General features: G+C 43.3%; 3 protein-coding genes across 4 annotated transcripts in view; 1 reads left to right on the forward strand and 2 right to left on the reverse strand.

The window, feature by feature from the left end:
- Positions 1-2662, forward strand: part of LOC138750644 (putative per-hexamer repeat protein 5) — a 2685-nt gene extending 23 nt beyond the window's left edge. Inside the window, exons 1-4 of the mRNA XM_069912745.1 lie at positions 1-56; positions 114-811; positions 1524-1607; positions 2087-2662. The exon at positions 1-56 is cut by the window's left edge and continues 23 nt beyond it. Of these exons, the coding sequence (XP_069768846.1) occupies positions 1-56; positions 114-811; positions 1524-1607; positions 2087-2092 (844 nt within the window). The 3' untranslated portion in view covers positions 2093-2662. The remainder of the gene's footprint in view (positions 57-113; positions 812-1523; positions 1608-2086) is intronic.
- A 12051-nt stretch (positions 2663-14713) lies between these two features.
- LOC138750643 (caspase-7-like) lies at positions 14714-38185 on the reverse strand. Of its 2 annotated transcripts, none has more exons than XM_069912742.1 (4): positions 38102-38185; positions 18343-18515; positions 17104-17251; positions 14714-15013 (listed from the first exon to the last, which is right to left on the reverse strand). In XM_069912742.1, exons 1-4 carry the CDS (start codon positions 38127-38129, stop codon positions 14775-14777), a joined length of 588 nt encoding a protein of 195 aa, XP_069768843.1. In that variant the 5' UTR covers positions 38130-38185; the 3' UTR covers positions 14714-14774. The 2 variants fall into 2 exon arrangements, with proteins under 2 accessions (XP_069768843.1, XP_069768844.1); XM_069912743.1 differs by having other exon boundaries at positions 37996-38108.
- A 6398-nt stretch (positions 38186-44583) lies between these two features.
- The window catches only part of LOC138750645 (cell division cycle and apoptosis regulator protein 1-like), a gene marked incomplete at its 5' end in the record, with an annotated part of 28883 nt that continues 1377 nt past the window's right edge, over positions 44584-72089 (reverse strand). Inside the window, 14 exons of the mRNA XM_069912746.1 lie at positions 44584-45221; positions 46919-47124; positions 47723-47914; positions 48562-48688; positions 50038-50187; positions 51134-51207; positions 58764-58881; positions 59907-60230; positions 61021-61212; positions 61735-61929; positions 63465-63548; positions 67425-67635; positions 68730-68896; positions 69600-69713. Of these exons, the coding sequence (XP_069768847.1) occupies positions 45192-45221; positions 46919-47124; positions 47723-47914; positions 48562-48688; positions 50038-50187; positions 51134-51207; positions 58764-58881; positions 59907-60230; positions 61021-61212; positions 61735-61929; positions 63465-63548; positions 67425-67635; positions 68730-68896; positions 69600-69713 (2184 nt within the window). The remainder of the gene's footprint in view (positions 45222-46918; positions 47125-47722; positions 47915-48561; positions 48689-50037; positions 50188-51133; positions 51208-58763; positions 58882-59906; positions 60231-61020; positions 61213-61734; positions 61930-63464; positions 63549-67424; positions 67636-68729; positions 68897-69599; positions 69714-72089) is intronic.

Genomic DNA, 72089 nt, shown 5'->3' on the forward strand with positions numbered 1-72089 from the left:
GCCCGGTCTGCGCACGCCGCGCCCCCCGCCCGGCCTCCCTCAGCAGGCACCGCTCCGTTGTTTACCCGCTCGCCCTCCGTCTTTCCGCAGGCTCCTGGCTCGGTGATGCCCAGGACATGAAGAAAGACGGACCGGACTCGAACAATTCCGCCACTCGGTGGAAGGTTCCCGAGTCCACAACGTAGCTGCAACAAAGGCCGGAGCAGCGGCAGTAACGGGGACCGGGACCGAGGCGGGGGCCGGGACCGGGAACGAGACCGGGTCCGAGGCGGGGGCCGGGACCGGGAACGAGACCGGGAGCGAGGCGGGGGCCGGGACCGGGAACGAGGCGGGGGCCGGGACCGGGAACGAGACCGGGAGCGAGGCGGGGGCCGGGACCGGGAACGAGACCGGGAGCGAGGCGGGGGCCGGGACCGGGAACGAGGCGGGGACCGGGAGCGAGGCGGGGGCCGGGACCGGGAGCGAGGCGGGGGCCGGGACCGGGAGCGAGGCGGGGGCCGGGACCGGGAGCGAGGCGGGGGCCGGGACCGGGAGCGAGGCGGGGGCCGGGACCGGGAGCGAGGCCGGGAGCGAGGCGGGGGCCGGGACCGGGAGCGAGGCGGGGGCCGGGACCGGGAGCGAGGCGGGGGCCGGGACCGGGAGCGAGGCGGGGACCGGGACCGGGAGCGAGGCGGGGACCGGCCCAGCGTCGAAGGCAGGCGGAGAGTCGGTGCCCCAGGACGAGCCAGAGAACAGTCACTTCTTCGCCTACCTGGTGACTACAGCCGTCATCGTGGCCGTTCTGTACGTGGCCTACCACAATAAGCGCAAGGTGAGGGGCCACTGCAGTCCCCGGGGCTGGGGGGTTGCGGGGTCTCCTCGCCTGGGATCCACTGTTGTGCTAGGTGGTTTGGGGAGCAGCCCCGTGGGACATCCGCACCATGTACAGAAGTGCACTTCCAGGAGAACATGTTATTCAGGGAGCAGTGCTATTTCCTAGATCCTCTCTCTATATGTCACATCTAATCTGCTCAGTGCTTGAATGGGGCAAGGAAGATGGTCAGTTCGTGAAATGATCAGGTACACAAAGAGGATGCAATTATAACAAATATCTGTGAACAGGGTTTCTTATAATGTCAAGCACTCAACCAAGATGATAGAAATATTACCTCCCTCCCCATTTCTTGCCTCACTCTTCTCACTTTATTTCCCTCACTCCCCTCCCTCCCACACTCCCCTCCCACACTCCCCTCCCCTCCCTCCCACACTCCCCTCCCTCCCACACTCCACCTCTCACCCCTCATTTCTACCCCTCCCCACTCCTATTTCTTCTGTTCTTGTAGTGGGATGGGGATAAATGATCCAGTAATCTGAGCAAACAAATGATCTGACTGGGTTGCAATTGCTTGGTGTGTGAGAGTGTGTCCATCACAAGGGCAAGGTGCTGGAAGGTGCATTTCCTCACCCAGTGAGCATCTCCTTGGCCATCCTAGGTGACATGTTTATTTTGCTGGTGGAGTAACCTTTGCATATATTTGTTTCAGATTATTGCTGTTGTGATTGAGGGTCGGAAGTCAAAGGCCACCCGCCGCCCAAAGACCACTAACTACCAGCAGTTGGACCAGAAGGTTGGTCAGTGCCACATCTCTCAAAATGTCCTCCACCCATCCACTGTTCATGGGGTCAGTGCCAAAACAAGTCTTTGGGAGGGGCACAATATGACTGTCGAAAACTTGCTCATCAGGCAGGGGGGAAGTGGTGCTGCTTGTATTGTGTGGAGATGAGCAACGCTAGATGCTACTGGGTCATGATACCTCACTTGGGGGGGGGTTGCAATACCTCATTTGGTGGAGGGGGGAGATGCTGCGAATGGTGCTGATCCTGACTGTCTTTGCTTTCATTACCATCTCATTCTCTCTACCCGTCCAACTCTTGCCCTCCTACCATTGCTTTCTCCCCTCTGATTTCTCCTGGGCAACCCTCTTTCCACTCTGCATCACACAAAGGGGAAATAACTCCCCTTACTCTTTGCTGCACCCTGTTGCCCCTTGGCCATTCTGTCTGTCTCACCAGGATCTGATTTATCCCTCTCTTTTGATCTCCACAGATGTGACGTGGGTGTGTGGATCGTGGATGCCCTGTGAAAAGTGCTCTTCCCCGGCGCGTGACTCAGGAAACTGTCAGCCACCCACCCCCCCGCCCCTCAGACACTTGCTTCAAGTAACAGCCGACTTGCTTCACCTGCAAGCAGAAGCAGTCTGGTTGCTCAGGGAAAGGAGGAAAGTAGGGGCAAAGTTGGAGCAGTTGGAATTTGGGGAGCTGACTGAGGGGAGCCCAATCCCCCCACCCCACCCCTGGGTAGTGGATACTTGGATCTTGAGCCTTCACTGGAAACCTGCTGAGTCGTGGAGAGTTTTTCGAGCTGCTGGGGATGGTGCCCATTCCTCAGGCAGTCAGCTGTGCAGTACACCACTGACGCCTGCTCTCAGCTCCAGGCTGACCCCCCCCCACCTGCTCACCTCCCATCGACTCTCGCATGCTCTCTCTTTTTGCACTTTTGGGTGAGAACTTTGTTGACCTGTAGCAGACCGTCATGGCTATGCCCTGGGATGAATAGCAGGTGCTTGTGTGCCTCTGCATTCCTGAGATAGAATCATTGTAAATTAAACAATACCTTGTGTTCCTTGTGTTGCTGTTTCTCTTCCCACCAGCCCTTTCAATATGAAAAGTAGAAATGATGGTTGGAAATGATGTGAATCATGAGGGGTGGTATGAGGGGCTGTGGTGCTTGGCAGGATAGAAGACTGCAATGTCACTTTCACAAAATGGATCAAAATCTGTTAGAATGATCCCAAAGGGTCTTGGCTTGTCAGGTGAAATTTTACCTTCTAATAATTTGCCAATTTTGTGGAGAGATTTCATTCTCTTTTCATTCTCTCCATCTCCCCCACACTCTTCCAAATCATTTTTTTTAATGGGCAACACAGTTAAGGCAATGCTGTCACAGTGCTAATGAATGAGGTTCGAATCCGGCAATGTTCTCCCTGTGTCTGCGTGGGTTTCCTCCCACCCTTAAATGTACCAGGGCTTGCAGGTCAATTGGGGGTAATTGGGAGGCACAGGCTCACGGGCTGTATGTCTTAAAATAAATTAATGAGCAGCTGCAGCAAGCCACGAGGAAGAACTTTGTTGCAAGAGCCTTTGAGAGCAGTCGAAAGATGGAAGTGGAACTTGTGGGATATTTATTGAACAGGCAAATGTACCAGCAAAGGCTTGAAGCATTTCTGCTGAGTCCCTGTTGTGGTTCCTGGGTAGAATTTCGTGTGAAAGAAACATTGACCTCTTGAAATGGAAGGGCAGTGGAGAGGAGAGTGTTGTGGTGGGGACAGCACTGAGGGAATGCTGCACTGTAGGGGAGGGGATGTAGAGGAGTGTGGGGTCTGGTGGGACAGCACTGAGGGAACGCTGCACTGTAGGGGAGGGGTGTAGGGCCTGGTGGGACAGCACTGAGGGAACGCTGCACTGTAGGGGAAGGGGTGTAGGGTCTGGTGGGACAGCACTGAGGGAATGCTGCACTGTAGGGGAGGGGGTGTAGAGGAGTGTGGGGTTTGGTGGGATAGCACTGAGGGTCACTGCACTGTTGGGGGTGGGGGGAGAGAAGGGGAAATGCAGAATAGAGTCTGCTTTGGTGTGACAGCTGTAAAGGGGAGGGAGAAAGAGTGCTGTGGTGTGACCACTGTTGGGAGGGGAGTGCAGAGGGGTGTGGCGTGATGACACTGAAGAGCAACTCTTTTGCACATATTTGAAATTGTTATTTTTTTAATTACATTTAACAAAATTCTTATCCCATTATTTCAACTTGTTAACATTAGGAAATGGTTACATTTGTGGCCAGGCACAATTCCAATGCTATCACAAATTTTCCACCACAGTTGTCGGCAGAATCATAGACGGCAATGAGGAATGGTACAGGAGGGAAATAGATCAGCTTATTGAATGGTGTAATGTCAATAACCTTGCACTCAAGGTCAGCAAAACCAAGGAGAAGATTGTGGGTGTCGGGAGGAAGTCACATGACCCTGACCTCATTATGGGCTCAGTAGTGGAGAGGGTCAAGAACTTCAAATTGCTGGGTGTCAACATCTCTGAGGATCTGTCCTGGAACATCCATGTCAATGCAATCAAAATCAGAATTTATTGCCATGAACAAGTCATGAAATTTGGTGTTTTGCCGCAGCATCACAGTGGAAATATTCATATTATAAACATCTTACAACATTACTATAAAAAATAATAAGTGCATGAAAAGTAAGGCCGTGTCTTTGGTTCATTGATCGTTCAGGGATCTGATGGCAGCGGGGAAGAAGCTGTCCTTGTGCCGCTGAGTGCTCGTCTTCAGGCTCCTGTATCTTTTACCCAATGGTAGCAGAGTGAAGAGGGCATGGCCTGGGAGGTGGGGGTCCTTACAGTGGTTCTCAACCCTTCTCTTTCCTCTCACATACCACTTTAAGTAATCCCTATGCTATCAGTGCTCTATGATTAAAGGATTGCTAAAAGTGGTATGTGGGTGCAAAGAAAAAGTTTGAAAGCCACTTTTTCAATCGTCCCTAATTGACTCGTTATGTGTACGGTTTCATGACTCCAAAGGAAATGAGCCAATGACAATTTTTCTCAGGTAAAATATTTCAGTAACAATTGGGTCTAAAGCAGCAATTCTCAACCTTTCCTTCCCTCTCATCCCATCTTAATCAATCCCTTACTAATCACAGCACCAATGGCATAGGAATTACTTAAAGTGGTGTGTGAGTGGAAAAAAGGATGAGAACCACTGAGATAGAAGCTGCTTTCTTAAGACACCACCTCATGTCAATGTCCTTGATGGAGTGAAGTCTGATGCCTGTGATGTCACCTGCTGAGATAACCCTCTGGAGACTTTTCTTGTCCTGATTGTCAGACAGTAATGCAATCGGCCAGAACACTCTCCGCTGTACACCAGTTTTAAAGTGTTTTTGGTGACATAACAAATCTCATCAAACTCTTCACAAAGTATAGCCACTGACGACCCTCTTCATTCAAATTCCTGGTTGTTAACATCTCCGAGGATCTGTCCTGCCGCTGCCATCAGATTCCTGAATGATCAATGAACCACAGACACTGTCTGACTTGCTTTTTCTTTTTTCATGAACTATTTTTATTTTTTTGGTAAAGGGGTTTATACAATGTTTCCCCTGTGATGCTGCCACAAAATAACATTTCGTGATATGTTCATGACAATAAATTTTGATATTGCACTGTGGGGAGGAACATTGTAGCGGATCAAAAGGTTGTGCTAGTCTTCGTCTGCCTGATGCCCAACTGCGGGCTGTCTTCACCCCCTTCCCTTTTGGTTCACTCTCACCACCACACACAAACACACATTCTCCTCCATCATTTCCACCACCACTAGACGCATATTCTCTCCGCCAGGACTGCTTCTTCCACTCCTCCCTCCCCTTGGTCCACCCCTGTGATTACAGGAGATGCTCCACTTGACCCCACACCTCCTCCCTCACCACCATTTGTGCCCACATTTCACTTGTGAACATTCAGGGTTCTCTCCTAGATCCAGGGTCCCTTTGTAGTCTACATTGGACAGACTAGATGGGAGTCACGTGATGGAGTAGTGGCCGGTCAGGGAATTCCAGCCCTCTCTGGAAAAGTTTTTTTAAAAAACGCACAAAACACAAAGGTACAAGATTAAAATTTACAACAAAGTAAAAATAAAGGTGAGAAGAAAATGGCAGCGAAGAGAGAAAAGTCGAAAACAACGGGAAGAAGAGAAGAAGAAAGAACGTCGGAAGAAGAAGGTGAAGGCCTTACCTGTCTGAGGAGGCCCGCCGCGGAGAGAGAAGCCCACTCCCGCAGGTCAGTGGAGGTCCCGGGCTCGGGACTACAAAAATGGCTCACAGAGCCGAGTAAAAGTGCGCAACCACTGACGGGAGGGGGGAACAGCTGCGGAGTCGATCTCCGCAGCCACTCCGCAGCTGAGAGAGACACCTGCAGCACAGCAGCAGGTGCAGAACATAGACAATAACGACAACAAGAAAGAAGAGGGTAAAAAGAAAACAAGGAAACAACAGATGGTCAACCCAGAGGAAGAAGAAGAAGAGGAACAGAAAGAAGTGGAAGAAGAAGAGAAAGGCAAGACAATGGATGTATCTTTTTTTAAAGAATATATGGAATCAGTGAAAGAATGGCAATTACAAGAATTTAATGAGATAAAAAGAATTAAGAATGCAGAAGAAAAAATGAATAAAATAGAAATGGTCATGTCAGAGATAGGAAAAAGAGTGGAAAATATGGAAGAATGAGAAATAATTGTAGAAATGAAAGTAGAGGACTTAAAAGAGAAATTAGAAGAATCTAATAAAATTAAAGAGGCACATGAGCTGTTAGCTCAGAAGATAGATATAATGGAAAACTATAATAGAAGAAATAATATAAAGATAGTGGGTCTTAAGGAAGAGAATATATAAAAGATTGGATCCCCAGGGTCCTAGGAAGACCAGAATTACAGGAAGAAATGGAAATAGAGAGGGTACATAGAATATTAGCCCCGAAACCACAACCGCAGCAAAAACCAAGATCCATTTTAGTAAAATTCTTAAGATATACAACAAGAGAAAATATATTGGAGAAAGCAATGAAGAAAATAAGAGAAGACAAAAAGCCACTGGAATATAAAGGTCAAAAAATTTTTTTCTATCCAGACATAAGTTTTGAACTGAAGAAGAGGAAGGAGTTCAATACAGCAAAACCGATCTTATGGAAAAAAGGATATAAATTTATGTTAAAGTACCCAGCGGTACTTAAAATAGTTATTCCAGAGCAACAAAACAGACTATTCTCGGATCCAGAGGAAGCACGAAAATTTGCAGAACAACTACAAAACAAGCAGAGAGATGAAGACATGTAATGAGAGTAAAAATGACCACGAACTATATGTATGTGTGTATATGGGTATACATGTGTGTGTATATATATATATATTATAGATGTGTATGTATGTGTGTGTATACATGAATGTATCCGTGTTTAGAGGAAAATATATATAGATAAGAATTAATAAGGGAGGGAAAGGGAATAGAGGGAATAAGGAGGGAATTAAAAGAGTGACCTTTGTTACATATGAAAATTGAAATCTTTTCTGGGGGGGGCTGGGTGGGGAGGAGTTACGGTCACTGCAAAATCAGTTGACGTTTGCGAGTGAATTCGCAAATCCAAATGGAGAGGGGAGATGTGGTTGCCCGACAAGGGATAAAGGGCAACTCAGGAGGGGGAGGGGAGAATGGGGTTAAAGAAGTTTTAAATTGGAGAATAAGGAAAATGTTTGATGTTTTAGAAATGTTGTCTTATAAAGTGTTCAAAACAAGAAAGCAGAAATGGATAAGAAGGAAAGGTGATGATGGAGAAACGGAAAGGGAAGATATGAAATGTATGAAATGGCTACGCTGAACTATATGACTTTAAATATTAATGGAATACATAACCAAATCAAAAGGAAGAAACTGCTAAATTTACTGAAAAAAGAAAAAATTGATATAGCATTTGTGCAAGAAACACATTTAACTGAATTGGAGCACAAGAAATTAAAGAGAGATTGGGTAGGACATGTAACAGCAGCGTCGTATAATTCAAAAGCAAGAGGAGTAGCTATATTAATTAGTAAAAATGTGCCAATTAAAATAGAAGAGGAAATAATAGATCCAGCAGGGAGATATGTAATGATAAAATGTCAGATATATTCAGAGTTTTGGAATCTACTCAATGTATATTCACCTAACGAAGAAGATCAAAAGTTTATGCAAGATATTTTTTTGAAGATAGCAGATACGCAAGGGAACTTATTAATAGGAGGGGATTTCAACCTGAATTTGGATTCAAATATGGAAAAAACTGGGGAAAAAAATCAACAGAAAGAACAAAGTAACCAAATTTATAATTAAATCGATGGAAGAAATGCAACTTTTGGATATATGGAGGAAACAACACCCAAAGGAAAAGGAATATTCATATTACTCGGCTAGACATTAAACATACTCAAGAATAGACCTATTTTTGTTATCAGCTCGTATGCAAGATAGAGTAAGAAAAACAGAATATAAAGCTAGAATACTATCGGACTATTCACCCTTAATATTGACAGTAAAGTTAGAGGACATCCCTCCAAGAATGTATAGATGGAGATTAAACTCCATGCTACTTAAAAGGCAGGATTTTAGAGAATTCGTTGAAAAACAAATTAAAATGTATTTTGAAATAAATACGGAATCAGTGAAAGATAAGTTTATACTATGGGATGCAATGAAAGCATTCATTAGAGGGCAAATAATAAGTTATGTAACCAAGATGAAGAAGGACTATAATCAGGAAACAGAGCAGTTGGAAAGGGAAATAGTAAATATAGAAAAAGAATTAGCAATGAAGGAAGATACAACTAAAAGAAGAGAATTGGCGGATAAAAAAATAAAATATGAAACACTACAAACATATAAGGTGGAGAAGAATATAATGAAGACAAAACAGAAATATTATGAACTAGGTGAAAAAACGCACAAAATCCTAGCATGGCAGCTTAAGACAGAACAAGCTAAGAAAATGGTATTGGCATCAAGGAAAAAAGACAAACAAATTACATATAATCCAAAAGAAATTAAGGAAAACTTTAGAGAATTCTATGAACAATTATACCGAACTGAAAACGAAGGGGAAGAAGGGAAAATAGATGAATTTCTAACTAAAATTGAACTACCAAAACTACAAATAGAGGAACAAAAAATTAACAGAGCCATTTGGAATAGTAGAAATACAAGAGATAATAAAAAAATTACCAAATAATAAGACACCAGGAGAGGATGGATTCCCAATAGAATTCTATAAAACATTTAAAGACTTATTAATTCCGCCCCTCCTGGAAGTAATCAACCAGATTGATAAAACACAAAGCTTACCAGATTCATGTAAAACAGCAATAATTACAGTAATACTAAAGCAAGGGAAAGATCCACTCACACCAGCGTCATATAGACCAATATCTTTACTTAACACAGATTATAAGATAATAGCTAAACTATTAGCAAACAGATTAGCAGAGAATGTACCGAAAATAGTAAATCTAGACCAAACTGGATTTATCAAAAAAAGACGCACAACAGACAATATTTGTAAATTTATTAACTTAATTCATGCAGTAGAAGGGAATAAAGCACCAACAGTAGCAGTTGCTTTAGACGCAGAGAAGGCCTTTGACAGAGTAATGGAATTATTTGTTCAAAGTATTGCAAAAATTCAGTTTACCTGAGAAGTATATTAATTGGATTAAAGCATTATATAAGGGACCATTAGCGAAAGTGACAGTAAATGGACATGTATCAAAGCAATTTAACTTAAGCAGGTCAACACGGCAGGGATGCCCACTATCACCTTTATTGTTTGCGTTAGCTATAGAACCACTAGCAGAATTGATAAGAACAGAAAATAATATAAAAGGGATAAAAATAAAAGTCAAGGAATATAAAATCAGTTTATTTGCGGATGATGTTATAGTATACTTAACAGAACCAGAACTATCAATAAAAGAATTATATAAGAAATTGAAGGAATATGGAGAAGTGTCGGGTTACAAGATCAACGTAAATAAAAGTGAAGCAATGCCTATGAATAATGCGGATTTCTCAAAATTTAAGAAGGAATCACCATTTAGATGGCAAATGCAAGCAATAAGATACCTAGGTGTACAAATAAACAAAAATCTCGGCCAACTATATAAACTCAATTATTATCCACTAATGAAAAAATTACAGGACGATTTAGAGCATTGGAAAGATTTACCACTAACACTAATAGGAAGGATAAACTGTATTAAAATGAACATTTTTCCAAGGATATTATACCTATTTCAGGCATTGCCAATACACCTGACAGAGAAATTCTTCAAGGAGTTAAAGAAAATAATAAGGAAATTTTAATGGAAAGGGGGGAAACCGAGGATAGCACGAGATAAATTAACAGAATGGTATAAACAAGGAGGCTTACAACTGCCAAACTTTAAAAATTATTATAGAGCCGCACAATTAAGATACCTATCAGATTTTTATCAAACAAGGGAAAAGCCAGATTGGACTAGATTAGAATTAGATAAAATAGGGGAAAAGATACCTGAACACTCATTATATAAATGGGATGAAAAATTGGTACAACATAGAAGTTCTCCAGTATTACATCATCTACTCAATATTTGGAAGAAGATTCATGTAGAAAGAAATAAAACAAATTATCAATTACCAAAACTAATATTGATGCAAAACAAGTTACTCCCTTTTACAATAGATAACCTTTCCTTTAGAGAATGGGAGAAAAAAGGGATTAAAAGAATAGAAAATTGTTTTTCAGGAAATAGATTCTTATCCTTTGAACAAATGAAAGATAAATACAATATAACTCAAGATACAGCGCTGGCATATTACCAATTGAGATCCTACTTGAAGGATAAATTAGGAAGCAGTTTGAGTTTTCCAGAGGGAAGTAACTTTGAATATGTGATTACAGATACAATGATAATCAAAAGATTTATAACAAATATGTATATTAAACTGCAAGAAAAGGAGAATGAGGAAACAAATGGTAAAACTAAACAAAAATGGGAACAAGATTTAAATATAAAGATAAAAAAGGAAACATGGGAGAAGTTATGTTCTGGAACGATGAGAAATACAATAAATACGAGGTTACGTATGATACAATATAACTGGATACACAGGCTATACATTACACCTCAAAAGTTAAATAAATGGGACCCAACAGTATCTGATAGATGTTTTTGATGTAAAAAAGAAATGGGAACAACAATTCATGCAATCTGGACATGTGAGAAAGTAGAAAAATTTTGGGAAGATCTAAATCAGATATTAAATAAAATTACAGAAAACAATATACCAAAGAATCCAGAGATCTTCCTCCTAAGTAACATAAAAAACAAAGAATTTGGAATTGATTTGGAGGATGCACAAAAAAGATTTGTAAAGATAGCTCTAGCCGTAGCAAAAAAATGTATTATGTCAACCTGGAAATTGGAAGATAATTTGAAAATACAACAATGGTATATAGAAATGAATAAATGTATTCCATTAGAAAAAATAACATATAGTTTAAGAAATAATATTGAAATATTCGAACAAATATGGGAGCCTTACATTAAACACAATAGTGAAAACCTACCGGGGACAATCACTACCTAAGTTAACGGAAGGAAAAGGAAATGAAAAGAATGGACTCAGTGGAATTTCTGGTGTATTTTTATTGAATGACAACATTGTGTGACTGGTTTAGTGTATCCTAGATTTTATACCTTAAATGGACGGGAGGGGGGAGGTAGGGAGGGTGGGATGGGAGGAGGGGGGGGAGAAAATGGCACTGTATATGTGTGAAAAGGAAAAAGTGTGTATCATGGTTAATGTGATTTATGGTGTGAAAAATAAAAAATTTTAAAAAAATAAATAAAAAAAAACTAGATGTGCAAAATTTGTTTTGTATCTTTTGCACCATTTGTTCCAATAAAGTGCAATAGTGCCCTCTCTTGGGAAAAAAAAAAGAATAGACCTATTTTTGTTATCAGCTCGTATGCAAGATAGAGTAAGAAAAACAGAATATAAAGCTAGAATATTATCGGACCATTCACCCTTGATATTGACAATAGAGTTAGAGGACATCACTCCAAGAATGTATAGATGGAGATTAAACTCCATGCTACTTAAAAGGCAGGATTTTAGAGAATTAATTGAAAGACAAATTGAAATGTATTTTGAAATAAATACGGAATCAGTGAAAGATAAGTTTATACTATGGGATGCAATGAAAGCGTTCATTAGAGGGCAAATAATAAGTTATGCAACCAAGATGAAGAAGGACTATAATCAGGAAACAGAGCAGTTGGAAAGGGAAATAGTAAATATAGAAAAAGAATTAGCAATGAAGGAAGATACAACTAAAAGGAAGGATAAACTGTATTAAAATGAACATTTTCCCAAGGATATTATACCTATTTCAGATATTGCCAATACACTTGACAGAGAAATTCTTCAAGGAGTTAAAGAAAATAATAAGGAAATTTTTATGGAAAGGGGAGAAACCGAGGATAGCACTAGATAAATTAACAGAATGGTATAAACAAGGAGGCTTACAACTGCCAAACTTTAAAAATTATTATAGAGCCGCACAATTAAGATACCTATCAGATTTTTACCAAACAAGGGAAAAGCCAGATTGGACTAGATTAGAACTAGATAAAATATGGGAAAAGATACCTGAACACATATTATATAAATGGGATGAAAAATTGGTACAACGTAGGAGTTCTCCAGTATTACATCATTTACTCAATATTTGGAAGAAGATTCATGTAGAAAGGAATAAAACAAATTACCAATTACCAAAACTAATATTGACGCAAAATCAGTTACTCCCTTTTACAATAGTTAACCTTTCCTTTAGAGAATGGGAGAAAAATGGGATCAAAAGAATAGATAATTGTTTTTCAGGAAATAGATTATTATCCTTTGAACAAATGAAAGATAAATACAATATAACTCAAGATACAGTGCTGGCATATTACCAATTGAGATCCTACTTGAAGGACAAATTAGGAAACAGTCTGAGGATACCAGAGCGAAGTAACTTTGAATATGTGATTACAGATACAATGATAATCAAAAGATTTATAACAAATATGTATATTAAACTGCAAGAAAAGGAGAATGAGGAAACAAATGGTAAAACTAAACAAAAATGGGAACAAGATTTAAATATAAAGATAAAAAAGGAAACATGGGAGAAGTAATGTTCTGGAACGATGAGAAATACAATAAATACGAGGTTACGTATGATACAATATAACTGGATATACAGGCTATACATTACACCTCAAAAGTTAAATAAATGGGACCCAACAGTATCTGACAGATGTTTTTGTTGTAAAAAAGAAATGGGAACAATTCATGCAATCTGGACATGTGAGAAAGTAGAAAAATTTTGGGAAGATCTAAACCAGATATTAAATAAAATTACAGAAAACAATATACCAAAAAACCCAGAGATCTTCCTCCTAAGTAACATAAAAAACAAAGAATTTGGAATTGACTTGGATGGTGTACAAAAAAGATTTGTTAAGATAGCCCTAGCTGTAGCAAAAAAATGTATTATGTCAACCTGGAAATCGGAAGATAATTTGAAAATACAACAATGGTATATAGAAATGAATAAATGTATTCCATTAGAAAAAATAACATATAGTTTAAGAAATAATATTGAAATATTTGAACAAATATGGGAGCCATACATGAAACACAATAGAGAAAACCTACCGGGGACATTCACTACCTAAATTAATGAAAGGAGAAGGAAATGAAAAGAATTGACTCAGTGGAATTTCTTGTTTATTTTTATTGAATGACAACATTATTTGACTGGTTTAATGTATCTTAGATTTTGTACTTTAAATGGACGGGGGGGGGGAAGGTAGGGAGGATGGGATGGGAGGAGGGAGGTGGGGAGAAAATGGCACTGTATATATTTGAAAAGGAAAATGTATGTATCATGGTCAATGTGGTTTATGGTGTGAAAAATAAAAAAATTTTTAAAAAAAGGACAGACTAGATGCAGAGTGGATTGTTTCGTTGAGCACCTCGGCTCTGTCCGCCACAATAACATAGATTCCCAGTGACCACCCACTTCAATTGCCCATCCCATTCCCTTGCTGAAATGGTCTCATGCATTGGTAAAGTGGAGGAACAAGACCTTATCTTCCATCCGGGCGTTAACATTGACTTCTCCGGCTTTCATTAAACCCAACCCCCAGCCTTCCCCCAGCTCTGCCTCCTTTTGCACAGACACAATAAATTCTTACCTGGTCCCTTATCGTAGCAAATTAATACCTTTTGTTGGTCTGGATCTCCCCTCCCACCCCCCCCCCCCCCCCCCCCCCCAGCCAGCATTGTCTGAATTCTGAGTCTTCCTGCTTCTGGTTCATTCTTCTCATTCCTTGAAGAAGGGCTCAGGCCCGAAAAGTCATCAAGACATCTTTGCTTTCTGAATGCTGAAAAGTCCAACCAGCTTCCTCCAGCATTTCTGTATTTTTATTAGAAATATTGGAGTGTTCGACCGCTGGTCCTTCCACCCAGGTGACAGAAAAGGCACCAGACGCTTTCCTGCAGTAGCTGAGGTAGGGAGGGTCAAGGGACAGGGGACTGGAACCATGAGTTGGGGCACAAGCTGAATATTTTGCTTCACGCACAAAGGATGTAACTGCACTGGGAACCACGTAAAGATTTATATCAACTGGGGAAGATTGGGTTGGTGGGTGTGGAACATTAGAGGCTGAGGAGCCTACATGCAACAACCCCTTCGCCAAGGGGTTTAAAACCAGGGCATGGATTTAAAGTAATAAATGTGACTGAGTGCTGAAATTCTGCCTGAATGAGTGGCCGAGATAGAAACCCCCTCAAGGGGAGTGTGAAGAGGTGGGACAGGCAAACACCAGATCAAAAGCTTGGACGTACAACCAAATCAAGTGACTTAAAACAATGCTGGAGAAACCTAGCAGGTCAAACAGCAAAGATACATAACCAATGTTTCAGGCTTGAGCCCTTCATCAAGGTGCAATGACTTCTTTGATGAGCAGGGACACTTGAGGCTGAAAGGTCTGCATCAAGCTTTACTGATTGAGGTTTTGGATTGGAACAAGGAGGCTGAAGCTTGTCTTCTCAGAGAGAACTCGCTTTGCTTTCCACCGAGAGGTAGACCTCTTGTCGTAACTTGGTGACAAAGCAAGGCATCTGCTTCTTGCCCCCATGTTGGCCTCTGGACTCAAACGTCAGGGCAACCAGGCAGTTCACACGAGTCATGATGCGCAGGAGTTCCCAGTGTCTCTGCTCCCCGCTCAGCACCTTGTACAGGGTCTGCAGGAAGGTAGAACCCGTTGGGCGCAAGAAGGAACTGTAATCTGTAAAGACAACAGTACACTCATATGGGAACTATAACAGTACATCGATCAGGGAACACAAGAAATAGGAGCAGGAGTCAGATATTGATTCAAAGAGATCATGGCTGATCTGATGATCAGCTCATCTCCATCTACCTGCCTTTTCCCCATATCCCTTAATTCTCCTGCTATGTAAAAATCTACCCCACCTGTTCTTAAATCTATTTACTGAGGTCACCTCCACTGCTTCAATGGGCAGTGAATTCCTTATATTCCCCACCCTCTGGGAAAAGCAGTTCATCCCCATCTCCATCCTAAATCTACTCCCCTGGATCTTGAGGGTATGTCCCCTAGTTCTGGTCTCCCCTGCCGACAGGAATCACTTACCTACCTCTAGCTTCAGATTTATTGTCAGAGTATGTACATAACATCACATACAACCCTGAGATTCTTTTTCCTGCGGATGAGGCAGAATTACCACTTATTGGTGGTGCAAACAAAAACTGCACTCAATGTAAACATGTAAACAAACTGAGCAATTCAGAGAGAAAAAAATCTATCCGAAAGATCATAGAAAATCAGAATGAAAAGATGTGCACAAGTGAGAGACCTTAAATGAGTCCCTGGTTGAGTTTATTATTGAGGGGTCTGATGGTGGAGGGGCAGCAGCTGTTCCTGAACCTGGTGGGGCGAGTCTTGTGGCGCTGATACCTCTTTCCTGATGGCAGCAGCAAGAACAGAGGGTGGTGTGGATCCTTGATGATCGCTGGTGCCCTCCCACAGCAGCTGCACTGTTATCTGCGAAGATTGCAAGTCCCAGCTAGCGTTAAGGTTCAACACATGGACTTTTATTGATGAGAAGCCGTTCAGGAAACAGCAGGAAATAAATTGCTCTTGGATCAGATGCGATGCAATTCAAATTTATGCATCTGCTGAAAATTCCAGTGCCTGCATAATTTCTCTCTTGCCTTCCTGTAATTGTCAGGTTGTCAGAAGTGACAGGGTGGGGAATGGATAAAGATGATCAGAAAGTCAGGCCAATCCCAACCCTCTTCACTCATTAGGAGTGTAGAAGGATGAGAGGCAACTTAATAGAAGTCTACAAGATAATGAAAGGCATAGATAGGGTGGACAGCCAGCACCTTTTGCCCCAGGGTGGGATTAGCGAACAGAAGGGGTAAGATTTTTACACAGAGAGTTGTGGGTGGCTGGAATATCTTGCCAAGGATGGTGGTGAAGACTGAAACATTAGGGACATTGAAGAATCCTTTGTGCTTTCACACAGCAGCTGTGTTCCAGGAAGTTATTCCCAATTTCCTGGAACACAATGTGTGTAAAAAGATCGGAACATGAATAAACATTAAAACATTATAGCACTGTACAGGCCCTTTGGCCCTCTGTATTGTACTGGACCATATAAAAGTGCTAAACCCTACCTACCCTTTCCTTTTGTCCATGTGCCTATCTAAAGGCCCCTAATATTTCAGATGCTACCACAACTCCTGGCAAGGCATTCCAGACCTCAATAACTCTGCTTTTAAAAAAAACTTGCCCCTGATGTCTCTCCTGTACTCATTCTCGTTTTGACATTTGACCTCCTAGACCCCTAGTTATTTTTGCGGGTAGCCTGCGGACTACACTGAGCTGCTGGCGATCCGTGAACAACGGGATAATGAATAGAATGCCCAGCCTTCTTAAATACCACACCAGGAATTCTGGCTAAACTCGCAGGGTGATATGGATACTTGGAGCTTTGGTCATTCCTGTGTGAATGGCCTCTCCCGGAAGGTAGGGAGACTATTCACAACCAACAAATTCACGCAAGTTATATGTATAAAAAAATCCAAGACAAGCACGTAGTTGAAAGAGAAATGGATGGTTACGAGGTTATTTCTTTTTTGGTAGGAATATATAGGATGGCATTACATTGAGGGCCGAAGGGCCTATACTGTGTTGTAGCAATCTATTAGGCCATCTTCCTCTTAGCACCTACTGCCCATTCCTTATCCCCCCCCACCTATCTCACTATCATCCCATCCATCTGGTTGCCCTCCAATTCACTTCCTCCTCTCTCCCTCCGCACTCCATTTGGACAAGCACAGTGGACCTACCTGGGCAGCTGGAGAAATGGACAACAGTGTCTTCAGGGATTGCAAGGTACTGGAAGAAGAAGTTCTGCTGAGATCCGCATCCGTCAGTCTCCACCTCTGGCACTGGTTCCACAAGAACGCCCTTGTCCTGCTGTGACCCTCGGCACGCCTGTGGGGCAAGGGGAGGCCATCACCAGCAGGGGTTGGTGCCAAAGATCAGGATAATATATATCCTCATCTGTCACCTACTACGTGATCCCACAACCAGACACATATTCCCCTCGCTACCTTAGGGGCTGCTCCTTCCATGACTCCCTTGTCCGCTCCTCCCTCTCCACCCATCATCCCCTTGGTACCTACCCCTGTGTCCGCAGGAAAAGCTCCACTTGCGCCCACCCCTCCCCCGTCACCACCGTTTGGGGCTCCAAACAGTCCTTTCAAGTGTAGCCACACTTCACTTGTGAATGTGCAGGAAGTCATCTCTTGCCTCTGGAGCTCCCGCTGTGGTCTCCTCTACATCAGAGAGACTGGGCACAGACTGGGAGATCACTTTGTTGAGCACCTCAATAACGCGGTTCTCCCAGTGGCCACCCATTTCAGTTCCCCATCCCATTCCCTTGCTGACATGTCTGTCCTAGGCCTCGTGCACTGCCAGGCTGAGACCACCTGCAAATTAGTGGAACAACATCTCATCTTCCAACTGGGCACCCTCCAACAGGATGGCATTAACATCGACTTCTCCAGTTTCCGTTAAACCACACCCCCCCCCCCCCACAACTTCATCTCCTTGTCTCCTTCCCCTGGCTCTGTCTCTCTCCCATTTCCCTGTCTCCTTTCACAAAACCAAAATCAATTCTCACCTCTCCTCTTATCATCCAATTAACACCTTTGTTGGTCTGGACCCCTCCCCCAGCCAATGTTCAATCTTTATTCTGACGCCTTCCTGTTCTTTCCCCACACCTTGAATCAGGGCTCAGGCCCAGAATGTCAGTAATGTATCTTTACCTCCTGTGGACGCTGTGAGACGGACTGAGTTCCTCCAGCATCTCTGTGGAAGGAGGATTCAGGCCCGACACGTTGGTTAAATATCTTTAGCTCCTGTGGATGCTGCAAGACCGGCTGAGTTCCTCCAGCATTTACTGTGTGTTTGTACTACAATCACAGGGTCTGCAGACTGTCCTATTTCACTCCCACAGACTGGTTGCCTGCAGGACCTGTGTGGAGAAACAGTGAGTGTTTCCACCCTGTGGGCAGCCTTACCTGAATGAAGAAGATTTTTGGCTTCCCTGCGAGTGATGGACAGCTCTCAGCCCCAAACATGGAGAAAATGTCTCTCAGATACACACTGTTTCCATCTGCTCCGTAAATCACATCCTCGTTTCCGTGGCTGGAGAGAACCGAGAGAAAGGAGGACCCATGGTTCCGACGAGATTCTGTGCAAATAAAACACCATCGCTCACCAGTCAGCAATTGCCCCATTCGCAGTAATTCCCTTGGTCCACAATCCCAATCCCCCTCAGTCCACAATCCCAATCCCCCTCACCCCACCACTGAAGGCATTTGGCCCATCAGCCTGTGCTGGCCTTCAGAGCATGTTCACCAGAAATCCATTCTCCCCACATTACCACCCCACCCCCCCCACCTACACTCTCCCAGTCCAATCCCTTATGCACAACCAGAACATCACCCACCATGCACATTGACCTTGAGATGACTGCAGTGGGTTGGGTCGCCCACCTCTTTGCTGAATACAGATTCCCTAAGAGCGCATGGAGAAGGATTTGGTCCTTGTCATGGTTCATCCCCAGCGGCAGCGCAACTGGGGACTCTGATCTATGGGCTGCTCCCAGGGACATGGACAGAGTCAGACGTCCATATCGGCTGGAAGGCCGTCAGCTCGGTGAAAGACGACCTTTGGCCTGACCGAATCCTGTTGGTCTTTCAGAACACGGAGATGTCAGTGAGGGAACACTGCCGACTGGCACATTCCAGGCTGCAAGAGTACGTGCTGAGGGATGCACTGAGAGTTGGTGCAGCCAATGCGAGGGCTCTGTGGGGAAGGACCACCGTCTAGAGTCCTTCTGTTACCGGGTATTGGGGGCTGAGTCCGAGGGGAAGTACCTCAAATAACAGAAGGGGGGAGAACGACAAGGTTTAGTTAGAGAACAAAATAACAATGTACATTGATGGGAATGTATGGATATGATTGATGCCATGGATATAAAAAGACTGAACTGTTTCCTTTCATGTAAATAATTTATTGTGAATAAAGTCTATTTTTGGAAAGCTATGAGGCAGAATGAGAATATTAGAGGTACAAGGATAACAGACGATGAATATAAGATGAATTTATTTGCTGATGACGCTTTGATATGTTTAACTAATCCGGAACAATCTTTAATTTACTTGCAAGAATGTTTAGAACAATAAGGTAAATTGTCAGGATATAAAGTGAATTGGGACAAAAGTGAAATATTACCAATTTCTGAGGGAAATTATGACTAGTGAAGACAAATTACTAAATTTCGTTGGACTGATAAAATCAAGTATTTAGGTATAATGATTGATGTAAATATTCAATCATTGTATAATTTAAATGATGTAATGAGAAAGATTAAAGTGGATTTGATTAAATGGAAGGATTTACCTTTGTCATTAATAGGTTGAGTAAATTGTATTAAGATGAATATCTTTCCGCGAATTCAATATCTTTTCCAGTCGATTCCTTGTCTACTTTCAAAATCTTTTTTTCAGGATTTAGATAAAGTAGTACGAGAATTTTTATGGAAGGGAAAATTAGCCAGAGTACCAATACATAAATTGACTTGGAAATATGCTTTGAGAGGTTTGCAATTACCTCATTTTCAAAATTATTATGAAGCAGCTCAATTAAGATTTATTAACCGTATGCTGGATGTTTCGTGCCCCCCTAGCTGGGCTAGGGAAGAATTGGCTGGTATTTCTGAACCTTATTCACATCAATTTGTATTTAAGTGGAATTCTGTTTTATTACAGAGGTATAATGTACCACTTTTAAAACATTTGTTAGAGATTTGGAGTAAAAGGAATTTATTAATAGGCTCGAAAGGTAAAATATCGGTTCAAGCCCCAATATATCAAAATAAATTGATGCCTTTTTCATTGAATAATAGATTTTTAAGAGAATGGCAGATTAAAGGAATAAAGTCATTGCAGGATTGTTTTGAAGAGGGTAAACTTTTAGCATTTAATCAACAGAGAGAAATTTGGAATTTCAGTGAATTCTTTGTTTATTTGTTATCAAATTAGAGCATTAGTGGAAGATAATTTTGGAAGAGAAATGAAAATTCCCAAGTTAACGAAATTTGAGTTTATGATTTCTCATTCTTTAAATAAGGGTTTTATTTCTGAAATGTATGCATTGTTGCAAGACACTATGGATAAAATAAATTTAGATAAATCTAGGATTAAATGGGAAAATGATTTAATTTGTGATATTAATCAGGCCGATTGGGAGACGATGTGTTTTGATGGTGTGACTAAATTGCTTAATGTAAGATATAGTATGATTAATTATAATTTTTTGCATTAGTTATATCTAACCCCTGAGAAATTGAAAAAAAAATGGATTTAGTAAATTCAGAGTTATGTTTTAGATGTGGATTCAGTTCGGCTTTGTGATAAAGTTCAATAATTTTGGCATAAAATTAGGGAATTTCTTCAAAATTTGTTTAAAATCCAATTTTTGTTAGATAATTTTTTTTGGGTTGTACTGCTCTATTTATGGATTTGGGGTTAGATAAGTTTCAGATAGCATTTCTTCATTTAGCATTGGCTGTAGCATGTAAATGTGTTGCGATTTCTTGGAAGAGTTGAGGTTCTGTATTTATATGGAGAAAATAACATCCAATTTGCATGATAATTATGACTTTTTTGTTAAGATGTGGTCGCCTTATTTGAAATGTATGAATTTAGCAAATTTTAAACTACTGTATGTATTTTTTTTTAATTTCTTAATGCTTCCCTTGTGGAGTTTGCTGAAGGTGGGTGAAAGTGGGTGGGATAGTTGTCGTTTTCATTTTTACATTATGGACTTTGTAAAAGTTTTTGTTTTGAAAATATTAAATAAAGTTTTTTTTTAAAAGTCTATTTTTGGAAAAAATATCACCTGTTGACTGTATGGGAGGAAACCAGAACACCAGGGGGATACCTCTGCCTTCACAGGGGGAGCACACAGACTCCACACAGACAGCACCAGGGATACTGTATTCACAGGGGGAATGTGCAAACTCCATACAGACCACACCGAAGGAACTTCTGCATTCCCAAGGGGAACATGAAAACTCCACACTGACAGCACAGCAAGAACCTCTGCATTCACAGGAAGGATCGCATAAACTCCACACAGACAGCACCTGAGATCAGTCAATCTTTGTGCTTGTTCCCCATTCTCTCCCCATCCAAGGCTTGTCTCTTTCTCCTTTTCAGCCAAATTTCACTGCTCTCTGAACCAGTCCTTTCTTCCAGAGCAAATCCTACCAGACAGAATATTCTACCTATTCCTTGAAGGGCTCAGACTCAAAAGGTCAGTAAACTATCTTTGTCTCCTATGTTGCAGCAAGACCAGCGGAGTTCCTCCAGCATTTCCATGTGCTTTTACTGCAATCATGGAATCTGTGGACTTTTGAGTTTCACTCAGACTATTTTACCGGTGCTGCCTGGAGAGCTGTGCACTTCCTGTATCACCCATTTTTATTTCAGGATTCTATAGCATACATAACACTACAGCTCAGTACAGGCTCTTCGGCCATTGAAGTTGTGCTGACCTATATATTCCTACCCAAAAAAAAAATCAGGACACACTCGGAACCCTCTATTGTTCTTCCATCTATGTGCTTGTCCAAGTCCCTCTTAAACACCCTTAATGATTCAGACATTCCAGGTACTCATAATCCCTCTGTATAAAAAAAACTTCCCTGCAAGTCACCCCTCCCTTCACTTTGTACAGAAGTCCTCTGATGTTTGCTGATCCTGCCCTGGGAAAAAGGCACTGGCCGTCCACCCTATGTATGCCTCTCAGAATCTTGTAGACACCTCTCATCCTTCTTCCCTCCAATAAGTCCCAGCTCTGCTAACCTGTCCTTGTAAGACATTTTCCAACCTGGGCAACATCCTGGTAAATCTCCTCCACACCCTTTCCACAGCTTCCACACCCTTCCTATAATGAGGTGACTAGAACTGAACACAATACTCTATGTCAGCTGCAAATTCATTTATTTTAATCCTGTTATTTTTATCCTTTGCTTTTTGAACCGAGAGTGGGTGACCTCAGACTTGTGTTGAAACCTCGCTCTCCCCAACTCGCAGGGCCCCATCCATCTGTTGTCCTAACCCAGTTAGAAACCGTCCAACCTCCCCTATGAAACCTGCATTCACTGGGAGGGACGTGCGAACTCCACACCGCCAGCAGGACGTGGGAACTCAACACCGCCAGTGCCAGAGGAACTGCCGCACCCACAGGGAGGGTCGTGTGAACTCCACACCGCCAGCGGGACGCGTGGAGGAACTCTGGAGGAACTCCGCACCCACTGGGAGAGTCACGCGAACTCCACACCGCCAGCGCCGCAGGAACCCCCGCACCCACAGGGAGGGTCGCGGGAACTCCTCACTGCCAGCGCCGGAGGAACCTCCGCACCCACAGGGAGGGTCGTGCGAACTCCGCACCGCCAGCGGGACGCGGGAACTCCACACCGCCAGCTCCTGACTTCTCCGAAATGACTGCGTCCCTTACCTTTCCTGAATTCTCGCAGTATCTCCCCTGCCGTGTAATCCAACCTGATGTCCACAGCGAAGCCCAATTTGCAGAGAGCCTGGTGCAGGTTCCGAGTGTCGGTCGCAGCCCCTCGCCTGCGAGCTAAGGCAGTAGGGCCATGGAACTCTTGCACTGACATGATGAGGGCTCGGGGTCTGTCTGGCCCCGAGCTTTGACGCACACGCAGCATCACCCCTGTGGGCTGAATTCCCGACCAGCCCGCTAATGCCGGGGCCCCACCTTCCCGCAGACCCAGCTGGGACAATCCGGGAAAAGCTTTACATTCTCACGTGGCCCGGAGAGAAAAGCGAAAGGGCGGAATCAAAGGTCAGGATGTGTTCCAGGCTTCCAACAACAACTCCTGTAATTTTTTTTAAATTCACTCTCCACAGATCCTGTTCAGTGTGCTGGGTATTTCTGGCATTTTCTGCTAAAAATCCAAACTTGCAAGGCTAGTGTAACACCAGGTGCTTTCAAGCTGCTGTGTAAAATGGGGTTATTTGCCCGGTTTGCGCCCCACTCGCGCGGCACTGAGAAAGGGTGCGGCCTGGTCAGCATGGTCCAAATCCAACCTGGTCCCTGCCCTACCTCAGAGGTCATCAAGGAACTTACCAAGGTCACGAGAATGGCCGACCCGGTTGCTCCAGTGACGACAACGTGTGCCGTGCGTGTGTCTCCGCGCCTGTGTCTCCGGGCTGCATCTACTGAAATGCGCAGTGCTTACGTCCTGCTGCTCTTCCAATCACTGCAGCATTCGCCTGACAGCGGTGGTCACAACAGTGGCCTGGTGTACCACAGCACAGCAGAGTTGCTTAGCCAGCACCTGAAGATTGTTCCCATTTGGATTCTGATTCGTCACTTCCATTAAGTGTGTGGTGCGCCATTCAACGCATCATTGGGGGGGGGGGGGGGGGCGGGATCCCCCCGCAGCTTAAAAGGTGCTGGAAATGCCTTTGCCCCACTAATCGCACCCGGGTCCCAGGAGGGCGACCCAGGTTTATGCTGCAGCTTAAAAGTGCCGACTGTTACAACGCCAGCGACCCGGGTTTGAATCCCACACTGTCTGAAAGTTCTTCTCGTGTCTGTGTGGGTTTTCCCTGCAGGCTCCAGTTTCCTCCCACCATTCGAAACGTACCCGGGGTGTCAGTTAATGGGGTATTTTGTCGGCACGGCTCATGGGCTGGAAGAGCCCTGTTCCCTTGCTAAATTTAATTAAAATTGCCACAAATGCAAAATATTGCTTCCATCCAGTTGTTTTGGAAGCTTGGTTGAGTCAATCAGTTGGGCAAATCTGTTTGGGCACCTGCTGACATTTTGCTTGCACCTTTATGAAGGGCTCAAGATATCTTTACCTTTGCTCTCCTGTTTGACCTAGTGAGTTTCTCCAGTGTTGTGTTTGTACTTTAACCATGGTGTCTGCAGACTTTGGTGTTTTACTGCTCCACGAATTGGTGACACTTTTACTACCAATCTCATTATGAGCACAGGCACCAAACTGCTCAACTTGTCTAGCCTGTTCTGCATCTGGAACCTGTAAGTCCTTCTCTTTCAAAGAAATCTAATCAGACATATGCGAGTTTACGTTCTTACTTTAAAAGGACATAGCAAAGAATTGATCCAACATGAGGCTCGGGAATTAATACTAATAAATAGTGAGAAGACCAATTGAATTTTCCATGGACCTTGTTATGGATATAATGGACATGGGGAGTTAAGTGAAGGTAGGTTCCATTATTGTCACTTAATACTACATTTAGAATGCAATATACATGAAATTCTTTAACTTTTGTCTACCGTAAGGCAGACAGAGAGTCGCCACTTTGTCCAGCGCCCCTACAGCACCTGGTGTTCCTAGGTGGTCCCCCCTTCAAGTACTGACCAACCAGTCCTGTTCCTGCTTAGCTTCCGAGATCAGACAATCCCAGGTGTATTCAGTAGAACCGGTCACCATTATGTCAACCTTCTATTGAGAGCATCCTGGCTGGCCATCGTGTGGGGTGGTTGGTGCAGAGAAATGGATCGGAGGTCAATCCGCAGGACTATAAGAGCGGCAGAGAAGATCAGTAGACAATCAACTTGACTTGACTAGCTTTGGTAGCATGGACTTTAAGCCAAATGACTTGATTCCTTATAAAACAACAGATACAGGCCCTTTGGCCCATCTAGCCTGTGCCAAACTATTATTCTGCCTAGTCCCATTGACCTGCATCCAGACCCCTCCCATCCATGCACCTGTCCCAAATTTTTCCTAAATGCCAAAACTGAGTTTGCATTTACCACGTCCACTGACAACTCGTCCCACCCTCTCTCCACTCTCCATGTAAATAAGGTTCCCCTAATGTTCCTGCTAAATCTTTCACCTTTCGCATTAGCCCTTGGCCTCTAATTCTCGTCTCACCCAACCTCAGTGGAAAAAGCCTGCATGCATTTACTGCATCTTATAGTTTTCTATACCTCTAGCAAATCTCTCCTCATTCTTCTATGCTCCAGGGAATAAAGCCCTCACCTGTTTAATCTTTCCCTGTAACTCAATTCCTAAAGTCCAGGCAACATCCTGGTAAATCTTCTCAGCACTCTTTCAATCTTATTGATTTGATACCTTTCCTGTAGTCCAGTGACTAAAACTGCACACAATACTCCAAATTTGGCCTCATCAATGTCGCAACACCCTAACTCCTGTACTCCATACTTTGATTGATGAAGGCCAATATGCCAAAAACTCTCTTTACAACACTGTCCACCTGTGACATCACTTTCAGGGAATTATGTATTTGTGTTCCCAGATCCCTCTGTTCTACCGCACCCCTCAGTGCCCCACCATTTACTGTGTATGTCCTTTCTTGTTTTGCCTTTACTAAGTGCAACCCCTCACACTTGTCTGCCCTAAATTCCAACTGCCATTTTGCAGCCCATTTTTCCTCCCTGACCACAACACCCCCAATGTTAGTGTTGTGTGCTGATCCAATTTACCACATTATCATCCAGATCATTGATATAAATGACCAGCAACAGTGGACCTGGAACCATCCCTGAAGCAGACCATAGTCACAGGCCTCCAGTCAGAGAGGCAATCATCGACTACCACTCTCTAGCTTCTCCCACTAACACAATGTCTGACCAATTTACTCCCTCACCATGAATACCAAGTGTATGAACCTTTTTGACCAACCTCCCATTTTGGACTTTGTCAAAGTCCTTACTGAAGTCCATGTAGACAACATCCTCAGCCTTTTCTTCATTAACCTTCCTGGTAACTCTGATTGGTTAGACACAACCTACCTCACATGAACCTATACTGTCTTTCCCTAATCATACTCTACCTGCCCAAATAGTGGTTCCCCCCGATCTGCAGTTTTGCTTTCCGTGCTTTCAGTTACCTGCGGTCAGCCATGGTATGAAACTGATCCAACTGCCCCATGCTCTCCCCTTGTCAGTCCACACATTGTCCCACTCACTCCCCACAGCCCTGTATTAGTCCCCACACTGATCCAACTGCTCTGCTCTCTCCCCACAGCCCCGTGTCGGTCCCCACACTGATCCCCCTACCCCACTCTCTCCCCACAGTCCCTTGTCAATCCACACACTGATCCCACTGCCCCACTCTCTCACGACAGCCCCATGTCAGTCCCCACACTGATCCCACTGCCCCACTCTCTCATGACAGCCCCGTGTCGGTCCCCACACTGATCCCACTGCCCCACTCTCTCACGACAGCCCCGCGTTGGTCCCCACACTGATCCCACTGCCCCACTCTCTCACGACAGCCCCGTGTTGGTCTCCACACTGATCCCACTGCCCTGCTCTCTCCCCACAGCCCCTTGTCAGTCCCCACACTGATCCCACTGCCCCACTCTCTCCCCACAGCCCCTTGTCAGTCCCCACACTGATCCCACTGCCCCACTCTCTCACGACAGCCCCGTGTTGGTCCCCACACTGATCCCACTGCCCCACTCTCTCACGACAGCCCCGTGTTGGTCCCCACACTGATCCCACTGCCCCACTCTCTCACGACAGCCCCATGTTGGTCCACACACTGATCCCACTGTCTACCCACAGCCCCGTGTTGATCCCCACACTGATCCCATTGCCCCACTTTCTCCCCACAGCCCCGTGTTGGTTCCCACACTGATCCCACTGACCCACTCTCTCCTCACAGCCCTGTGTTGGTCCCCACACTGATCCCACAGCCCTGTGTTGGTTCTCGCACTGATCCCACTGCCCCGCTCTCTCCCTACTGCCCCGTATCGGTCCTCACATTGATCCCTACTTACAAATAAAAAAATTATAGGTACACTACTGTATTTTATAAATTTGCAAAATTTGCACAGCGTCCACATCGCATAATGCCCAATTCCAAAGCCATCGACACCGTGAGCAGGAAAGGGCTTTGGCAAATACTGGAGCCCCTCGGATGCCCCCCAAAGTTCCTCAACGTGGTTATCCAACTGCACGAAAACCAACAAGGTCGGGTCAGATACAGCAATGAGCTCTCTGAACCCTTCTCCATTAACAATGGCGTGAAGCAAGGCTGCATTCTCGCACCAACCCTCTTTTCAATCTTCTTCAGCATGATGCTAAAACAAGCCATGAAAGACCTCAACGATGAAGATGCTGTTTACATCCGGTACCACACGGATGGCAGTCTCTTCAATCTGAGGCGCTTGCAAGCTCACACCAAGACACAAGAGCAACTTGCCCATGAACTACTCTTTGCAGACGATGCTGCTTTAGTTGCCCATTCAGAGCCAGCTCTTCAGCGCTTGACGTTCTGTTTTGCGGAAACTGCCAATATGTTTGGCCTGGAAGTCAGCCTGAAGAAAACTGAGGTTCTTCATCAGCCAGCTCCCCACCATGACTACCAGCCCCCCCACATCTCCATCGGGCACACAAAACTCAAAACGGTAAACCAGTTTTTACCTATCTCGGCTGCACCATTTCATTGGATGCAAGGATCGACAACGAGATAGACAACAGACTCACCAAGGCAAATATTGCCTTTGGAAGACTACACAAAAGAGTCTGGAAAAACAACCAACTGAAAAACTTCACAAAGATTAGCGTATACAGAGCCATTGTCATACCCAAACTCCTGTTCAGCTCCGAATCATGGGTCCTCTACCAGCATCATCTACGGCTCCTAGAACGCTTCCACCAGCGTTGTCTCCGCTCCATCCTCAACATTCATTGGAGCGACTTCATCCCTAACACCGAAGTACTCGAGATGGCAGAGGCGGACAGCATCGAATCCACACTGCTGAAGATCGAACTGCGCTGTGTAGGTCACGTCTCCAGAATGGAGGACCATCGCCTTCCCAAGATCGTGTTATATGGCGAGCTCTCTACTGGCCACCGTGACAGAGGTGCACCAAAGAAGAGGTACAAGGACTGCCTAAAGAAATCTCTTGGTGCCTGCCACATTGACCACCGCCAGTGGGCTGATATCGCCTCAAACCGTGCATCTTGGCGCCTCACAGTTCGGCGGGCAGCAACCTCCTTTGAAGAAGACCGCAGAGCCCACCTCACTGACAAAAGGCAAAGGAGGAAAAACCCAACACCCAACCCCAACCAACCAACTTTCCCCTGCAACCGCTGCAACCGTGTCTGCCTGTCCCGCATTGGACTTGTCAGCCACAAACGAGCCTGCAGCTGATGTGGACATTACCCCTCCATAAATCTTCGTCCGCGAAGCCAAGCCAAAGAGACTGTGGACGTTAAGTGGTGCATACTTGTATAGGGTTCAGTACAATCCACGGTTTGGGATGAGTCAAGTGATGGAGTAGTGGCTGGTAGGGGAATACCAGCCCTCTCCAGAAAAGAAGGAATAAAGTGAAGAAAATACAAAGTTCAAGAAATACAAAACATAACAAATAAAGATAAAGTTGTAGAGAAAAGAAAGAAAATGGTACCCAAGAAGGAAAAAATAAAAACAACGGGAAAAAAAGAAGAAAAGACGCCGGAAGAGAAAGGAGAAGGCCCTACCTGCATGAAGAAACAGGGAGCCATTGTGGACAAGAGAGCCCGTTCTCCGAAGTTGGTGACAACCCCGAAGAGTCACGACCTCCCGACTGCTGGACTGCAAAAATGGCTCTCAGAGCCAAACAAAAGTGCACTTACTAAGGAGAAGGAAAATACCGACAGGAGGGAGGCTCAGCTAAGGAGCGGGCAAACACAACACGACCATTTGAGGGATGCCCGACACCAGGGCTCTCAGCTGGAAGAAGAGGAAAGCGACAGGAAAGGGAGTGAAAGGAAAGAAGAGCAGCAGCAGGAGGCCCAACAGATGAGTATCCCAGAAGAAGAGGACCAACAGCAAGAAGCCAGGCAAGAGGAATCCCAGCAAAATGAGACAAGCAACTCATCAGGAAAGTCAGAAGAGACAAAGATACAAGGAAGAGAAGAAGACACAAACACAGGTACAGACACAGAAGAAGAGGAAGAAGAAGTCCAAGATCTGTACAGAGAAATAGAAGGTAAAACAGATGGACAGAATATAGATAAAGTTTTTTTCAAGAACAAATGAGAGTATTAAAAGAATAGTTGACATTAGAATTTAGTGAAATGAAAAGAAAAATGAAAAGTACAGAAGAAAAAGTGAATAGATTAGAGCTGGTCATAACAGATGTAGGGAAAGGATTAGAAAATGAGTAGAAATGGAAGTAAATGACTTAAGAAGAAAATTGGAAGAAAGTGATTAAAAAAAATTAAAGAGAAACAAGAGTTGTTCGTTCAGAAAATTGATATGTTGGAAAATTATAGTAGGTGAAACAACATAAAAATAGTGGGCCTAAAGGAAGATGAAGAAGGCACAGATATGAAGGAATTTATAAAAGAATGGATCCCAAAGGTCCTGGGAATGACAGAAATACAGGAAGGAATGGAATTAGAAAGGGCACACAGAACACTAGCCCCGAAACCACAGTCACAAGTTTAGTAAGATTTTTGAGATATACGACAAGAGAAAATATACTGGAGCGGGCAAGGAATAAAATTAGAGAAGACAATAAACCATTGGAATACAAGGGTCAAAAATTTTTTTTTTACCCAGACATAAGTTTTGAACTCTTAGAAAAGAGGAAGGAGTTTAATACAGCAAAATCGATCCTATGGAAAAAAGGTTATAAATTTATTTTAAGACATCCAGCTGTGCTTAAAATTTTTATCCCTGGGGAGCAAAACAGATTGTTCTTGGATCTGAAGGAAGCACAAGAATTTGCAGAACCCCTGCAGAGAATGAAGAATGGCGATAAAATATATATAAAGGTGTAAAAATAATGTATATGTAAGAATGAAAGAAGGGAAAGAGAAGGGAAGAAAGGAAGTAAGGGGGGGAAAAAAGAGGGTGAACTTTATTATATGTGTAAAAAAGTCTTTTCTGGGGGGTGTTGGGTGGGAGAGAATAACCGTCACTGTGAAATCAGTTGATGCTTGTGAGTGGGTTTACAATCCAAATGGAGAGGGGAGTTGTGGTTGTCCGGCAAGGGATAAGGGGAAACCCAGAGATGGGGGGTGGGGACATTTGGGGATAAGGGAATATTGGATGTTGTCATACATTGAGTTTAAAAAGGGAAAACTGAGAGATGAAAATGGGGAAAAGGGGGATGGTGGTGGTGAGGAAATGGAAATGAGGTGTAAACAGGATATGAGATGGATATGTTGAATTATATGACTATAAATATTAATGGAATACATAACCAAATTAAATGGAAGAGGCTATTAAATTTACTGAAAAAAGAAAAAAATAGACATAGCATTTGAACAGGAAACACACTTAACTGAAGTGGAACATAATAAATTAAAGAGAGACTGGGTAGGACACGTAGTGGCAGCATCATATAATTCAAAAGCTAATAAAAATGTATCAATCAAAATAGAGGAGGAAATAATAGAATAGGGAGGTATGTAATGATAAAGTGTAAGATATATTCAGAATTTTGGAATTTGCTCAATATATATGCATCTAATGAGGAGGATCAAAAGTTTATGCAGGATATTTTTTTGAAGATTGTAGATACGCAAGGGAATATATTGATAGGAGGGGATTTTAACCTTAATTTGGATCCAATGTTGGATAAAACTGGACAAAAGACTAGCAAAAAGAATAAAGTGGCCAAATTTATGGTTGAATCAATGCAGGAAATGCAACTTATGGATCTATGGAGGAGGCAGTACCCAAGAGAGAAGGAATACTTATATTATTTGAGTAGGCATAAAACATACTCAAGGATTGATATGTTTTTGTTGTCGGCCCATATTCAAGGGAAAGTTAGAAAAACTGAATATAAAGCTAGATTGCTGTCTGATAATTCACCCCTGTTATTAGCAATAGAACTGGAGGACATCCCACCAAGAACATATAGATGGAGATTAAACTCCATGCTACTTAAAAGGCAGGAATTTAGAGAGTTTAATGAACGACAAATTAAAACGTACTTTGAAATAAATATGGAAACAGTGAAAGACAAATTTATATTATGGGATGCAATGAAAGCTTTCATTAGATGGCAGATAATAAGTTATGTAACTAAGATGAAAAAGGACTACAATTGGGAAATAGAACAGTTGGAAAGGGAGATAGTAAGTACAGAAAAAGAACTAGCAACAAGGGAAGATACAACAAAAAAGGAGAGAATTGGTGGACAAAATAATTAAATACAAAACATAACAAACGTACAAGGTGGAGAAGAACATATTGAAAATAAAGCAAAAGTATTATGAACTAGGAGAAAAAACAAACAAAATATTAGCCTGGCAACTTAAAACAGAACAAGCTAAAAGAAATGTATTGGCATCAAGGAAAAAGGACAAACAAATTACATATAATCCAATGGAGATTAATGAGAACTTTAAGGAATTTTATGAACAATTATACCAAACTGAGAATGAGGGGAAAGATGATAAAATAGAAGAGTTTTTAGCTAAAATTGAACTGCCAAAATTGCAAGAAGAGGAACAAAAAAAACTGATAAAACCATTTGAAATAGAAGAAGTACAGGATATATTAAAAAAGCTGCTGAACAATAAAACGCCTGGAGAGGATGGATTCCCAATAGAATTCTAGAAAACATTTAAAGAGTTATTAGTCCCTCCTCTCCTGGAAGTAATGAATCAGATAGAAGAAACACAAAACTTGCCAGATTCATGTAAGACAGCAATAATTACATTAATACCAAAGATGGGGAAGGATCCACTAACACCAGCATCATATAGACCAATATCTCTACTTAATTCAGATAATAGCAAAATTATTAGCAAACTGATTGGCCGACTGTGTACCAAAAATAGTAAAAGAAGATCAAACTGGATTTATTAAGAAAAGACGAACAGCGGATAATATCTGTAAATTTATTAATTTAATTCATGCAGTTCAAGGAAATAAGATGCCAACAGTGGCTGTTGCTTTAGACGCAGAAAAAGCCTTTGACAGGGTAGAGTGGAACTATTTTTTCAAAGTTTTACAGAGGTTCAATCTACCAGAAAAATATATTATTTGGATTAAAGCATTATATGATGGACCATTGGCGAAGGTAACAGTAAATGGATATGTATGGAACCAATTTAAATTAAGTAGGTCATCTAGTCAGGGATGTCCATTATCTCCCTCACTGTTCGCTTTAGCAATAGAACCATTGGCAGAAATGATAAGAACAAAATAAAGTAAAAGGGATGAAAATAAATGAGAAGGAGTATTTGCAGATGACATCATACTATTCTTAATAGAACCAGAAATATCAATAAAAGAACTACATAAGAAATTGAAGGAATATGGAGAAATATCGGGGTACAAGATCAACGCAAATAAAAGTGAAGCGATACCAATGAATAATGCGGATTACGCAGAGTTTAGAAAAGAATCACCATTTAAATAGCAAACACAAGCAATCCGATACCTAGGTATCAGGTTAGATAATAATTCAAGCTACTTGTATAAATTAAGTTATCAGCCACTAATAAAGAAATTGCAGGAAGACTTAGAACATTGGAAAGAATTACCGCTAACATTGATAGGGAGGGTAAATTGCATTAAAATGAATATCTTCCCAAGGATACAATACTTATTTCAATCATTACCAATTCCCTTAACAGAGAATTCTTTAATGAACTATAGAGAATAATAAGGAAATTCTTGTGGAAAGGGGGGAAACCGAGGATAGCATTAGATAAATTAACAGAGAGGTACAACCAAGGTGGTTTGCAGTTACCAAACTTTAAAAATTATTATTGAGCAGCACAATTAAGGTATTTATCAGATTTTTATCAGACAAGGGAAAAACCAGATTGGACTAGATAAAATAGGGGAGAAGGTACCGGAACATATACTTTATGTGGGATGAAAAGCTGGTACGATATAAAAGCTCGCCAGTACTGCATCATTTACTCAATATATGGAAGAAGATTCACTTAGAAAGGGAAAAAACAAATAATCAAATACCAAAATTATTATTGATGCAAAATCAGCTAATCCCATTTACAATAGATAACCTTTCCTTTAGAGAATGGGAGAGAAAATGAATTAAAAGAATAGAAAATTGTTTTTTGGGAAATAATTTATTAACATTTGAACAAATGAAGTACAAATATGGAATAACTCATGGTACAATGTTTGCATATCATCAACTGAAAGCTTATTTAAAGGATAAATTGGGAAACAGACTGAGATTACCTGAAGGAAGCAGCTTTGAATATGTGATTACAGACACAATGATAATTAAAAGATTTATAACGAACATGTACATTAAGGTGCAAGATAAGGAAAATGATGAAATAAGCTATAAACCCAAACAAAAGTGGGAGAAAGATCTAAACATAAAGATAAAAAATGAAATATGGGAAAAGTTATGCTCTGGAACTATGAAGAATATAATAAATACGAGGTTACGCCTGATACAATATAATTGGTTACACAGGCTATATATCACGCCTCAAAACTTAAATAAATGGGACCCAACAGTATCAGATAGATGTTTTTGCTGTAAGAAGGAAATTGGAACAACAGGACATGCAATTTGGGCATGTGAGAAAGTGAAAAAGTTTTGGGAAGATCTAAATCAGGTATTAAATAAAATCACAAAAAGCAATATACCAAAAAATCCAGAGATCTTTCTTCTAAGTAATATAAGAAGTAAGGAATTAGGCCTCAAACTGGATGAAGCGCAAAAAAGATTTGTTATGATAGCCTTAGCTAGAGCAAAAAAATGTATAATGTCAACTTGGAAATCAGAAGAGAGCCTGAGAGTAAAGCAATGGTACATGGAAATGAATAAATGTATTACATTGTAAAAAATAACGTATAATTTAAAAAATAAAATCACATTATTTGAACAAATTTGGGAATCATACATGGAACATAACAGAGAGGGCTTGCCTCGGACCTCCTCCCCCTAAAATGATAAGAAGACAGAATGACTTGATCCAGTGTGTAAAAGTAGATGACACAATATTCTTGTTTATTTTCATTGTGTGATGACATTGTTTAATGGGTTTATTGTATTGTACATGTTGAACGTTTAATGGGTTTGGAGGGGGGTGGGAAGGAGGGAGGGAAGGGAGGGGGGAAAAAAGGGGAGAAAATGCCACTGTGTATATTTAAGAGGGAAATGTTTGTATGTATTTTGGTTGATATGGTTCACAGTGTGAAAAATAAAAAAATATTTTTTAAAAAAGTACTATCCGCAGTTTCATGCATCCGCTGGGGATCTTGGAATATATCATCCATGAATGGGGGGGGGGGGGAGCTATTGTATATCTGATCTTATCAAACACCTTCCAATGATGTGACAGGCTCACCGGCTTCTAATTCGAACGAGATGTCATGTTTCCATTAGCTCCCCATCCACCTCTCTTGCCTCCAGCTCTCTCCAGCTCTCCATTCACAGAGTTACCCCCTGCCCCAATAAATTATGGCCTCTCGGCTAGTGGCCTGTGCTCCTGCCCTTCTCTTTTTAATCAGACGCCTGCCTGGTTTTAGTTCAAACCTTGGTGAAGGGTTCAGACTGAAAACTTTGGTTAATTATCTTCACCTGCTACGGACGCTGCGAGACCGGCTGAGTTCCCCCAGCTCATTTTGTGTATTTACTACAATCACAGTGTCTGTAGACTTACTTGTTTTACCCAATTTCCTAGATTATTCTTAGTCTTTTTTAAAGAAGAGAACACCATCTGATTGCCTGAGGCTGGTTGTCTCTGGTAGGTCATACCCTTCAATAATATCCAAAACAGTGTATGCGTTATGAGGGGAACAGCCACATATTTCCCTTTCCTGACCTCCCTTCACAGTGTGACTGGCTCCCTGTAACTCCTGTCTATCACCCTCTCAGCCTCCAGAGAGGATTCCCACCACTCTCCGTAGCCCATTTTCCACTGGCATCCCAGGTAATTGGCCATGCAGTGTCCTGGGATAGGAAGCCCTTTGTGCCGTTTCAAATGGGCCACCCTTAACTGGGCCACTAATTGCTTTTCTACTGAACGCACTCATCCCCGGGGATCGGAGTGTTCGACATTCAACTGGAAACGGGTGACTTTCTGCTGTCCCTTTTCCATTGGTTTTATCAACACGCCTGGGATATGATCAGGGGGTCGAGGCAGTTAATCCACGGCATGAAATGTTGTCATTTGACACCGGCATTTGGACAGTGTTCCTTTTCCACTGGTCCCTGTTCCAGTAAATTCCCAATTAATTCCTGGGACAGGGGCTCATGGAAAAGGGCTTGTGAAACAAGGGAAAAAAATGTACGACATCATCTGTGCTTTCTTTCTGATTTTTTTTTAGACTTTATTCATATTACTAAAAAATCTGTTCTAAGTCTATCACAGCCTTACTGTCAATCATGTCTATACATTCCCATCAATGTATTGTTACATTGGCTCTACAAATACATATTTACCACCCCTGTAGCACCTTGTTGCTTCTCCCCCCTCCTCTGTTGTTTGAGGGACATCCCCTCGGTCTTAACCCCTCAGTGCCTGACAGTGGGAAGACTCTAGACTGTGATCTTCATCCACAGATTTGCAAAGAGCATGTGGAGAAAATTTGACCCAGTTAAAAAAAGAGCTTTAAACAAAAAGGAATCGAGTTTTCCCTCCTGCACCCGGTCAGTCAGTACTTTCAGTTTTATGGGGTGGGGAGGGGGGATAAATCTTCTTTGGCTTGGCTTCGCGGACGAAGATTTATGGAGGGGGTAAAAAGTCCACGTCAGCTGCAGGCTCGTTTGTGGCTGACAAGTCCGATGCGGGACAGGCAGACACGATTGCAGCGGTTGCAAGGGAAAATTGGTTGGTTGGGGTTGGGTGTTGGGTTTTTCCTCCTTTGCCTTTTGTCAGTGAAGTGGGCTCTGCGGTCTTCTTCAAAGGAGGTTGCTGCCCGCCAAACTGTGAGGCGCCAAGATGCACGGTTTGAGGCGTTATCAGCCCACTGGCGGTGGTCAATGTGGCAGGCACCAAGAGATTTCTTTAGGCAGTCCTTGTACCTTTTCTTTGGTGCACCTCTGTCACGGTGGCCAGTGGAGAACTCGCCATATAACACGATCTTGGGAAGGCGATGGTCCTCCATTCTGGAGACGTGACCCATCCAGCGCAGCTGGATCTTCAGCAGCGTGGACTCGATGCTGTCGACCTCTGCCATCTCGAGTACTTCGACGTTAGGGGTGTAAGCGCTCCAATGGATGTTGAGGATGGAGCGGAGACAACGCTGGTGGAAGCGTTCTAGGAGCCGTAGGTGGTGCCGGTAGAGGACCCATGATTCGGAGCCGAACAGGAGTGTGGGTATGACAACGGCTCTGTATACGCTTATCTTTGTGAGGTTTTTCAGTTGGTTGTTTTTCCAGACTCTTCTGTGTAGTCTTCCAAAGGCGCTATTTGCCTTGGCGAGTCTGTTGTCTATCTCATTGTCGATCCTTGCATCTGATGAAATGGTGCAGCCGAGATAGGTAAACTGGTTGACCGTTTTGAGTTTTGTGTGCCCGTGTGCACGAAAACCAACAAGGTCGGGTCAGATACAGCAATGAGCTCTCTGAACCCTTCTCCATTAACAATGGCGTGAAGCAAGGCTGCATTCTCGCACCAACCCTCTTTTCAATCTTCTTCAGCATGATGCTGAACCAAGCCATGAAAGACCCCAACAATGAAGACGCTGTTTACATCCGGTACCGCACGGATGGCAGTCTCTTCAATCTGAGGCGCCTGCAAGCTCACACCAAGACACAAGAGAAACTTGTCCGTGAACTACTCTTTGCAGATGATGCCGCTTTAGTTGCCCATTTAGAGCCAGCTCTTCAGCGCTTGACGTCCTGCTTTGCGGAAACTGCCAAAATGTTTGGCCTGGAAGTCAGCCTGAAGAAAACTGAGGTCCTCCATCAGCCAGCTCCCCACCATGACTACCAGCCCCCCCACATCTCCATCGGGGGGATAAATACAGACTCTGTATATTACATGAATGTTAAGAAAGATTATAATGTTTGTTTGACGAGTCGAGGAAAATTAAAATAAAATATTCCCAAGAGTGTGGAGTGAAGGATGAAAGGGTCCTTGTCAAGGCTCATCCCTGGCGTGACAGGGGACTCTCCGATCTATGGGCTGTTCCCCACATAGTCAGACATCCAGAACCGCTCCAGGACCATCAACTTGGTGAAAGGCGTCCTTTGGTCTGCCTGAAACCCGTCAGTCTTCTCTCAGCGCATGGAGACGTCGGTGAGGGGATACTGCAGGAGCCCGTGCTGAGAGACGTGCTGAGGCCTGGCGCAGCCAACACCTTCTGGCTGAAGCTTTCTCTCTCTGGCTGTTGTTACTGCCAATGTCTCCTCTACTTCCTGAGCCTCTCGCTGAAATCCACTCCATTTGAGGAACCCTTCCTCTTAAGGACTAGTTAGCTGCTCTCACATGAAGCACCTACCTCTACCGATTTTTAAACGCTCTTGCTCCAACCCTCGCCGCAGTATAATGTAATTCGATGACTTTCTACTGTCTTAACAACAGCTGCCCTATACAGCTTTTTGTCTCCCTCTCTTTTAATGGAGTTCCATTTGATTTACTGAAGAATATTCATATTGTGTGGTTCTCTGAATCTGCCGCCTTCACTGCTCTTCAGTAGAACCCCCTGGGGTCCCTCCCCCTATTGAACCAACACTCACTGTAGAGGCAGTCACCACGGTTTGGTGAAAGGGTTTCACCAATTCATCAGAAACCTTTCACCAAGTGGAGTTGTGTGGATAACAGGGATACAGTGGATTTACTCACTAATATTCATGCCATTTAAAAAATCCATTTGGAACAGCTTTTGTTGACACCCTTTATGACATAAATCACCCTCCTCCAGATCATTCTGCCAACGCCCATGTCATCTTGATTAGCAACACCCAAATTGGACTTGAGTAGGATCTGTTGCCACAGTAACCAGGAACAACGTACTTCCCAGCTGCTCAGCGTTGATTGGAAATACCTTGTGGCAATTGGTGAATTTACCTGCAGTTGCTGGCAGGTGATCATGTTAGAACATTACAGAACAGAAACATGCCCTTTGGCCCTTCTAGTTGGTGCTGATCTATTTTTCTGCCTAGTCCCTGACCTGCACCCAGGCCAAAGCTCTCCAAACCCCTCCCATCCATGTACCTGTCCAAATTCCTCTTAAATGTTAAAATTCAGCCCGCATTCAGGACCTCACCTCGTTCCACACTCCCTCCACTCTATGAAGAAGTTCCCCATCACGTTTTCCCTAAACCTTTCCCCTTTCACTCTTATCCCATGTTCTTTGTATTTCATCTATCCTCAGTGGCCAGTAGTGGGAGGACTCTAGGCTGTGATCTTCGTCCACAGATTCGCAGAGTGTGCGGAGGTGGACACATGGTCCTTGTCACTGTTCAGCCCCAGTGTGATAGAGGACTCTCTGATCTATGGGCTGTTCCCCATAGAGTCAGACATCCAGAACTGCTAGAAGACCATCAACTCAGTGAAAGGCGCACTTTGTCGGACTCTGGCTTTATCCTACCCTCAATTTAGCCTATGTGTCGTCTGAGTCCAGCGTGCTAGTTGAATGAAGTGATAGGAGAAGGTATTCGGTTCAACAATCAGTTTATTACACAGCACAAGAATAAAGCTTAACAGAGCTCTGGTTCAGACGTTAGTTCATAGGTCACCTGCACAGAGAGCTATTCCCCAAGACTGACCTCTACTGTCCAGTCTCTACAATTTATATCGCTCAACCTTATCATACAGAACAAAAGTTGGCTTCCTTTGCTAGATCTCATTATCATACAGAACAAAAGTTGGCTTTCTTTGCTAGATTTCTTGCATAAGATTTATCACAAGTAATTTCCTGCTCTGCAGATATCTGGGGTATAGAGCTCCCATCTTAATCCTCAAGGCCAGAATATCCTGTTATTTTGATCAGAAATCAATTTATACCCCAGAATTTCTAATTATTTCTTTGTTTTCATTTGGCCATGTTCTTCGTTCTACTCAACACCTCCTTCTGCCTTCTTACTGAGTTATTCCATTCTCTTTGTTTCTGACAGTCTCTGTCAGGATTCTCTTTGTTCTTGTCTGGCCATCGTCTCCTGTGCTAATCAACACCTCCTTTTGCCTACTAAATTGTTTCATACATATTCTCTCTTTTGTATTTTGGGAGCAGGCAATTCTAAACCTACTGTAATCACCCAACTTTGCTACATACTGTGGCTGCCCCTTACTTACATTACTCTTTCCCTTCACCGTGAGATAAATATTAAATTGTTACATAGTACTGGATTCATGTATACAAAATGAATAGTACATAAGCATATATTCTACATATTTTCTATGATTAATTAACCCCTATATTCCAACAACTTTGGTCAGTCAGAAACCTGTTGGTCAGTGAGGGACTGGGAAAAGCCCCTATATTTACTCTGTCTATCCCCCTAATAATTTTAAATACCTCAATCAAATCATCTCCCTTCATTCTTCTACGCTCCAGGGAATAAAATCCTGAACTCTTTCTTTTTCTTTTCTTTTTCTTTGGCTTGGCTTCGCGGACGAAGATTTATGGAGGGGGTAAAAAGTCCACGTCAGCTGCAGGCTCGTTTGTGGCTGACAAGTCCGATGCGGGACAGGCAGACACGATTGCAGCGGTTGCAAGGGAAAATTGGTTGGTTGGGGTTGGGTGTTGGGTTTTTCCTCCTTTGCCTTTTGTCAGTGAGGTGGGCTCTGCGGTCTTCTTCAAAGGAGGTTGCTGCCCGCCAAACTGTGAGGCGCCAAGATGCACGGTTTGAGGTGTTATCAGCCCACTGGCAGTGGTCAATGTGGCAGGCACCAAGAGATTTCTTTAGGCAGTCCTTGTACCTTTTCTTTGGTGCACCTCTGTCACGGTGGCCAGTGGAGAGCTCGCCATATAATACGATCTTGGGAAGGCGATGGTCCTCCATTCTGGAGACGTGACCCATCCAGCGCAGCTGGATCTTCAGCAGCGTGGACTCGATGCTGTCGACCTCTGCCATCTCGAGTACTTCGACGTTAGGGGTGTAAGCGCTCCAATGGATGTTGAGGATGGAGCGGAGACAACGCTGGTGGAAGCGTTCTAGGAGCCGTAGGTGGTGCCGGTAGAGGACCCATGATTCGGAGCCGAACAGGAGTGTGGGTATGACAACGGCTCTGTATACGCTTATCTTTGTGAGGTTTTTCAGTTGGTTGTTTTTCCAGACTCTTTTGTGTAGTCTTCCAAAGGCGCTATTTGCCTTGGCGAGTCTGTTGTCTATCTCATTGTCGATCCTTGCATCTGATGAAATGGTGCAGCCGAGATAGGTAAACTGGTTGACCATTTTGAGTTTTGTGTGCCCGATGGAGATGTTGGGGGGCTGGTAGTCATGGTGGGGAGCTGGCTGATGGAGGACCTCAGTTTTCTTCAGGCTGACTTCCAGGCCAAACATTTTGGCAGTTTCCGCAAAGCAGGACGTCAAGCGCTGAAGAGCTGGCTCTGAATGGGCAACTAAAGCGGCATCATCTGCAAAGAGTAGTTCACGGACAAGTTTCTCTTGTGTCTTGGTGTGAGCTTGCAGGCGCCTCAGATTGAAGAGACTGCCATCCGTGCGGTACCGGATGTAAACAGCGTCTTCATTGTTGGGGTCTTTGAAAGACCCCTGAACTCTTTAACCTTTCCCTAAAACTCACTTCCTTAATAGCCTGAAAATGGATGAGATTGTTTGATCTCAGAAGCTCAGGACTGGTCAGAACTTGCCAAGGAACTGCCAAGGAACACCAGATGCTGTCGGTGTCTGTGAGGGGAGCCGGACAAAGTGGCGACCCTCTGACTTTCTGTAGACAAAAATGAAAGAATGTCATGTATGTTATATTCAAAATGTACGTGACAATAATGGAACCTTTACCTTTAACTGAAGTCCAGGCAACATTCTAGTAAATCTCTGTGCTTTCAATCTTATTGATAACTTTCCAGTAGTTCGTTGATCAAAATTGTACACAATACTCCAAATTTGGCCTCACCAATGTCTTATATAACTTTACAACATTCCAGCTCCTATACTTTCAATATTTTGATTTATGAAGGCCAATACGCTAAAAGCTCTCTTTACATAGTTCCCTGTTGTGCCACTTTCAGGGAACAAGTATCTGTATTCCCACCCCTCAATGCCTTTCCGTTTACTGTGTATGTTGTACAATCTTTCTGCAACTGCCTTGCCTCAGGTCTGATTAACTGAAGGCACTGAGGCATACAGCTCTGGAACTGGTCAAGATGACAATTTGGGCCAAGGGGCCTGTTTCCATGATGTAACTGGGCAGAGTTCACAGCCAAAGTACAGTGGAAGGTGTAGATGCGAACACAGCCCTCAACAGTAGAGGCAAGAACCTAGCGTTGCTGTGCACAGGATGAGAGTGGCACACCTCTATTACCCTCAGGCAGGAGGAACACACCTTTCGTTCCCAAGAACAATTGGATTGCAGAATAAATGTCCATGGACCTGTTCACAGACAAATCAAAGATAGGTGGAGGGGCAATTAGTGAGAGGAAATGGAGGCTGCAGAGAGATTTGGATTGATTAGGAGAATGGATTTAATTGGCCACTTTGTGAAGGTTGAGTTGGTGGTGAAGAAAGCAAATGCAATGTTGGTTTTCATGTCTAGGGGAACAGGAGGGATGTGATTCAGGGGCACTGGAGAGGCCCCATTTGGAGAGCAGGGAAGTTTTGGGCATTTTATTTAAGAAAGGATGTGCTGATGTTGAGGGCTCAGATTTACAAGAATGGGTCCTGAAACGAAACGATTAGCACGTGAGGAACATTTGACTTTTGGATTGTAGAAGAATGGGGGGTGGGGGGGCCCCTCAAAGAAACATTTTAAATGTTGGAAGGCCTGGTCAGAGTAGATGTGGCAAAGTTGTTTCACATGGTAGGGATCTAGAACAAGATTCAACTTCAGGATTGAAGGCCCAGTTACAACAGAAATGGGAGGAATTTCTTTTGCCAAAGTGATGAACCCCTGGAACTTAAATACATGAGTGGCTGTGGAGACCAGGATAGAGATTGATAACTATCTTAATAGTGAGAGGGTGAATGAAGCGTTATGGGGAGAATGGCAGATCAACTCTACATCTGCTCTTACGGTCTTGTGCCTTCCCACGCACCCTACTCAGAAACCTCCTCCAGGACCAAAGATATTTCCTGATTGTGGCAGCATTTTGTTCTTGAACCATGAATCTTTATTGATTGAGACTTTTATTGTCAGTTTAATTCATACATAAAGATTAAAACCTTGTTTTTTAAACTTAGTTAATTTAAGAACAGTTGTTGATAGTGTTACCATATTGTCTATAATATCTGTCCAGACCAGAGGTCGGCAAAGCGGTCTACATTGACCCCTGGGGGGGGGGGGGGGGGGGGGACTATCCAAGGGTTGATAAATATCCAGGCTATAGAGAAAATCATCGAGATTTATTTAACATCTGTGAGAGATCAAGGATTCCATGAAGAGGTCGATGGTTTAAAAAGTTTGCCGACCCGACCCAGAATAATGGCTTGCTCATTACTCGACATGAGGGAAGCGTGAGCATGAGAAATGTTTCTTCAAAGATTTCTGTGCATCTCTTTAAATATCGTTATGTACCTCTTTGAAGTTTGAGCGTTTTAATATCTCTATCATACAGTAAATGCTTTATTATTCATTATTAGTCTTAATGCAGTTATGGAAAATGTTCGTTTTATCAATGAATAAACGACATATATCAGCAGTCAGAGTTGGATTAAAAGAGATCGATATCGTAGCTCATGCTTTTGAAAGATGATACTTTGAAATGAAGATATATTAGAATAAGTGTTGTCTACGCATACTATTAAAGTATTTTATTAACAAACATGTAACTACAACTTGCAAGGATCTCAGTGCAGATGAACGTTAAAGAAACTTCCATCCTTGCATACCAACTCTGCTGGAGTTACCCAAACTATCTTCCATTTCATCTGGAAATGGTTGAGATATAATCACTGACCATTACCCTGGTGTGCAGCAGGGTCATTGTGCAGTGGCCCTGGCAACACTGAGGCTACAGGAGTGAGAGATCAGCTGGTTGAGTGGTGTCACATCAACAACCTTGCATTCAACATGATCAAAACTCAGGATCTGATGGTGGACATCAGGAAGACAAACCAGCACTTCATTGAGGGGGTCAGCAGTGGTAAAGGCAGAGTTTCAAATTCCTGAGGGGGCCAGCCAGCGGCTAAACTTCATGAGGAGTTTGAGGCGATTTGGTAGGTCACCAAGTACTCTAAATTTCTACAGATGTGACGTGGAGAGCATTCCGGCTGATTGTATCAGTCTGGTATTGAGGTGCCAATGGACAGGACAGGAAAAGACTGCAGAGTTGTGAACTCGGCCAGCACCACCATGGGCATTAGTCTTAAGGACATCTACAAGAGGTGGTGTCTCAAGACAGCAGCTTCCATCCTCAAGGACCCTCACCCACAACAGATTTTGTGACATGTTCATGACAATAAATTCTGACCCTGGCACTCGGCCTGTTTCCAGGGACAAAGGTTTGGTCATAGTCGAACTTAGCTGTACCAGTGCTCATTTAGGGTTAGGGTTAGCATTTACAAGCTTGCGTCAAACACCATTGAGGTCAGCATATAATGAAAGCTACTCCCCGATTCAGGATTAACCCTCATCTCTGCATCCCAGACGAGTGGGTCAATGTTAAATGTACCGAGTGTGTGGGCAAATCTCAGAAACTGGGGGAGGTGTTGGGTCTCACTAACCTCAGTTCAACCACTGCAGAGGGTCTGTGGGGAAAGGCCACGTGAGGATCTTTCTAGGACCTGGGCCCTGTGTTAAAATCTCATTTCCAGCACTGATGTCTGTTAATGAGGGACACAATGAGCAATACCAGAAAAAAGATCTCGGGGCAGCACATTTTATCAAAGAGGCAGATTTCTGTACCCAAGTAGTGAGGTGGAACTCTGTGCTCTCCAGAATGTAGGCCAGGGCAATTTGAGATACAGCTGGACATTTCAGTCTCAAGTGCCCAGAACATGTTTGACAGGTAGAATAGCCACAGCCATGAGTGGAGTAGATTGGCACCCTCCGAGGAGCAGAGTTCTTTAAACTGGTGCAGCTAGTTTGGGGAAAGGACCCTCCTGCCACTGAACACAAGGGATGGCAGAGATCTTGGTATAGGTCTGTTTTTTTTCCACTCCCATGAACACAGATAGAAAGACCAGCAATAAAGACAAGACACAGTGTAAGTTTTAAAAATGGTGAAGAACCTTTATACTGTAAACAGTGACATCCTGACAGAAGGGGATTGTTCAAGGGTCCAGAAGGAAGGCATCTAAAGGGGGGGGGGGGGGGGGGTAGCGGTTGGATCCATTCCCACAGACCTCAATCTCAGGGAGAAAATGGAACAGGGTTTGCCCCGTGAATGATTCCAGAGCCATCAGTAGTCTGTGCAAGGAATGCTTCTCTTGGGAAGGCTGGCACTGTGAGACAGAGGGAGGAGGGGTTGCTTGCCCGAGCTGGAGAAAGGCTTCCATGTGCTGGGGCTTAGCCAGGAGCGCTAAAACCAGGGGCAGGGGTTGAGGGAGAGAGCAGGCCCCACTGAGGATGCTGCTTAAACATGGATGGTTACACCAATACACACATCGATCTCTGCTCCTCAATTGTACATCCGGGATAGAGTGCACAGACTGATGGAGAAATCAAACAGCACACTTTGATAAACTTGCAGGTTGACACTTGGTGTTTGTTAGAATTTTAAGATAAGGAAAGCAAGGGTTCACGCGGGTCACTACATCTGGTGGGAGTTGAATGGACTATCAGGGACTCTCCTTCCTCTCAATCACGCACCTCCTCACTTGTCCTTCTCTGTCAAAGCATTATTCTGAAAGAGAATCATAGAGAGTCAATGACAACCTCATGGTTTAGACAGCTGGGCAGAGATCAGCTTCTCTCAGACATCACAGACCAGACAAACTCCCCTGCAGCAGGACCCATAAAGCTTTGTACTGGACCATGCAGAGGAGCAAACACATAGTCGCACTCCCCCAGACATAGAGGAGACTCACAAAGATCTCCTATGAGACCTGGAATTCCTGGCTTGTGAACCAGTTCCCACACCGTCCCGACAGCACAGCAGGCCTCAGGACCCCCATATCTTGAGTGAGGAAATGCATGGATTACTGGAAAACAGCAACACACACTCAATTTAATTTTTACATTTTAAAAAATTTAGATGTACAGCAGGTAACAGGCCCTTTTAACCCATAAACCTGTGCTGCTCAATTAACTATGTTTTTGAAGGATGGGAGTAAACCCATGCAGACACAGGGAGAGCATACAAACTCCTCACAGACAGCACAGGATTCAAACCGCCGGCGCTGAAACAGCGTGGCGCTAACGGTGCCACTCTGGAGGAACTCTGCAGGTGGAAATACAGCAGGGTGAGTTAAAGAATGGCTGGCCTTTCAGTCCAGAACTTGCCACCGGGACAGTCCCAATGAAGGGCCATTCTCCCAATGCAGCTGGCTCTACCTGCAGAATCCTCCAACACTGTGTGTGTGTTGCTCCAGGTTCCAGAATCTCTTCTGAGTCCGGTAAAATATTTTCTGAGGTGAAATTTTGTAATACCCAGATGCAAAAGGACCTGGGAGTCCTGGCTCAGGATACCCTGAGGGTAAACTTGCAGGTTGAGTCGATGGTGAAGAAGTTAAATATAATGCTGGTACTCATTTCAAGAGGAAAAGAATCCAAGAACAGGGATGCGATGTTGAGGGTTTATAAGGCACTGGTGAGACCTCACTTGCAGTATTGTGTGCAGTGTTGGCCTCCTCATTTATGAAAGACTGTGCTGATGTTGGAGAGGGGTGAAAGGAAGATCGTAAGGTCAATTCAGGGAATGAGAGTTATCATATGAGGAGTGTTTGACAGCTTTTGGCCTGTACTTGGAATTGAGGAGAACGAGGGGGGGGGATCTCATTGAAACATTTTGAATGTTGAAAGGTGTGGACGGAGTAGATGTAGAAAGGATTATCCCCCCATGGTGGGAGAGTCTTGGAGAGGACAACTTCAGAATTGAAGGGCATCTGTTTAGAACAGATGCGGAGGTATTTCTTTAGCCAGAGGGCAGTGAATCTGTGGAATTTGTTGCCAAGGGTGGTTGTGGAGGCTGGTCTTTGGTTATTTAAAGCAGAGCTTGATAGGTTCTTGATTAGCCAGGACATCAAAGATGACGGAGTGAAGGCCAGGCAGCGGGGCTGAGTGGGAAAACGGGTGAGCTCATGATTAACTGGTGGGGCAGACTCGATGGGCTGAACTGCCTATTTCTGCTCCTTTGACTTATGGTCTTAAGCTTGGGAGAAGTTTTGCTAAAACAAATTCCATCGTGTGGATTTCATCTTGGTAATAACTGAACTAAATGTGTGCAAATCGAAGAACGGCTGCATTGGTAAAGACCACTGCAGCTCAGGTGAAGACCTGGCATTGATTTGGGGAGGGCAAATGGGCAGGCAGTGGAAGGGGACTTGGGAGAGATGGGGAGAAGTGGGGTTGGAGAGAGGTGTGCGCTCCAGGGTCTCCTACCTTTTTGATGATGCGCTGAATCTCCTCCAGCATGGAGTTGAGATTCCGGGTGTTGTCCTGGAGCCGCAGCTCGTAGAAGATCTTCATTTTCTCAGCCCCCTTGACCCGATCCTCCAGCTCAGACACCTGTTTCTGCATCTCCTCTATCTTGGAAGTCAAGGATTTATTCACAGTGTCATTCGAGGACACCTTCCCCATGGCTTCAGCTGCAGGAGACAGAACAGCCCAAAGCCCATCAGCCCACACTGCACAGACTCCGTCCAATCCCGCACCAGGCATTGCCCAATCCCTGTCCCACATTGCCCTATCTCATGCCCTCAGCAGTTTGGACAAAATACAGATCCAGTGCCCCCTCTCTGGTATTAAGACCAGAGAGTCACAGAGTGGAGGAACACAGAGATATGATGTTTACACATCCTTACAAACAGCAATTTTAAACCCCCCCAACCCCCAGTACATCCTTCAGTTTTGCCCACCTGAGCCCACTCAATCTCAGCTAAGACGGAGGGCAGCTCTTGCACATCGATGTGCACGCATACCAAATGTTGCCCCACACTTCATTCCCACACCAAACTTCACCCCCATGCACCCCCACAAGTGAACGATGCCCTCGTACCATTCCCACACTGAGCACCTACATAACATACGCTACCCCCCACGCACCTTTGCGCCAAGTGTCACCCCTACGCACCATCCTCACACCAAATGCTGCCCTCACATCCTGCCCTCGCGCAGCATCCCCACAGACCAAACGGCCCCCACACCGAACTGCCACATCTGTTGCAGAGCCCCACCAACACCCACTCAGCTGGGTTTCCACTGTCCGCAGCTTTGTCTCCATGTCCGCACGGTTCCTCTCATCACGCTCCAGCTTCTGGATCAGATTTCCAACGTTGACCATGTTGCCATTGTGCTCGACCAAGCTACCATCTCCAGAGCGAGTCCTGGGCTTGCTCGCAACAACACTGGCACTGGATGGCAGAAGATGCTGGTTCCCTGAGAGAAGATCAGAGCCTCAGACATCTCATCTCTTCTACAGAAAGATACCAAGGGGAAGGGAGAGCGGAGGTGGAACTGGGTCAGTGGAGGGTTGGTGGGGCGGCTGAATGGGAAGGAGATTTGTGGGTGTGGGGGGGAGGGGGTGTGTGTGTGTGGAAACTTACTCAAAATGCTGGAACAATGAGTTGTGATTGACACAGGTGACTACGACCATCGAATTACAGGCCCATTGGCTGTCTCAATGGGCACTTAGGACCAGTGCCCTGCAGACTACATGTGATGTGCACTCTAACGTACACCAAAATGCTGGAGGAACTCAGCTGATCTCGCGGCATCCAGGTAAAGATATATTACCGACGATATATATCTTTTAGGCCATATATTGTTATCTCCTATGGAAGCTGCGAGACCAGCTGAGTTCCTCCAGTATTTCTGTGTGATCTTACTACAATAACAGCATCTATAGACTTTCAAGATTCACACCAATGTACAACCAATGGTTACACTGTCATCTCCCGGTTGAGACAATATAGAGGGGGCCAGCGGTGGCTCACATTTTCTGTGGCAAACAGAGCCATCATCTCCTGTGCCAAGAATGTCTGGCCCACCACAGGACAGATCATGCCCCTCCGTCACAGACTTACCCAGCACCATCTCCTCTGTCACAAGACTCTTATCTTCCAGCTTTTCCATGTCTCCTTCCCAGCCATCGGTCAGGGTTCGATACAAGCACATGTTCTGGGTGCATATTTTCCCCAACATCTGTTTAATCTGAAACACAGGCAGATCCAAATCTGAGCTGGGTGGCATGCTAATAAACATCCCTTTTGTGAGGAGTGTAAAGCCTTGTAAACCAAACTACTGCCCGAGGACCAACTGCAGCCCATTGCCCATTTTTAAGTAGTCCAGGGTAAATTTTAAAAATAAAATGGGATATGGCCCGTTATAATGTTGTCTCTAACAGTAAAATGCACTGTATTTCTTAGTTTCAATACTAGAGGTGTTTCCAACAACCACTAAACCAACCATTGAAATGTTACTCATTGATGAAAACATTTACCTCAGTTTAAAAAAAAGTTACCGTAGTTGATTAAACATGGTGGAATCGAAAAGATGAAAATAGCGAGGGAGTACCGAAAATTTCAGACATGGCAGGGAAAACGAATACTTTTCCACAGAAGTCAAGGGGAGGTGTGTTTAATTTGAACGAATCTGTGACCTTTCATAGCCCATCTACATATTTACACATTACATCATCATCATTAAGGTGGACACTTGGGCTGTGAACTGTATTCGCTGAGAGTTGAGAAGGAACATTGGAGGCGGCCTGGTCCCTTTCTTCATCTTTTCTCCTGTTCCTATTTAGCACCCACCTCTTTATTTTGCACTGATTTTTAAATGAGAATTTTAAAGAATTCATTGTATTTATTTAAATTTAAGAGCAGCTGATACAGAAATGCCGACTGTAATGTGAGAGCACATCAATAAACTTCTGTCACGTCAACAGTTAAACTGTTCAGTGGTGTCATATACTTATTTTGATAGAACATTTTTTTTGATGGCACAGGGGTTTTCTGGTCTAAAAAGTTTTTCTTGCAGTGTAACTGGTTGAAAACTGCTGGGCTTAATGCCGTTTGGCCCGTGACTCCTATTTTTCTGTATGTGGACCACAACCAAAAAGGTTTGGCCTCTCCTGCTGTACGATGTGCTGAATGTTAGCAACCGGGCAGAATCCCAACATAGGCATGCAAGTGCAACAGAATGCTTGGATGGTGACAGGCATGAATTCAGAGATTCACCATTACAGAGGAGGCCAAGATTCAAAGCAACTTTGTATCCTGTTAGAGATACTAAAGGCTTCTCCAGTCCAGGGAACAACTCAGTGTTAGCTATTGTCCAGGATCAGAATCACCATGCAGTATCAAGATCATTAGTTAGTACAATTTTAGTATGTTCAATATCAGGCAATCTGCTTTGCCGTGAAACCATTCCCAATTAATTCAGCCATAGTTCATTCTCAAAATGCCAGGAGGCCACTGTAGGTGGGAGTGAAAGAGTGAGTCAGAGCACAGATGATGGAACCGGAAAGCTGTGCCCCTCGCTGAAGCAAGTATGTATACCTGTGCTCTGGTGAGGTGCAACCCCAGAGTGCTGAGGATCAGCTCCAGATCCTTCTCCATCAGGTAGTTACACAGATTGCGGTCGAAGTAAACAAAGGCAAGCAGCACGTCCTTGCGCAGCGTAACCATCTGGGTGATATCCTTCTCCTGCTGCACAGTTAACACAGACCAAAACAGTTGTTGGTGCCCACCCCTGACGAAAATGCAACACCCAGCCCCACCACATCTGTCCCCCCATCAGTCAGTAACATCTACTGTGCTAGATGGATCCTGCACTCAACACTCTTGGCTGTGGGCTTGGAGGATGAAGCACAGAGAAGTCCTTCAGCCACCATGTCTGTACCGTTAAATGAACCCTTCATTAATTCCTTTTATTCTCTTCATATTTGGCATAGTGGTCAGAGCATCACTGTTACAGCGTCAGTGATAGGGACCGGACCCGGGTTTGAATCCTGTGCTGTCTGTAAGGAGTTTGTACATTCTCCCCGTGTCTGTGTGGGCTTTCCCTGAGGGTTCCGGTTTCTTCCCACAAAATGTACCGGGGATGCAGGTTAATTGGGAGTAAAATGGACTCATGGGCTGAAATAGCCTGTCACCGTGCTGTATGACTACATTTAAAATTCCCATCAATTCCTTCCTTTTTCCGCCACTCCCTTGTACATTAGGTGTGTGGGTGAGTGGGTGGATTGGTCTAGTAACTTGCAATGTTCTGGTCTTTTGGATGTGGGAAGAAAGTGGAGCATCCGTGGGGAAACCCACAAATCACAGAGAGTTGACATGCAAACCTCACGATGACAGCACCAGAACTCAGGATTGAACCTAGATCTCTGGCAGCTCAAGGCAGAGGTTTAACCTGCTGCACCATTCTTACCAGTGTTTATTCTACCCAACCTCTAGCTCAACCAGCCCATAAACACGTCCACCAATTCTAGACACAGTTCAATCACGCACCCATGGAGCTCCAAACCCATCCTGCCTGAGTTCTCTGATCCTGGTCATTCCCCCAATCCCCAAGTTACATGGCAGATATTGCCCACTGCTGCCACCTCCAAGAAGACCCCCCCACCCCGTCCTCACTGCACCTCACTTTCCTTACCGTTTCTTTAACAGATGCACTCTCTGCCTCAGTGCTTTTCTCGTTTGGCTTCTTATCACCAGCGTTGGAGATACCTGCAATAAGCAACACTGCACATCATCACAAGCTCATTGGGTGCAGGGAACAGGGTAAGGCAGTGGGGAGGCAGGTGGCAGAGCAGCACGCACCACGCACTCCCAGGATCAAACTGGATTACCCAAGAACAGTTCCTGGAATGAAAGAGTAGCATATGAGGAACATTTGATAGCTCTTGGACTTAATCATTGGAATTCAGAAGAACAAGGGGATCCTCAAAGATGCATTTTTAATTTGTGAAGATCTGGACAGAATAGGTGTGGCAAAGTTTCCCACGGTCGGGGAGTCGAGGACTAGAGGGCACAACTTCAGGTGCCCATTTAAAACAGAGATGCGGAGGGATTTCTGAAGCCAGGGCGTAGTGAATCTGTGGAATTTGCTGCCAGGGGAGGCTGTGGAGGGCAGGTCATTGGGTGTTTAAAATTTTTTTAAATTATTTTTCACACTATGAACCATATTGACCAAAATACACACAAACATTTCCCTCTTGAATATACACAGTGCCATTTTCTCCCCTTTCCCCCCCTCCCTCCTTCCCACCCCCCTCCCCACCCACTCAACGTTCAACATATACAATACATTAAGCCCATTAAACAATGTCATCACACAATGAAAATAAACAAGAAAATTGTGTCATCCACTTTTATACACTGGGTCATTTCTTTTCGTCTTCTTCTCATTCTGTCATTTTAGGGGGTGGAGGTCCGCAGTAGGACCTATCTGTTGGGTTCCATGTACGGTTCCCAAATTTGTTCAAATACTGTGATGTTATTTCTTAAATTATATGTTATTTTTTACAATGGAATATATTTATTCATTTCTATGTACCATTGCTGTACTCTCAGGCTATCTTCTGATTTCCAGGTTGACATAATACATTTTTTTGCTACAGCTAAAGCTATCATAATAAATCTTTTTTATGCTCCATCCAAATCGAGGCCAAGTTCTTTACTTCTTATATTACTTAGAAGAAAGATCTCTGGATTTTTTGGTATGTTATTTTTTGTGATTTTATTTAATACCTGATTTAGATCTTCTCAAAACTTTTCCACTTTCTCACATGCCCAAATTGCATGTACTGTTGTTCCCGTTTCCTTCTTACAGCGAAAACATCTACCTGATAGTGTTGGGTCCCAGTTATTTAACTTTTGGGGCGTGATATATAGCCTATGTAACCAATTATATTGTATCATGCGTAACCTCGTGTTTATTGTATTTCTCATAGTTCTGGAGCATAGCTTTTCCCATGTTTCATTCTTTATCTTTATGTTTAGATCTTGTTCCCACTTTTGTTTGGGTTTACAGCTTATTTCATTGTTCTCTTTCTCTTGCAGTTTGATGTACATGTTGGTTATAAATCTTTTAATTATCATTGTGTCTGTAATCACATATTAAAAACTGCTTCCTTCTGGTAACCTCAGCCTGCTTCCCAAATTGTCCTTCAAGTAGGTTTTCAGTTGGTGGTATGCAAACATCGTACTGTGAGTTATTCCATATTTGTACTTCATTTGTTCAAAAGATAATAATTTATTTCCCGAAAAACAATTTTCTATTCTTTTGATCCCTTTTCTCTCCCATTCTCGAAAGGAAAGGTTATCTATGGTGAAAGGGATTCGTTGATTTTGCGTCAATATTAATTTTGGTGGTTGATAATTTGTTTTTTTCCTTTCTACGTGAATCTTCTTCCAAATGTTGAGCAGATGGTGTAATACTGGTGAATTCCCATGTTGCACCAGCTTTTTATCCCACTTATATTGTATATGTTCAGGTACCATCTCCCCTATTTTATCTAGCTCTAATCTGGTTTTTCCCTTGTTTGAAAAAAATCTGATAGGTATCTTAATTGTGCTGCTCTATAATAATTCTTAAAGTTTGGTAGCTGTAAGCCCCCTTGTTTGTGTCATTCTGTTAATTTATCTAGCGTTATCCTCAGTTTCCGCCCCCCCACCCTTCCATAAGCATTTCCTTATTATTTTCTTTAGCTCATTGAAGAATTTCTCTATTAAGTGAATTGGTAACGATTGAAATAGGTATTGTATCCTTGGGAAGAAATTCATTTTAATGGAATTTACCCTTCCTATCAGTGTTAGTGGTAAATCTTTCCAATGTTCTAAGTCATCTTGTAATTTCTTCATTAATGGCTGATAATTTAATTTGCATAGATGGCCTAGATTATTATCTAGTTGAATACCTAGGTATCAGATTGCTTTTGTTTGCCATTTAAATAGTGATTCTTTCTTAAACTTTGTGAAATCCGCATTATTCATTGGCATTGCTTCACTTTTATTTGCTTTGATCTTGTACCCCGATACTTCTCCATATTCCTTCAATTTCTTATGTAATTCTTTTATTGATAATTCTGGTTCTGTTAAGTATACTATGATGTCATCTGCAGATAGACTGATTTTATATTCCTTCTCTTTTATTTTTTAATCCCTCTTATTTTATTTTCTGTTCTTATCAGTTCTACCAAGGGTTCTATAGCTAACGCGAACAGTGAGGGAGATAGTGGACATCCCTGCCTAGTTGACCTGCTTAAATTGGTTTGATATATATCCATTTACTGTCACCTTTGCCAATGGTCCCTTATATAATGCTTTAATCCAATTAATATATTTCTCTGGTAGGTTGAACCTCTGTAGTACTTTGAATAAATAATTCCATTCTATTCTGTCAAAGGCTTTCTCTGCGTCTACACCCAAAGGAGAAGGAATACTGTTGGCGTCGTTTCCTTGTGCTGCATGGATTAAGCTAATGAACTTACAGATATTGTCCGTTGTTCGTCTTTTCTTAATAAATCCAGTCTGATCTAGTTTTACTATTTTTGGTACACAGTCGGCCAATCTGTTTGCTAACAGTTTTGCTATTATCTTATAATCTGAGTTGAGTAGAGATATTGGTCTATTCTGGTGTTTGTGGATCTTTCCCGGTCTTTACTGTAATTATTGCTGTTTTGCATGAATCTGGCATGTTTTGTGTTTCTTCAATCTGGTTCATTACTTCCAGGAGAGGAGGAATTAATAAGTCTTTAAACGTTTTATAGAATTCTATTGGGAGTCTGTCCTATCCAGGAGTTTTATTGTTCGGTAGTTTTCTTAATATAATCCCATATTTCCTCTATTTCAAATGATTTTATCAATTTGTTTTGCTCCTCTTCTTGCAATTTCGATAGTTCAATTTTAGCTAGAAACTCACCCATTTCGTCTTTTTTCCCTTCGTTCTCAGTTCTATATAATTGCCCGTAGAATTCCTTGAAGTTTTCATTGATCTCCTTGGGTTATATGTAATTTGTTTGTCCTTTTTCCTTGATGCCAATACCATTCTTTTAGTTTGTTCTGTTTTAAGCTACCAAGTTAGTATTTTGTGTTTTTTCTCCTAGCTCATAATACTTCTGCTTTGTCTTCATTATGTTCTTATCCATCATGTCCGTTTGTAGTGTTTCGTATTTTATTTTTTTGTCTGCCAATTCTCTTCTTTTTGTTGCATCTTCCTTTGTTCCTAGTTCTTTTTCTGTACTTACTATTTCCCTTTCCAGATGTTTCCTGATTGTAGTCCTTTTTCATCTTAGTTACATAACTTATTATCTGCCCTATGATGAAGGCTTTCATTGCATCCCATAATATAAAACTGTCTTTCACTGATTCCGTATTTATTTCAAAGTACATTTTAATTTGGCGCTCAATAATTTCTCTAAATTCCTGTCTTTTAAGTAGCATGGAGTTTAATCTCCATCTATACGTTCTCAGTGGGATGTCCTCCAGTTCTATTGCTAATAACAGGGGTGAATGATCAGATAGCAATCTAGCTTTATATTCCATTTTCCTAACTCTCCCTTGGATGTGGGCTGACAAATCCTTGTTTTATATCTACTCAAATAATATGAGTATTCCTTCTCCTTTGGGTGTTGTCTCCTCCATATATTCAAAAGTTTGAATAATTTAACCATAAATTTGGCTACTTTGTTCTTTCTGCTAGTCTTTTTTCTAGTTTTATCCATCGTTGAGTCTAAATTAAGGTTAAAGTCCCCTCCTATCAGTATATTCCCCTGCGTATCAATAATCTTCAAAAAGATATCTTGCATAAATTTTTGATCCTCTTCATTAGGTGCATATACATTGAGCAAATTCCAAAATTCTGAATATATCTGACATTTTAACATTACGTATCTCCCTGCTGGATCTATTATTTCCTCTTCTATTTTGATTGGTACATTTTTATTGATTAATATAGCTTTACCTCTGGCTTTTGAGTTATACGATGCTGCCGTTACCTGCCCTACCCAGTCTCTCCTTAATTTATTATGTTCCACTTCAGTTAGATGCGTTTCCTGCACGAATGCTATATCAATTTTTTCTTTCTTCAGTAAATTTAATAGCCTCTTCCTTTTGATTTGGTTATGTATTCCGTTAATATTTATTGTCATATAGTTCAACATGGCCATTACATACTTTGTTTTCCTCTCATTTCCGCTTCCTCACCACCACCATTCCCCCATATCCATTTCTGGTTTTTTTTGAACACACTGTAAGACAACACTTCTAAAACATAAAATATTTCCACTATTCCCACATCTAAAATTCCCTTAACCCCAAATGTCTCCCCCTACCCCCCCTCTCTGAGTTGCCCCTTGTCCCTTGCCGGGCAACCACAACTCTCCTCTCCATTTGGATTGCGAACCCGCTCGCAAGCATCAACTGATTTCGCAGTGACTGTTATTCTCTCCCACCCAACCCCCTCCAGAAAAGACTTTTATCTTCACATATAACAAAGCTCACCCTCTTCTCCCTCCCCCCCACCCTTATCATTGGGTGTATTTGAGGCAGAGGAAGACAGGGGAGTGGAGCTGAGTGGGAGAATTGATCAACTCAGGATGGAATGGCAGGACAAATTCAATGGGCAGAATGGCCTATTCTGCTCCAATATCTTATGGTCTTAGAATTTTTCAAGGCCCAGACCACGTGCCTGGAGTAATGCTGTGCAGGCAGAATAGTGATGATTAGGTACTAGTGAACATCAATGGTGGTCAGCAAGACTAAGGTGAAACTATGCAGCTCTGGGTGTTGCTCCACACAGGACAAATTCTAGAGATGGACACTGTGGCACTACAGGGTTAAATATTTCCTCAGGATTGGAGGTCAAAGAAGGGGGAGTCACGTGATGGAGTAGTGGCCGGACGGTGATCTCCAGCCCTCTCCAGAAAAGTCGGGAAAAACAAAGGAAAACACAAAGGCACAGAAATAAAAGTTACAGAAAAGTGAGTATAAAGGTGGAAAGAAGATGGCGACAAAAAAAGAAAAATCGAAAGCAACGGTAGGAAGAGAGGAAGAGAAGACAAAGGAGGAAAAAGGAGAAGGCCTTACCTGTCCGAAGAGGCCCGCTGCGGAGAGAGAAACCCGCTCCCTCAGGTCGGTAAATAATGGACTACAAAAATGGCTCGCTGAGCCGAGTAAAAGTGCGCAACCGTGCATGAAAAAAAACACACCGACGGGAGGGGGGACCAGCTGGGGAGTCGATCTCCACAGCCGGCAACGACAGCTGCAGAACACCTGCAGCAAGAAGAGACCACAGAAGACAATGGAAACAAGAAAGAAGAGAAGGAAAGGGCAACAAAGAAACAACAGATGGCCAACCCAGAGGAAGAAGAAGAGGAAGAGGAAGAGTTCAGTGAAATAGAAGAAGAAAAGAAAGGCAAGATAAAGAAGGTACTTTCTCTTATTAAAGGATATATGGAGTCATTTAAAGAATGGCAAACACAGGAATTTAATGATTTAAGAAGAAGAATAAACAACAGAAGAGAAAATGAACAAAATAGAGATGACCTTAACAGAAATGGGAAAGAAAATGGACAAGATGGAAGAGCGGGCAGTAGCAGCAGAAATGGAGGTAGAAGACTTAAAAAAGAAATTGGAGGAATCTAATAAAAAAACTAAAGAGACACAAGAACTACTAGCTCAAAAAATAGATACAATGGAAAACCATAACAGAAGAAATAACATAAAGATAGTGGGCCTTAAGGAAGATGAAGAAGGCAAGAATATGAGGGAGTTTATAAAAGAGTGGATCCCTAAGACCCTAGGATGTCCAGAACTACAGCAAGAAATGGAAATAGAAAGGGCACATAGAGTATTGGCCTCTAAACCACAACCACAACAAAAACCAAGATCTATTGTAGTAAAATTCCTAAGATATACTACAAGAGAAAAGGTACTGGAGAAGACAATGGAAAAAGTAAGAGAGGGCAACAAACCACTGGAGTATAAAGGGCAAAAAATCTTCATTTATCCAGATATAAGTTTTGAACTCCTAAAGAAGAGAAAAGAGTTCAATACAGCAAAGGCGATTTTATGGAAGAAAGGGTATAAATTTATACTAAAGCATCCAGCAGTATTGAAAATATTTATTCCAGGACAACAAAACAGACTATTCTCGGATCCAGAAGAAGCATGAAAATTTGCAGAACAATTACAAAAATAGACTGAGGGAGGAAGACGGGTAATGAGAGTAAAAATGATCACGATTGATATGTATGCGGGTAAAGAGGTATAAGAGTGAATAGAGACAATGTGCATACGTGAATGTATCTGTACTTAGAGGAAAATATAGATAGTATAGACAAGAATTAATAAGGGAAGGTAATGGAATAGAGAGGGAATTAAAAGAGTGACCTTTGTGACATATGAAAAGTGAAATCTTTTCTGGGGGGGGCGGGGAGGGGGGAAATAGCGGTCACTGCAAAATCAGTTGACGCTTGCGAGTGGATTCGCAAATCCAAATGGAGAGGGGAGATGTGGTTGTCCGACAAGGGATAAAGGACAACTCAGGAGGGGAAGGGGAGATTGGGGATAAAGAAGATAGAAATAGGAGAATAAGGAAAATGTTGGATGTTGTAGGAATGTTGTCTTATAAAGAGTTGAAAATAAGAAAACAGAAATGGAAAAGGAGGAAAGATAATGATGGAAAAACGGAAAGAGAAGATAAACAAAATATAAAAGGGCTACGCTGAACTATATGACTTTAAATATTAAGGGAATACATAACCAAATTAAAAGGAAGAAACTACTAAATTTAAATGAATAAATGTATTCCATTAGAAAAAATAACATATAGGTTAAGAAATAATATTGAAATATTCGAACAAGTATGGGAGCCTTACATTAAATACAATAGCGAAAACCTACCGGGGACAAACATTACCTAAGTTGATGGAAGGAGAAGGAAAGAAAAGAATGGACTCAGTAGAATTTCTGGGGTATTTTTGTTGAATGACAACATTGTCTGACTGGTTTAATGCAACCTAGATTGTATACCTAAAATGGATGAGGGGGGGGAGGGGTGGGGGGGTGGCTTGGGAGGAGGGAGAAAAAGTCACTGTATATGTGTGAAAAAGAAATAGTGTATATCATGGCTAATGTGATTTATGGTGTGAAAAATAAAAAATAAAAAATAAAAAAAAAATGGATTGGAGGTGAAACACCAGCATGAACTACAACACATAACACATCAAGCTGAGCTTCCCTGCTTTATACAGTTCAACCGTAAATGCATGTTTTCTCACCAAAATCCTCCTCGTTGTCTTCCAGGAACAGGACATCATCCATCTGTAGGAGATTGTCATCATCAGCCTCTGCTTCCTTTCCTTTTGTTTCCTTGTCTTTAGCTTCTCCCTCCTCTGGCTGTGATCAGTAACATGAAGTGTTTAACACGCACGCACACACCCACTTTGCCACACAGCCTAGCCGTGACTGCCTCAAGAACATTGTGCTCCAACGAGAGGTGGCTTTCGAAAACTCCCCCCCCGCCCAATCAGGAGATCGATAGAAGATGCTAATTTAAAGTAATTGGCAAGAACTAGGGATGATAATTTAACGTAGCAGTAAAATATGAAGGTCTGCAGACACCGTGATTGAAGTAAAAGCTCAATGTTGGAGAAACTCAGCAGGTCACTGGTCACTTCAGGTTCTCAACCTGATGAAATAGCCAACCCATCCCGCTGTGTCTACGATCAGGATTTGTATATATGAATATTGTCTTGCATATGTATTATCTGTCTTTATGTGTGTTACCTCCTTGTGTGCCTGCGTGTTTTGCACCAAGAACTGGAAAATACTAGTTCGTCGAGTTGTACTTGTACAATCAGATGATAATTGACTTGAAAAAAGTGTTGTTTATGTAGCAAAGATAAAGATACAGTACATAAGCAACATTTCAGGAATGAGCTCTTCATCAAGGAATGAGCAAATGTAAACTGGTGCCGAACCAAGTTCGGACGCCTGCCTACATATAGTTCATATCTTGATGAAGGGCTCAATACTGAAATGTTGGCTATGTATCTTTATTATATAAAGTGTTTGACCTGTTGATTTACTCCAGCATTGCGTCTACCATTCAATTTTTGTTGTTTACTTTAGGGCAACGCCTTTACAGCACCAGTGACCGGGACCAGAGTTTGAATCCCACACATCTATAAGGAGTTTGTAGGTTCTCCCTGTGTCTGGGCTCCGGTTTCCTCCCACTGTTAAAAACATACTGGGGCTGTAGGTGATTTGGGTGCTGAAATGGCCTGTTACCCTGCTGTATGTATAAATTTAAAATTACCCAGCCATCTCTTTCTCTCTCCAAAACACCAGGCTACGAAATAACTAGGCATCACCCACTCAGAACATTGCACACTGGCCCCTCACTTCCCCATTGCCCATACCTTTGTCAGCTCCCAATCCCAGTTTTCATCCTCTTCCATGGCAGTGGGTTTAGCCGGTGGATCACTTGGTTCCTTTGACTCCTCCACATCTTTCATCTCCTCTGTACTCTCCCCCTCCTCTCCTTCAGTCTTCGGCTCTTTATCCTTTTCCTCTGGCTCCATCTCCTGATCCTTTTGTTCTTGCTCTTGACTGGCAGTTGTTGTTTTTGGCTTTTCGGGAACCTCCTCTGGTTTCTTCTCTGGGTACGCCAGCAGGGCCTTGTAGATAGTGTAACCAAAGTCCCTCTGAAGCATCTCACCAAACATCTCTGCAAGCCACAACACCTGAGAGCAAAACAGAATCCATTCACAAAACTAAATGGGCATCCCAATACTAAGAACTAAGTGGACAAATGCGTAGAACAGTCCAGGTCAGGTCCTGGACAGACAACCTGAACACCCAATCAGAAAATGTTTCTCTGTCCCATCAGAACATCAACTTCTTCACACCCACTATCCAGACATGGCCACAAGAGGGGTTCCCACTGAATATCTCCTTCAGGACCGTGGCCACACCTAGGGTGGACAATGCAAGACAGCGTTTTCCACTCAAACTATTGTTACTTCTGTGTCCCAAGTCTATGTTCCACCTCTATATGGAATTTGAGAGTCTGTACCCTCTTTTGAATTCGTGAAGGGTGCATGTCTCATCTGGGTTGCACCGCACCCTGGTAACCTGGTGCAATCTTGGGCTTGGCCATTCACAGAACTGGGCGGCAGACTGTCAGGGGTCTATCTGTGTGGATTCCCTGCCCCTGCCCCTTTCCTGAGGTCACATTTGTGTGGGGGAGTCCACTGGCTTGGACTGATCACAGTGAAGTCTGGAGTGCATCCTGGATGCTGAGAACAGGATAAAAGGACAAACCCCCCCCCCCACTGTAAAAATAAACACAAACATGCAAACAGTTACAGCCTTAGGATGATGGCCAAGAAGAGGTTAGATGCAGAGTGAAACCCCCTCTATGCTACATCACAACTTTCTTTCAGGGTAGCTGCAGCACTGCTGAAGCTCCAGTATCAACACAAGGCATGAAAACAACACTGCTATACAAGATTCCAGTCTAGACAAAAGTACCTCAAAGGAATGGCCCTTGGAATCAATGCGGTAGCTTCTCAGGTTACTCAGCGACAGCACAGCACATCCAAAATTGCCCCCCATGGCAGCAGCGTTGGGACGTACGATGACAGAAGGCTCGGGTGGGAGAGGGCAGCGAGGCTCTTCCTTCGGCGCGACAGTGGATTCTTCAGGCTGCTTCCCCTCCGCATCCTGTGTCAAACAACAGTTCAAAGCACAAAGAATAATCTCTGTTTCTCTGGTTGGCCCATCTTAATTGAACTCTCATCTCTGGGCCTTTTCTGAACCCACTCCAAGACCATGTCAGTCTTCCTCCATTTGATATAGATGAGTTTAATCAGGTTTTTTTTTAATGCTTTGGTTTTCTGGGCCTACCAACAAGTGCATATACTTTTGTCCCAGTTTTCCAGGACTGGTTTTATACCCATCCACCAGCTGGTTTGCATACGTGTTCATACTGTAAAGGTTTAACCATAGACCCAATCTGGAGTATATATTATGAAAGGTTAAAAATGGCCCAAGTCCTAAGGGGTAATGCTTTGATATAACATCCTGTTATTCTTCTAAAATCAATGCACACTTGTGAATTCACACTGCCCCTCACCTTCCCATCCCATCTGCCTCTCAGTAACCAATTTCTCACTGCTTTATGTTCTGCATCACTGCAAGTTTTGATAAAGTGCCTACAGCCCCAGCCATTTGCTGTCATCTCACCTGCTTCTGCTCCTCAACAGGACTCTTCTCAGGAGTTTTGACAGCTTCTTCCTCCTTGACTGTGGACTCATCCTTCTCTATCTCTTCCTTGGCTGCCTCCTCTTCCAGTTCTTTCTCCAGCCGGTTCACAAGCTGAGCCTTTGTTCCTTTCCAGTTCATATTTCTTGCTTTCAGCTCCCTGCGAAAGTCTTCCACCTGGAAAGACAGTAGAACCAGTTACACTACAGTTGCTTTTATGTTTGATTTTATAGTGACCACAAAATACTGATTGGGATAACTCGGGTTCATTGCATTTTGCACAAAGGTACATCTCAGAACCAACACCCCCTGATGTACTGCTTTAACACACCCATTTACACTGGACTTGAACTTCGTTGTCTTCTGTACATTCAAAGCTTTTCAAAACAGAAGCTTCTTACAGCACCATTCTGACCCCAGAATGCCTTGCAATGCTTTACAAAGAGCATTCCGTGATAGAGAAAGATTCCAGTCTAAAAGCATCCTACGAGGTTCTCAAGGACACTGATCACTAGACAATGAAGATTTTACTTCCTGAACATTTTTGGATGTATTTTATGATCACAGAAATCACTAAAATTTTCCCATCAGGTACCTTTTTTTAAAAAAAAGATATTACCTCATTTTTTTTGCGATTTCCTGTCATATTTTAAGTCTACTAGCACACTGCCCATAAAACAGGCCATTATGGTCAGTCCCAAGCATGCTTGGGCATGCACTCAGTGCAGGGGCTATGGGAATGTCTTTGGCCTGCGCATGCTTGGACAGGATAGATGCAGACAGGTTATAAAAGCAGGTCACATATACAGATGCCATGCATTTCATTGATATAGATTGAACTCATGTTGATGCTCATGTTCTTTAAACAATAGCATAGCGAGTTTCTTAACAATAGCATTTATTGTCTTCAGGAAGATTCAATGCGGCAGAAGCGTCTTGTCAATGTTACAACAGCTGCGATACATTGCTACATCTGTGGCGAGTTTACGCTTAAGGCTCAAAACGCAGCATGACTTCACTTATTAAGAAAGCCTATGAGCTCTACTTTGGTTGTAAAATTGGTGACCAAGACAAACCCTGGGCTCCTCACATTTGTTGTGCAACATGTGCAGTCAACCTGAGAGCTTGAACATGTAATTAAACACGCTAAATTCTATAAAAGTTAATGTCCCTTCAACTTGCTACATAATGCAGCAAATCCGAAATGATCTTAGTGTTCAGAAGCAAACTGTGCGAAAAAAGTTGTTGCCCAGTGTTATTTGGTTTCAGAGTTTTGCACTCATTTTGGACTAACACAAGCGATGATAAAAGCTGGAGGGATTTAAGGCAAAAGGGCCCCAACCAAAATGTTGACTGACCATTTCTATCCACGGATACTGCTTGACTCGCCAAACTTTTCTTCATTTGTAGCATCTGCCGTTTTAGATTTTCATTTCAGAATAAGTGCCATATCCTCAATTAGCCAGTTCTCAGCTGCCATTCAGGCCATTGTGTTTCAGCAGTTCTACTAACCCCTGAAAGTCTCTTTGAATGATGGATCTATGATTCCCAGGTGTGTTGGGAGTCAAAATGCTTCAAAGATGGAGGAAGTGTGCATGGAATGGTGGATTCTGATTGATTGGAGACAAACCCAAGCAGTGTATATTACAGACCTAGTAGAGAGTGCAGCAACTAGGGAGAAATCTCTCCTGAGACACAAAGGCAGTTCTTACTTTCATCGTCTTCAGATCCAGGCTGCTCCACTGGGTCGGAGTGGGGGGTGCATCCTCCCCCTGCTCTTCCATCTTCTCTTCAGTCTGTGAGGACAAACAACCTTACATTAGTGCCTCATGATCCCAACTATCTGCTGAACTCCTCTTGCTGTCCAGGTTCCACGGGCAGTCTGTCATTGCATCGACCAGCCTGCACTGTGCCACTAACAGCACTGAGAAGGAAACTGTCTGGAATAATCAGTCAGTGAAGCATCCCGAGCCTACATCCTCTTCCCAAGTCAGGGACGATGTATGTAGACTAGAGGCACGAAAGGGACAAAAGGGGAAGGTTAGGAAACACGGGGTTCGCACTGAGAGACATGCAGCAGCAGGGATTCAGCCTCACACTTTACCTGACGATCAAACTGCTTTCTGACCCTCTCCTGCCCCACGTAACCAGCTTCATAGAAATTCACAGCAGAGGAGCCCAGAAAGTTCTTCGTGCCCATGCCAGGCAAAAAGAGCGACTCAGCTGAACCCGTTCCCAGCTCGTAGGCTGCAGCACTTCATATGCTCACCCATTCTCTTTCAATGTAATGAAAGTTTCTGCCTCCACCATCTTTTCCGGCAGTGAGTTCCAGACCCTCAGTTGTCCTGCCTTCATGTCTTTCTACATCGTCCCTTTAATCTGGCCCCAAGTAATTATCTTTAGGGTAATAGGTCTAGCTAGCTATGCCTATTGATTATAAACATGTGCACTCATAATGTCTTTCTTTCAATAATATATTTCCAAATAAAACAAAAATGAGTCCCTCCTGGATCTTAAACAAAGGGATCAAGGCTGTACATATACAGATATGGTTGGACAAGTACCTTGAAGAATATGTTACGACTTCCCCACTTTTCTATCCTACCCACTTGAAGTAAAAGCTTTTTTTTCCACATACAGGGATCCCTAATCTTTGTGCTGCTAGTGGTCTCCACTTCAATAATAATGTTCATCATTCTCCTTATGTGAAGCCCCTTGTTGAACACTTCTTGTAAGCCAAATCCATCAGCTCATCTCTATTTAAAGAAGTTAAGGAGGGAATTAAATTGGGGGAAAAAAATCCCTACCACTAACATGTGCCATTGTATCTTTATTCTCCTTAACTTCCTTGGTTAGTCAAGGTTGGCTCATTCCCCTCTACGTTTCCCAAATCTCCCAGAGCAGCCATAACATGGCTAGACTCGGAGGAAAGTTCCCATCCAAGTCTTGGAACACAAGTTGGACACTCCTACTATACTGCCACATCGAACACAAGAATAACAATAAGATACAGATTACAGCTCTCTACACTATTCTCTTAAGCACTCCCAGGTAAGAAACAGTTTCATTGACTGGTAACGAAGCAACACTCAGCTGGTCAAGGAGTGTATTTTATATAGCAAATAGAAAGGAACATAACCGTGATACCTTGCTGAAGGGCTCAAACCCAAAACATTGGTTATGTACCTTTCTCTTTGCTACTGCATAAGGACATTGTTTGATCAGCTGAGTTTCTCCAGCTTTGTAATTTTACTTCAACAACAATAGTCCGCAGACTTTCATGTTTTACTTCTGACACAATCCTAATCCCTACACTGGCTTTTTCTGTTGTCTCCACACAAGGAAGTTGCCAAATTTCTCCCAGACCCATTCAGGTGCTGATCCTGAATGGAACAAACTGCCTGGTGTGGAAGCAGGAACACAGACCGTAACAAAGTAGATCATTTCAGCAAAATATTAATGAACCCATTGGACTCGTACGAGTCTGACGTCACGCTTTCAGCCAGCAGCAGTGAGACTGTAGGTGATAACTCCGTATGTTTCAAGGAGAAGGCCCAAAGGCATCAACTGTCAGGTTTCTGAGGTAATAGATCAGATGTCAACAGGACTTCACAGAGCTGTGCTGAGCATTTCTATGAAATGTTGCACCAGGACTATTCTGGAGGGTTTCATCCCCTAACAAGTCTCTTTCAGTATTGGTTTTAATGTGGAGCAGCAAGCTGCTTCTGACTATAAGTCTGACATTGGTAAGGACAGAATGCGATTTCAATGTAGTGGTTAGGTTCTGGACGATACATCCTTGGGTAGAGGTTTACCATTGCATCACAATGAGATGTAGTATTAGTTGTCCTGCTCTCTGTACAACATATGAGTATGCTGTTAACACTGGGTACAGTATTGATGGACAAGGTTTGTTCACATACAATTAAATCTCAGGTAAAGTGCAAATGGTACAATGCCCTGTTAGTCATTAAAGCAAGAACAATGCTTGACAGTGGACTGTACTACAACAGGAGGGCACAAGTTTATCTAAAGTAATAACATTAGGCTGTTTCTAATTTATGTAATCTAGGGATAGAAAACCAGTGGCTTTGGACTGTCAATATAAATGACACCAGTCTGTCTCAGCTTTGCAAATATAACACATACTATTTTAAAATAGCCAGAGGGTCCACATTTTCATCCCCAGTGAAAAACACGAATCCAGCCAAAAGAACCCAGAAATGTTCCATAGTCCCCGCCAGAGATGATAACAACTCATTGACCCACAAGATAGCTGTTTGCTCTTTCCATGGCTTCCCTAAAGAACAGGCCTGGCTAAACTCTTTAGCTGCTCCAGCATTAAAGTCTCTGAACTGAAAGGACACAGTGTAAGGGGCAGGAATCTCCTAGAGGGAGCTGTCATTGTGGTATTGGTTCGTCAAATAGGGGAATGGGAATAACACAAGTACAGGACAGAAACCCGCAGCAGGCATGAGCCACACAAAGGGCATGTGCATCCTAAAGCAGCAGAATACGGAACACATGGGAAGTTCCAATGAGCCCGTCAGGGGAAGGAACGGCAAATTGTCTGGAAAATGCATCATAAACAGTGTTTCAGTGGGTGTGAAAGGATGTTAAAGAATTAGGGTGCAAGTGTTTCTGTGTCACCAGTGTAGTCTTAGTCTGTGTGCAGCCCTTCGCATATCTTTAAACAGAGTATTGGAAGAGATGAATTTGCACCCAGTCCAGACCCATACTCATCTAATCCCTGCTATCTCAGGTACAGTTCAAGCCAGATAAACTCAACACTTGAGTAAAAACACCATGAACTACTCTTTCATTTGCAGCAGCAGAGGTGCCCAAGAACAAATTAATGACACATTCCATCTCCAGATGTCATTCCTGCCCACATCCTATCACCCAACGAAGGAACCATAAGCTGACCTGAGCAAGAGGATCCCATTTGCCTCACAGATCACATACCAGCCCATCACATTGCCAGTATGTATTTACAGACCTGCACGCCATTATCTAGTGGTGAACTTCAACCAATCCACACTGAAATTTCCTGTGGGGGACCATAGTGAAAGGATGCAACATCCAAAGAGGCTGACATGTAGTTCAGCCTGTCACACTGCTGAACACAGAGCAGGACGCTGCTGTGTCCAGAACTTTGGAACTTTCCTCCGCCACAGTCCTTATGCAGTCTGATGTGCTAGGGAAAGGGCTGCCATCAATCTACCATGCTTCTGCCGCCTGCCACAAATCAAACCTGGTTGTGACCTTGAACAAACAATGCACCAATTCTTCCCGAGCATCTGAACCACGTGAAGATTAATTCTAATACTAATCAATGTGCCACCCTGACTCTGTTTAAAGAACTGCGAGGTGGACAATGTTCTAGTGAAGCCCAATCAACATCCATAGAGAGTGACAGCAGCTCTGTAGCAATGATCTGCTCCACCATTTAAAAACCTCCAGATTACATCAAACTGGCAAATGCTCACATCAACTGAGAGCTATTGGTCACTCGATATGAAAGTGGAGGGGTACAGGGATATGTGTGTGTGCATGTGTGTGCATATGTGTAAGAGAGAGAATGTGTGTGTGTGTGTGTGTGTGTGTATGTATAAATGTGTGTGTAAAAGTGTGTATGTAAGAGAATGGAGTAATAAAAAAAGATTCAATGCCTCATCTCGGTCCGTGTCCTTGTGCTCTGCCTGGTCCCTGTCAGTCACTTGTTGCGTGTATCCCAGGGACAGTGCGTCCCACTCCAAGCGAGTAGGGAGGCAATGCCAAACATCCGGCAGAAATACAACCACAGTCTCCACGCGGGCTGGGAGTAGCCGCCCCTCACGGAGCTCTCCAGGCTGCTGGTAGCGAATCTCAGCAAAGCGAAACCTGTCACAAGGGAAGAGGGTTACTGGATATAACAGCACACAGGACCAGAAAACCAACGTAATGCTTGCAGTCTAATGATACGCATCCACACTTTTTAATTGTCATGCCACCCCGTGTCTTTTATTGCCAACAGAGCTCTACTTCCTCCCACCACGTTATCATCATCAGATACAGAGTCTCAGATTTCCCCGTGGAAAGGGCATTTATGTTAAGGTAGCAGTGATTTCTTAAAAAAAGTCTACTCCAAATATGAATGAAATTCAGATCTTGCTGGCCTCTGTCACAAGAAGACACAGAGGGGGATACCCTTTGCTCAATCCCACTGGGAACCCTTCACTTATCATCCATAATATTAGGAGAATAAATCTTGGATGTCTGTGACGGAGAAAAATTTTGCCCACAGGAGGCCACCTTCCATCCACCTATCAGCCCGTACACAGGGTAACTCTCCAAGTCAATCAAACAGCAACAGTTTGTCACTCATTTCCGTTCTTGCACAACATTCAAGTACATGGCTGAAGTGATGCATCCAATACACAAATAGGCTTAGTAATGCTGAGAAGTGACCTCTCACCAGGGAGGTCCTGCAACTTGGGTCATAATGGAGGACGCCTGGGCTCTGGGGCACGAAGAACAATGAGTCTTTAAACATTAGGGGCTACCTCGGCAGGTATCACTGGTGAATGAAAGGCACACTATAACAAAGAACACATCAGCAAGTCACCAAACTAGAGGAACCTGTCTCTGCAGCTTTGCACATAAAAGCCAACAGTGACCACATCACCTGCGTAGCCTGGAACCCATCATATGCAGCGAAAAGCCCCTGGCCAGAGAGGGCCCACAAATGCTGTCTCACCCCCTCAACCCAAACCACTAATATATTCCTGCAGAAAACCCTTTGCCTTGGCAGAGGCACTTGGCCGAGATCCACAATTGTTACTAAGAGGGGAGAACATTTAGTGCTAATGAAGTCTTGCAGGTGCATTTCCTGTTGTTTTATACGGCACATTCCCCCCACCCCACAAGTGGATTCCTCCCCCTGTTAATGCAACATGTATCCACACCCATCTGCTCCTCTGCACTGGGAGACTCACCACTGAGTGCAGACGCTCAAATCAATGCCAGTCAAGTTCTTGGTGGTGCGAATGGCCGTCCTGATGAGCACTCTGGGATCCTTATCCGGGTCTGGACCATCAAGGGAAGGAGACCAACTTCCACCAATTGCCACAGCTTCCTCCTGGCCCTTCATTCCCACCAAGAACTGTACAAATGAACATCAGAGAGGTGGGAGGGGTAAGCGGGAGGCAAGGTGATTGTGTAGAAAGAGGAAGACACAAAATGTGTGTGATAGAAGAATAGTGGTCGAGGTGGTGTTTGTGAAGGAGAGTGGGCAGGCAGGAGGAGTAGAGTGTGGGTAAGCCCGTGAAATAAAGAGGGTAGAGTGAGATAGAAATGGAAAAGGGAGAGAATTAAGAAAATATTAATACAAATCAAAGCAGTGCAAATCTAAAGCTTGAACTTGGATTACCAACAGCAGGCAATATATCACACCCCAAGGACAAGATCCCTGCTCTGGATGAATTTAAACAAGATTCATCAGGGTAAAGGACTTGGTTTAATATTTCATCCAAAAGGCACTTCCCCTCCAACAATTCATTGTTCCCTCAGTCTTGTGAATACTGGTGTGGATCACAGGCTAAGCTCAGAGGAAAGGATGACAGGTATACTGCATTGGCTTGATCTATACAGCAGTCAAAACTGTCAGGACTGCTGCTTGCCATTCCCATTTCAGGAGATATTCCACTGTAGAGAATTAGGTTGAGACGGAGGTTGGTCTCGGGTCCAATTCTCATTGCTTAAAGCAGCATCACCACTTGAGTATAATAAGAAATTAACCACCTAAGAGTAAGAGATCTGTGGGAGATAATGGGAAATTCCTTTACAGGTTCATCAAAAGCACCTACCTTAATCAGTCTACTGGGATGCTGAGGTGAATGAGGCACATCTTTTGGTGCTTCAGCCAATATATATGCCTGGTGGTACAGTTCGAAGAGGTCTGGGCAGGACAACAGTATCACCTGAAGCACAAATTGGACAAGTCAGTGAAATCAAGTAGCGACAGAACACCTTTGCTCAAAACTAGGCTGGGCTCTCCATCCCACAAAACAGCAGGATGAACCAAATAAATTCTCTTGGCTTGGGAATCACATCGATAAGAAAATTGTGCACATGATCCTGCTACTGAAACGTGAAAGGGAAACACCAAGGTATTATACAGCAGTTGGACTTGTATTTATTACTGGGAACTCCTACAATTTATCAAGGACAAAGTGATTGAACACTGAACATTTCATCTGCTCATGTTGACCTCATGAGCTAACCGACCAGCCTATCAGCAGATGGATATGTGGTTTTCTCACCCATTGCCCTGGTCATGGTTAATAATTGTGGCGCAACATACATGTTGGACACCTCAAGTCACTTTGTGTGCCTACCCATTTTCCTGAAGCACTGCTGTTCAACCAAATCGTTCGTAGATTGATAAGCTCAATTTCAGTTATGCGGCCATCAAATTTACCCCTAACACTCTTTTTAACTTTATCATGTCATTTGCAAGTCCATCAAAATAATATCCTTTGATATCTTCCTGTCAGCTGGTCTCAGATGTGAAAGAAAATCAGTCATTCAAATCTAGGCTGACTTGTGGATCTGAAATTAACCATATATAACCATATAACCACTTACAGCACAGAACAGGCCAGTTGGGCCCTACTAGTCCATTCCGTAACAAATCCCCACCCTCCTAGTCCCACTGACCAGCACCCGGTCCATACCCCTCCAGTCCTCTCCTATCCATGTAACTATCCAGTCTTTCCTTAAATGTAACCAATGATCCCGCCTCGACCACGTCTGTCGGAAGCTCATTCCACATCCCTATCACCCTTTGTGTAAAGAAATCTCCCCTCATGTTCCCCTTATAATTTTCCCCCTTCAATTTTAAACCATACCCTCTAGTTTGAATCTCCCCCACTCTTAATTGAAAAAGCCTATCCACATTTACTATCCCTTTTAAAATCTTAAACACCTCTATCAAGTCCCCACTCAATCTTCTACGCTCCAGAAAAAAAAGCCCCAGTCTGCACAACCTTTCCCTGTAACTCAAACCTTGAAATCCTGTCAACATTCTCGTGAACCTTCTCTGCACTCTATTTTGTTTATATCTTTCCTATAATTTGGTGACCAAAACTGTACAGTACTCCAAATTTGGCCTCACCAATGCCTTGTACAATTTCATCATAACCTCCCTACTCTTGAATTCAATACTCCGATTTAAGAAGGCCCACATTCCAAATGCCTTCTTCACCACACCATCTACCTGAGTATCAGCCTTGAGGGTAATATTTACCATCACTCCTAAATCCCTTTGTTGCTCTGCACATCTCAATTGTCTACCATTTAATGCATATGACCTATTTAGATTTGCCTTTCCAAAATGTAACACTTCACACTTATCTGTATTAAATTCCATCAGCCATTTCTCAGCCCACACCTCCAGCCTTCCTAAATCACCTTTTAATCTATGGTAATCTTCCTCACTGGCCACAACACCACCAATCTTTGTATCATCCGCAAACTTGCTTATCCAATTCTCCACCCTTACTTCCAGATCGTTAATATATATATAACAAACAATAGTGGACCCAGGACCGATCCCTGAGAAACTTCACGAGTCATCGGCCTCCAATTGGACAAACAATTTTCTACCACTACTCTCTGACACCTCCCATCCAACCATTGCTGAATCCATTTCACTACCTCCTTATTTATACCTAATGCCTCCACCTTTTTTCCTAACCTCCTGTGGGGAACTTTGTCAAAAGCTTTACTAACGTCTAAATAGACAACATCCACAGCTTTCCCTTCATCAACCTTTTTTGTAACCCCCTCGAAAAACTCAATCAGGTTTGTCAAGCATGATCTACCACTGACAAAACCATGCTGATTACTCCCTAGCAATCCCTGTACCTCCAAATATTTGTAAATATCATCCCTCAGAACACTTTCCATCAACTTGCCCACCACAGACGTCAGACTCATGGGCCTATAATTCCCAGGTTTATATTTGGACCCTTTCTTAAACAGTGGAACCACATGCGGAACCCTCCAATCCTTTGGCACTACCCCCGTGGCCAGTGACATCCTAAATATCTCTGTTAATGGCCCTACTATCTGTCCACAAGCCTCCCTGAGTGTCCTTGGGAATATTTTATCCGGTCCCGGAGATTTATTCACCTTTATCTTTTTCAACACAGCCATCACTACCTCCTCGGTTATCCTTATATGCTTCATGACCTCCCCATTACTTTTCTTTACTTCAACTGGTTCACTATTTTTTCCCCGAGTGAATACCGAGGCAAAGAAATCATTCAAAATTTCCCCCATTTCCTCTGACT

This window comes from Narcine bancroftii, unplaced genomic scaffold (genome assembly GCF_036971445.1).
Source record: "Narcine bancroftii isolate sNarBan1 unplaced genomic scaffold, sNarBan1.hap1 Scaffold_214, whole genome shotgun sequence".
NCBI classification, from domain to species: Eukaryota; Metazoa; Chordata; class Chondrichthyes; order Torpediniformes; family Narcinidae; genus Narcine; species Narcine bancroftii.

Excerpts from the sequence above, each read along its gene's own strand:
- LOC138750643 (XM_069912742.1), bottom strand. The coding sequence starts at position 38,129 with ATGGATTTTTTAAATGGCATGAATATTA. Across the intron at positions 18,516-38,101 it reads TTTAAATGGCATGAATATTA|AATCTCGTCGGAACCATGGG; the intron begins GTGAGTAAATCC and ends TTATTTGCACAG. Across the intron at positions 17,252-18,342 it reads CAAAAATCTTCTTCATTCAG|GCGTGCCGAGGGTCACAGCA; the intron begins GTAAGGCTGCCC and ends CTTGCCCCACAG.